This window comes from Gymnogyps californianus, chromosome 26, assembly GCF_018139145.2.
Source record: "Gymnogyps californianus isolate 813 chromosome 26, ASM1813914v2, whole genome shotgun sequence".
NCBI classification, from domain to species: Eukaryota; Metazoa; Chordata; class Aves; order Accipitriformes; family Cathartidae; genus Gymnogyps; species Gymnogyps californianus.
Window position 1 is genome coordinate 3,071,320 of NC_059496.1, and position 70,123 is coordinate 3,141,442.

The window sequence follows — 70,123 nt, forward strand, 5'->3', positions numbered from 1 at the left end:
TCTTTACTTGTGCATGGCTTTTGCTTTACCTGTTAAACTGTCTTTATCTCAACCCATGAGTTTTCTCACTTCTACCCTTCCGATTCTCTCCCCCCCATCTGGGGGAGTGAGCGAGCCATCAGCCATCACTTCCATCACAAGCACATGAACAATCCAAGTGCTTCCTTCTACACTATCACTTACTCATCCACCTATGACCACACAAGCACCTGCACAAGCCACGGGCCTCCTCCTGCCCTAGCACATCTCCACGGAAATACCACAACACAAGCACCTCCACAAGCCACCTCTCCTTTCAGTCCCACTCACATCCTCACAAACACTCACCTCAAAACCACCTTTGCAAGCCAGGGGCCTGCTTCTGCCCAACCACCTCAGCACTCAGCACTGACATCGCAGGCACCTGCACAAGCCAGGGCCCTGCTCCTGCCCTATCACCTACTCAGCCACCAGTGACATCACAAGCACTTGTACAGCAGGTCTGTCTTCACTGCCAACACCCTGTGGTTTTCACCTCCATCTCCAGCGCTGTCTCCCATCTCCCCATGCTCTCCCCTCACCCAGGCACCTTTCTTACCCACCCCACCACCTCCCAGTGCTCCTGTCTGTGTTGCTGGCAGATGTCACCTTGAAAGCACTGTCCTAGCCAGCTCACCTGCCTCTCTTTTGCTTTTCCCTCTGCTCTTATTGTGACTGTGCCAGCTGTCTGATGCACTTTTGGACCTCATGGGCCCTCTTGTCCTGCCTCCCTTCTCCTGTGAAATCCTGTTCCTGCAAGAGAATTGACATCCAGTCAGTGCCTCCTCTGTGGCATCTTCCTGAGCTGCACAGCTGGTGGGAACTGTCACCATCAGCCCCAGCAGTGCCTGAAGTCTTCTCCTGGCACAGGAACAGCTCTGGTGTGCTTGGTGTGTACCATGCTCCCTGAAGGAGAACAGCAACACTCAAAGTTGATCCTGGGCAATGTCACGCTGGGAAGAGTTTTGAAGGCAGGTTGGCAGCAGACCCTGAGGCCGTGCCGGCGGTGGCCACATCTGGCTCCTTCCAGCAGGATTTGGGAAAGCCCGTTCCCAGCTGTGAGCACCAGGCCAAGGGCATGGGGCAGAAACAGCCCCCTCCCCCAAGGGCCCCAGCCCCCAACTGCCCTCTGTCCCCAAACTACTAAAACTTCCAAACAGGCTCTGCCTCTAACTGAATGATCTTCACTTTTCAGAAAAGAACCGGATACTTTCATCTAGCATTGGTTGAAAACAAAACCACTCTGCCCTGCAAAAAAAAATCAGTACATTAAGTTTCCTTTTAGTTCATCAAATTAAGACACAAGGCTGTCAGTTGTGCTTTCTGGTTATTGTGCCTGTTACATTGCTGTGTTCACATATAAAAAGAGGAAAAAAATCTAGAAACCTCTCCTAACTAGGTCAGAGGCATAGTCACTCTCACAAACATTGCTCCACACTGAGTCAACAAGCTCAGCCAAGAAATGCTGAGCAAATGGCCCAGCTGCAGCTTTCTCCCAGGGGTCCTCCTCTTTCTGCAGCGTTTGCGTCTGCTGCTGTTAGCAAGGTGCCTGCCAAGACAACGCTGCATGTAAAGATTCAGCCTCTTGCTGGTTCGTCTTTGACCTGGCTTTAGAAGAGTGACCACAATGGGCAACTCATCAATCCACACCAAATCAAGGACATCAGTATTTGCATTAGCCGGTCCTCCTGTCTCTCTGTAGGAAAAAAACCCAAACCATGTTCCTATGAAGAAGGGTTTGAAAGCACGCTCATATTCAACCTAGAGAGTAGCAAAACTCCCACAGACTACAGGGAAACTCTTTCCTTGGCGTACCAGTTTCTTTTTACTGTAAGGCACGGTCTTATGATGGGCCAAACTAATCCTCTCCTGCTGCCTTAGCATGCTAGTCTAAACACGTTGCTTTATTGGGCTTGCAGAGAAAGATGACGGTTAGCCTTGGGACAAGCTGAAGGTTGTCCAGGATTTTCCGCACTTTTCAGCATTCATGTTTGATATCCTGTTGGTATAAGTAAAGACTGAAGAAAGAAATGGATAAGGTTGATGAACATTGAATCATTATTAGTATAAAGGTGGATAATTATTACTACAGTGGTGACAATTTTTTAATGTAAATAAAATTGTATTATAAATAAATAACATTATCATGAAGCAGCCTTGCCTTCTCTGTTGACTACTAATTGCGTATTGCTCTTATCATTCCCTGGAAATCACAAATCCATGTGCACCACTACTTAGCTTACAGGTAGGAGGATGCTTTTTTCTATTTCAGGGCCTGCAAGTATCCATTTAGGACGTCACCGTGATGAAAACGGCCGAGCGAACTGCTTGACTTGCAACCCCACCAGGTACAGAAGGAAAATGCTGTCAGGTTTGTCCTCTGCTCAGACATCTAGCCGCACAAGGTGACCAGAGCATGACTGCTTCCATGAAAGATACCTGTTTTGCTGTTCACCTGGACTCCACTGCTGCTCTCAGACCCCTTCCCAACTCTCCCGCTGCATTCTACTTCTATAGGGCACAGAATTCCTAATGTTGTCATTTGGAGTTGAAAAAGGCACAACCAATGCCCAAAGAGAAGCACCTTTGCTCATTTTGCAGTTAACGTCACAGCAGAATGCGGAGCAGTTCCTGTGTGTCTACCCTGGTTTTGCATCAGAAAGGGATTTCACACGGGATGCCTTGCAACAGGGTTTGTGAGCCTGCCTTCGCCTCACACCTCTCCTGCTTCTGCTTGCTGGCCAGGGCTCCTCCTGGCTCTGCCAGGCTGGAGAGCAAAGCGGGGGTCTTTCAGGAGGCGCATCTGTCTGACATGCCACATTCACCTCTATTCCATGGTCACCAGGCTCTTGCGACCAGCTCTGGAAAGCAAAAGCATGAGGAATGACACGTGTTGGGGTTGGCGGAGCTTTAAAAGTCATGACTACACCTGATGATTCAGCAGGGTAAACTAGATCCAAAGAATGTGCGGGAACATGACTTCTGTGAAGTAAAGAAGGAAAAAATATACCCCAACAGAAGATGGACATCGGCTGTCTCCTGTCAGCCCTCTGATGCCATGTGCTCTGCAACCTCTGCTGCCCGCTTGGGAAGGATTCCTAAAATGCTATGTCACGCAGAAGATGTCAGACCACTGGGTCTCACCATGAAGAAGAACAAACACTTCCTCTTCGTTTGAGGAACAAACGATTCAATCAACAAACGATTGAGTCAGTGGTGACAAGGCAAATGCAAGAGAAGGACACTGGCAGCCTCTCTGCTAACCATCGATGTTGAAAAAACACGTCTCTTCCTTCATCACCTCATCCTCCTCAGAGGAAAAGGCAGAACAGGGAACACACAATCTAGTGGGTCAGGACAACCATGTTCTCTTTCTACCCCTGCCAGAAGTGTCCCTGAGGAAACAGCGCATCTGAAACACCTCTACTTGATTTGAATGGTACCCATCTCCTACAGCAGAGCTAAAACCTTCCTCAGAAACATCACAGAATCATAAAATAACAGCTATTGAGCACACAAGATGGTCCGCACTTGTCAGTGGGAAGGCACGAGACCAAAACTTCCACACCAGACGAGGTCAAGCTATGTCAGTGGAGAAAAGCCTCTGTGCAGCTGGGCAGCAGCATGGGAATGTTCACAAACCTCAGGCCGTGTCTGATGAGCATCTGGAAGGAGTCAAGAAGCCCTGGCTTGTCTCCCAGGATGTGTGCTGAAACCTGAGTGAAGGTCATTGGCCCTCTGGAAAAAGGTCATCCTCTTTAGGGTGACACGTTTATTAGTGTTAAAAGTGACAAATTAGACTAAAAGACTGTACTGGAATGGAGTCAGGGGATCCAGTTGTACTGGGACAGGGCTCCGTCTGTACTGGGAAGGGGCCAGGGGGTCCAGTTTGTACTGGGACATGGGCCAGTCTCTACTGGGACACAACCAGGAGATCCACTTTTTACTGGGACTGGGCCAAGACTATACATGGAATGGAGCCAGGGAATCCAGTTTGTACTGGGACGGGGCTCACTCTGTACTGGGAAGTGGCCAGGGGGTCCAAAAAGTACTGGGATGGGGCTCAGTCTATACTTGGAGGTGGCCAGGGGATTCACTTTGCACAGGGACAGGGCCCAGTCTGTACGGGCAGGGGTCCAAAACAGCCCTGCAAGCACAGAGCCCCGGTGTTGGTGGTGCTGTGAAGGCGCTGCCAAGGGAAGGTGAGGGCCACCAACAGCTTTCAGTCCTGGCCACTTGTGTGTGGCAGCCCGAGGTGGAGGGTGTCCATATTGGACCTGGGCTCTGGCGAGGCTGAGGGGGTAGGTGAAGGTGAGGATGAGGTGGCAGAGCAAGCACAGAGCCCCTTCCCCCTGCGCTGCCTCCCTACCACAGAGAAACGCTCCCGCACGCTGCCGGTTAAGACTCAGAAAGGCTTTCCCTGTGCTCACTCATTACGACACAGAAAGGCTTCCCCTCTCCTACCTCGGTACGTCGCAGGAACCCTTACCCCGTGCTGCCTCAGCAGGACACAGAAAGGCTTTCCCTGAGCTGGCTCGGTACGACAGAGAAAGGCTTCCCCCACGCTATCTCAGGGAGACACAGAAAGGCTTCCCTCGCGATGATTCAGCTGTCTTGGAGAGGTCCAGAGGAGCTACCAGGCATGGCCCTACCTCTAACATTGACAAAGCGCCCAGGCGGAGACTGGGGCTGCTACCCAGGATTTCAGCTGTCTCCACAAGATACCAACACACTCCTGGAGATGAATGGAAAATTCCTGGAGAGCTAACACGAATGGACTTGCCTACAACATGGACAAGACTCCTCGACTAGCTACCTTGGAGGAGTCTGCGGCTGATCCTTTGGAATTCACCTGTCTCCAGAGAAAGCCCAAATGCTCCCGCAGATGCCTCGGAGGAGTCCCAGACAGATACAGGGCACGGACCTGACTCCAACACACACAAAACACCTTGGTAGCTACCTTGCAAAAGTCTGGGATGGCTACCTGCGCAATTCAGCTGTCTCCAGGGGAGGCCAAAACACTCTGGACGTTCCTCGGAGGAGTCCTGAGGAGCTACCGGGCATAGACCTGCCTCCAACACAAAGAAAACTCTTCAGCTAACGGAAGAGGAAAATTGTGCTGCTGCTACCTGGGACTTTAGCTGCCTGTCAGGAAACTCAAAACACTCTGGCAGATGTCTGGGAAAAGTCCTGACGCAAAAACAGGAATGCACCTGCCCCCAACATACACAATGCTCTTTGCGTAGCTACCTTAGAAGATTCTGGGGCTGCTACCTGGGAAGTCGCTCATCTCCAAAGGAAACCAAAAGACTCCTGGATATTCCTGGGAGGAGTTCCAGAGAGCTACCGGGCATGGACCTGCCTCCAACATGCACCAATCTCTTGGGGGATCTACCCTGGTGGAGTCTGGGGCTGCTGCCCAGGCCTTCAGCTCCCTCCACAGCAGGACAAAACACGTTGGCAGATGCCTGAGAAGAGTCCTGGGGAGCTACAGGGCATGGACCTGCTTCCCATTTCTATCAGCAATCAGTCATGATTGGAGCAAGGGCAAAGCCTGTATATTTCAAATGCATTTGAGTTACATGACTCTTTAACATACGCCATGACACCATTTCACTAGACTGAAGGCTGACAGCGAGTGTACCAGGACACTCCTTTCTGACACCTCACTCCTGGGCAGAAATCCTAGACGGCTTCTTTAAGGACAGAAACCCAAAGAGCTAAAGAAGTTCTTTAAATTCAGCACAGCAAAGAAAAAGCAAGCAAGCACAAAAACGGCAGGGAAACCCCTGAGGCACTAATGAGGAACAAAGGGTCTCCCTTTGGGAGTCCACTACCCCTCACAAATGGACAAGTGGCTTAAAAGAGATTCCTGCAAAGAAATGGCAGATCGAAGATAACCTTGATAACGCAGCACAAGTGACCGCTGTGGAAACGGCAGCGCTGACCCTTCTCCTGCTCCTCCTACGAGCTCTTTGCCAGCAACATGAAGATGCAAAACCAAGCATGAACAAATTCAGATCTGAGAAGAGCCTGGCCCCAAAAATTAAAAATGATCAGGAAGTCTGTTTGAAATACGGCTTCACGTCCACTATCGTGGATGAGGAACCTCGCCTTAAGCACATGTCGTGCCTTGAGATAGGAGCTAAGGACAGTATGAAGTTACCCCCACGAGCAGACGTTCAAAACCAAAGCACCCAGAACACCCAGACAATCCTGCACCATGTTTTCAGCGATGTTTCAAGTCACGTGATACTCAGTCCAGACTTTACAAAACATCATTAACTTAACGATAGCAGCCTCCTTGCAGGTTGCTTACTCAAAGCAAAAACCAAAAAGCCACGTACCCTCGGGGAAACCCTTGTCCTTCCGGGTGGCTGCTGTCTTCCCACGGCTCTTCCTCAAAGCAGGACAAATGACCGTGAACTTGGCAGTCCACACAAATTACGAAGCACACTTACTCCTCCGACAGTCATTACCTATGGGCCAGAAGTCCTCCACACCCCAGAACTGCCCATTACTCCTCCAGCAGTCATCCGCTATGGACCGCAAGTCCTCCAGACCTACCTACCTACCTACCTATCCACCTACCCACCTACCGACTTACTGGAAATGAGTTGGACCACAGCAGAAGTGACACTGGCCCAGCCGGTCACACACACCAGACCACAAATGGTAGTTCCAAGACACAAAACACAACATAAACCACCAGAACTGTTAAAAAAAGCCAACCAAAGCCACAGCATACACAAATCAAAGGCCCCTCTCCAAACCCTAAACAGGCAAACAAGCTAAAAAAGGACTCTCCAAAAAAGAAATCCACCCAGAACACAAGAGAAGCCAAAAATAACATAACCCAGGAACCCAGGCCCAACAAACCCAGATCCTCTCCAGAACAATAGCACGCTTTAATCCTGACTCACTTATACTCTGGCATCCCAGAACCTACCACTCTGTAACCCTTGCACACTGTCACCCTAGCATCCCAGAACCCTAGCACACTGTAGCCCGAAGATATCCAAAAAATGAACCCAAACTCCCTGGAGATCTCCGGCTGGGCCTTCAGGTGGCCCGGCTCTCAGAAGTCCCAACTTTGAAATGGGAATGGGACAGCATCCCTCTTCACATCACCTGTCACCCCCGGAAAAGTGCCTGCCTTAAACACTCCGGGGAGAAAGGCTGGGGCACTTGGAGACTTTCAACTGGCCCGCCATCACACGGGGCTTCAGCTCATCATTTCTGTGTCAGAGCCACCAAGCACATCAGCCCGTCCTCCCTGAGACACCCCTTGGGGCAGCCGTGCCCAGAGCCAGGCGGCTGCATATGGCCTTTGCTCGATGGGGAGGTGCTTCCTGGGAGCAGGATCTCTCCTGGGGGCATGGGGAAACTCTCGTCAGGCCTGGATGCCTGAGGAACAGCTCTGCGCTGCTCCATCTCTCACCAAAAACCAGGGGCAGAGGAAGGCTGCTTTGCTGGCCCCCAAGACAATCAGCTCACCTGGGATGCTCTGTGGCCAGTGCGTGCCTTTGCTGTCAGACGGGTCTCAGCCTCAGTACTGCTCTGCAAACATCTGTCACCTCCCTGCAGGATGCTCTCCAGTGCACAGCATGTTTCCACTGGCTCTCCCTGGGGACAAGCTCGAAAAGGAGCAATTTGCTTTTCTTTCCCCCACTCCCAGAGACTCGTGAGAGAGACCTGCCATGCCCAAATCACCTGTGTGACAGGGACACCACGTACGAGCTGCAGACATGGGTCAGGATGGCCATGGGGAACAGGCAAGACATTCTGCAGTGCCCCCGGCACTGGCAGAAAGCAGAGCTGGAGACAACGGGGGAAGCCCAGGGCAGCTGGCAGCCGGCGGTGGGGCCCAGCAGGGTGCAGTGCCTGCAGAAATGTCCGGCTCCTTGAGCCTCAGCCCTAGGCTGCAGCACGGGGCCGGCCAGCTGGGATTCGCTAGGAAAAACCAGGCAGGGCTGACCCTGAGCCCCCACACATGGCCCCGGCCGCGGGATATGGTCACCCTGTCCCTTTGCCCATCGCTGCACGGGATCCAGAAAGCAGCGCCACAGCCCTCACGTGGTCCTGAGCCATCTCTTCACAGCTGCTGGACATGGAGCCGTCCTGGGACTCAACAGGCCTAAAAACAAGGAGAAATTGCCCAGAATTAAACTGTTCTCAGTTTTGGCAGGCAGCATGTTTTTCTGAGATGCCTGGAGGTGCCGTTCCTGGGGAGTGCTCAAGGAAACAGGGCAGCTGCCTGTACCTGCGGGCAGGCAGTGGATTGTGTGCAGTGGGAGTGAGCAGTGGTTTGTGCGGCTGTTGAATGGAGTCGAGCTTTAAATGTGTCCAACCTGCTACTCCTGGTTCCTTTTTCCTTGCAGGTTGCATTTGGAGCTTCAGATGGGGCCGGGGAGTGTTAAGCAAAACCAACAAGCAAAACCAACAAGCAAACAAACAAACAAACAGCTGGGAAGGTTTCTTCCCCCTAGCTGGGCTTTTTTTCCCTCAGTCCTGAACACTCTGCGTTGCAATGATCATCACCAATATTAGGGCGCAGGACTGGGCACAGGGCAGGGCTTTTGCACGCAGCACATTCCTGAGGCTCTTGGTAAATGCACCTCCTGGGGAGTGCTCAAGAAATGGGGGCAGTCGCCATAGTTGCTGGTTTTGGTCTTTCTCCCTCTCTCTCTCTGTTTGGCTTCGTGGGCCTATTTCTTAATTCCTCCCTCTCTGTCTTTAGCCCATCACCATTTTTGGCTTCTTCTTTCTCTGCCCACCTCCCTGTCTCTATTTTCTAATCCCCCTCTCTCTTCTATAGCCCAGGGCTATTTTTTCTTTCTCACCTTTCTCTCTCCGCTCCCTGTCCTTCTCTTTTTTCCTATCGCTGTGTCCTGCTTCCTGATCGTCTTCTTTCTCCCTGTCCTGCAGCCTGTCCTGTAGCCCTGCTCAGCTGGCTGCGCCTTCTCTCTTTCTCTCTGGGCCTCTCGCCTGCTCCCGCCCTTTCCGCTCTTCTCCGGCTCCGAGCCTGGAAGCCATCGCTGTTCTGTCCTTGCGCTGCTCCCTCTCCTGACCCGCATCCCTCTCTTTGTTTCTCACTCTCTGGATTGTTTCCCGTCCTTCTCTTGCTTCTCTGTCCTGCGCTCTGTCCCCTGCCTCTCCCTTTCTCTCTCTCAGCCTTTTCCCTCTGTGCCTCTGTCCTGCTCCCTGTCCTCTTCTCTGTCCCTCTGCTCTCCTCCTGCCATGGGGCCTGTGGAGGAGTGGGGTCCAGCGGGGGACGGTGTCCCTGCAGGGTCAGACAGGAAGAAGGAGCGCCAGTGGCATGCCAGGTGCTGTAGTCCTGGGGTATGGGCTGATGGGCGGCCATGTTGGTTCCCAGGGCATGCTGGGAGCTGTAGTTTCCAGCACTCGGCTTCCTAGTGGCCATGTTGTTCTCAGGTAAAGTGGAAGCACAGTCTCTGCTCAGCCACAGCAATTTTGCCCAGGTTCTCTTTAGTCAGAGCATACTTCTCTTTATAAGAAGTCTTTAACTTTGATTACTGCAAACACTCCAGTCCAAGGCACTCAGCAGGTGGCTATGGCACCCTGAGATAAGTGGTCTAAAATAAACCAGGTAAAATATGAGGGAATAAATACGGTTTGAGTTCAAATAAACCATTAAGTGTGACTATGGGTTTACATTTAAAAAATATTCATACACGTATTTCTGGGCTACATTAGTAATGGTTCGAGTGCATTGTTCATCCCACTGCTGTAGGTGGTCTCCAAAGAATACTGTTAATAGATGCCTCCTGCATTTGTTAACCCAGCACTCAGCAGGAGAAAAAAGTCTTGTAGCTCCACAAAATAGAACTGTTAAAGGGAGAAGAGAGAGGGGGGAGGCTCAGGGAGCAAGATTACCCTGCAGAGAGAGCTACAGCCCTTCTCAGAGGCTGACCTAACTAATTTAATGTGAGTCTCTCCTCAATTATTTTTTTCCCATCTCTCTATTGGTCCAAATCAAAACTAGCAATTAGCAGCTGCTGATAAGTGCTGTGCATGCTCAGGATGGGACAGTCATTACCCAAGCAAAGCTTATGATTCAAATAAATAGTCTAACGTATTTCCTTAATTGTGGTGAGAGAAGCCAGCTGGATTGTCTGTTCCTGAGGAGTGGTCTCCTGCGATTACTCCAGCACGACTGCTAGCCCGCTAGCGACGGGGAATTGCAAGAAGCAGAACTGAATTTGCTGGAGCTGCTCATGCTGTTCTGGTGGGCAGTAAACCTTTAGACATCTCATTTTCAAATATAGCCACAAGAAAAATGGGAGACCGTGTTCCTCTTACCCTCCTTTTCTCCATATAGGCTTCCTGTCTTCATCCTGCCTTGAACAGAGCCTGTCCTTCTCAGCTTCTTTGCCTTTTGACTGCGGGTCCACAGAAGCAATAGACCTGTCCTAACATCAGGGAGGAATTCATCCTTCAGACCTGGCAACTACCCAAGGATTTTGGGTCATAAATCCTGCAGCAATCTTGCAGCTTATTTAGTTGGTTCACCTGAAAGATAGTTATTCAATTGGCATTTGAAGAAAGCAATTAGTCTTTTTTTATTCCCTCTTTCTATGTTACAGAAACCCGATCATAACAAAGCTTGTGAGTTAGCTCTTGCAAAAAAAACAAGATGTATTTACGCTGTTAAAATTACTTCTGCACAGCAGAAACCTCTATACAGCCCTGACCATGTCCTTTTCATTTTTTGTCTTTTACTAAGCTGCTCGTGGAGAGTACTAGGCATGCTTGATGGGATTACGGCACTTAGTTAGCCAAACACTTTCAGAGCGCACAAAGGGCTTAAGTCGTTCAACATGGTGAAAAAGTTAAAAAGAAATCTACAGTAAAACACTAAAGAAGAAAGTGGCTTTTGGTTGATAGAAAGATGGAAAAGAAACTCTGCGTGAGTGGAAGTGGATATGTATGGAAAGCAAACAATAGTCCAGATGACAAGAAGAATTGAAGCCAGTGAAATGTCAAGGCAATAGGGTTCAGAGGAACGGAGGGGAAAGAATTCATGAGAGGTTGTCGCAGGAAGACTAGACAGCAATTTATTTCAAAAGTCAATCTTCTTTAATGATATCAAATAGAACGGTCCAAGTGAACAGGAATGTTATTTGTATTGAGATACAACAGCCAGATTGGACAGGATATCAGGTCGTAAACACTGCGATAAACACAACTTAGTTACAGGTTCAGGGTGTCAGCTGGAACTATCACTACACAAACTATAACAAATGTAAGCTTAAAATGATGATCAAAATGCCACTCACTCACGGTAGGCGAGGCACTCAACCGGGGAGTTTCTTGATGGCATCCGATGAAGGGGAGTCTCTGATGCAGACCGCTGCTCGAGAGAGGGCTCAAAGGCTCTTCCGGCGGCTCCATTTATACCCGAAGTCGGATGGGGCTCGTGGTCATTATGGTCAGCGGTCTGGAACTTTCACTGTCAGTGACTCCAGTCATCACATGGCTGCCCTCACCCCCAAACCGCGGCTTCTAGTTTTAAGTCTTTCTTTCAGCAGTTGAGAAGTTTTGCTCTTTATCGGGTGGGTGCACCTGCCACACTCCACCCGTGACCACAGTCACGATCTGACTGGTTTCTTTGGAGTGGTGGTACAGTCACCTCTTGCCTCCAAAGTTAAAAGGGAGCGCAGTTTTGGTGAGAATTGATGCTCATCATGAATCATCATTTCTTTGGCTATTTTACAATTCTAACGGAACATCTGCTATTTGGAGTAGTTCTAAAGGAGCATACGTAACAACGGATACGAACCACGTTATCATATGTTTAACACAACTTAATACAATACAAATGGCAATTATTATGATTATAACCACTATCAAGGATTGTAAAAGACTGGTTAACCATCCGACAGGGAAAACCCGAACGCACTGGAAATCTTTCCCAACCAGTTGATGTTTAATGCGGCAGCAATTGCCTCTGAGTCCTTTGCTGCTTTCTTCATTTTGTCAATTTGAGTTCGGAGGGGTATGGATACATTTGGGATATAAACGCAGCAGTCATCTACTCATCAGTTTAGCACTCCATGCTAAAGGTGTTCCTGTAGCAGCATCAGGTCTAATCCCGCTCGGTGCTGGGCGGTCATTTTGCTGGTGTGTTGTAATTGTTCATTCAAGAGTTCTAAGCTGTCAGATGTAGAATTGGCTCAAATAGACACTTGCATCAATAGGTCATAAATGGCTTGTGGGTTTTTGAGGGAGGCAGTCCCCATTCCGAACATGGCCTCCAGCCACTATCCCAGTCGCGTTTTTCCTCTTTGCCACGTTCCCTTCTTTAGCGGTTGTATCTCCCGGGGGCTGCGATCCCACCACTTAGGGGCTATAGGCCCTTCTGGTAAATGGACAAAGGGAAGGCACGGCTACTGTGCAGGCCATCCCGGGAACAGTTGGGCGTAGCTGGGAATACAGACAGCCATTGGGGTACGCCCACTCTAGACTGGGAGGGGCGGGCACATCAGATGTTTGGCATATGCCTTGTGTGGGGGCATGAGGAGGACAGTCCCTATAAGCATTACATTTTAGGGCAGTGGGCCACACATAGCTGGTATTACTACACAGACAGCCCTGTACCAAAGCTTCCTGAATGGGGCGGGGCATGTATCATCACAATAATGGCCTTTTATCTATGTTTTTACAGTGCATTTCTGTTTGGCAGTCCCAAAGTGTTGTGTTTTTTTTTTTTACTGGTGGTGCCCCATTCCTTTGCGCAATCCAGTCAGGTCCCCATGTGCAATTGAGGGGATGTTTTTCCCAGGCTCCCTTGAACCCTGGTTCTTGACAAGCGTTGGGGCAATTGCAAGAGGTAATTACACCATATTGAATTGGCATTTATTGCGCCAGGTGACCAGCTATAGATGGTATGAGTGTGACCTCCATCCTTTCCATCCGTTCCCCAGGCCCGGCTGGAATTATTGCACTGTTGCCATGGGAGTTCAAGGGTTAGTGATATATTAGTGGTTTGCACAAAGATTGGTAGGGGCTCCTCTACTGACTTAGGGCTGGGCAGACAGGCTGTTATTGAAGTTAAGTTCACCATACATGCAAATCCCACTATCAGTTGAGCCACCACCTTGCTGTCCAGGTTCTTGTTGTCCATGCCCGCTGTTGTTACTGCCATCAGTGGGAGTGTCCGAATAGTTTGCTTTTCCATAGTCCTGCAAGAGGACACAAATTGCACCTCGGGCCTTGGGACCGGGTCTCAGAAATTAGGAATTATCCATCGAGTACTTATGCGATGGCCTTTCCCTTCCTATCTAAGGCCTCCCAGGCATGTAAGCGTCTGGGTTTCGCCAGGATCGTGGGTACAGTGCCAACAGAGGGCAGTTTTACCATGACGGGTTGGCCTGTATGTTCTCAATGGGAACTGGCCCTTTTGCTTGTCCGGTTTGGGAGCGTCGCCCGTTAATGGTCCCGTAGGACAAAAATGAGGTAGGTACCATCGTTTGCCTGCCAGCATATCGAATCCCAATATGTTTCCCTTATAAGGGCTCAGAGCCACCTCCACAAGTTTCGGTCTCTATCGGGGCGGGTGCACCTGCCACACAGGTTAACTAAACACTCTTCCACCCCTCCATCCAAAACAGAGGGCAAGTCTCTGAGACCGAGATAGAGATAGGGCAGGTACGTGCAGAGGCAAGAGAGGAAAAAAGCTTACTTAAGAACATAACTTTTGGTTCTTAAAACAGTTAGCAGCATACAGTGAAGAGAAAGTGCAATCAGAGAGCAGAACACCTTAGCCAAGCAGCACCTCCTGACCCTGCCCACCTTCCCCTTTAAGCAGGGTGTATGCTGCAGCCAGAGAAACCGTTGCAAAACTGCGGCTTCTGGCAACTTATTCCTGAAATGCACTAGTTTTCTTTTGGAGAACTGGAATACTGGGATGGATTCCCCAGTGCTCAAAACTCAGTAGTGTCCATTTCAACCATGGGCTTAAAAGTATACATCATAGGCTGTAATTTGAAGAACTCAGTCCATAAAAACCATGATTAAACAACAAACAATAGATAAGCCAAAAAGGGGGGCAAAAAGGAAGAAACCATACACACAGGGAGTCCAATGGCTAACCAATTCCTATCAAAATGTCCATCGCAAGTGAGTGGTGTATCGTGAGAGATCCACTGTTTACATTTCCAATACTATAAACAGTATCCTGATTTTTCATAACATGACATGCAGCATCCAAACCACAGAAATGTAGAAAAGGCACAGGCAAGGAGAAACACATCTTCATAGCATTACATTCAATAGCTGTTTAACGGTGAGCCTTCTTTTAGAGCTGTCCAACAATGCTGACTAATCCAGGTGACCTGTTTAATCAGACTTAATTGTCAAAAGGATTAACAATATCTAAGTAAAACAAGGCATGTATACATTAAAGAAAACAGCACGGAACTGTACTGCTTGTGAACTGTTTACAAAAACATACAAGTGTTGGATGGCACAAAGTATATAGTGCTAATAGAAACTGTTTAAGCTAAGCGCTTAACATAAACTGTCCATCTCTACCTGTAACAAAGAATATTTTAGGGGATTAAAAAACCCATTCCTTATGAAAAATAATGCTCTGAGCAAGAGGAGAATGGCCGACTGGCTCCCAAAACTGGTGACTGATTACGAGTCAAAGCAGAGTAAGCTGCTGCTCTTGCACCCTTCACTACATGGGGAGCATCCTGCCTGTTTAGCTGGTATTGAGGCAACTGGTCACAGTGAACTATCCAGGGGTGACTGAGGACTTGGGCTGCAGTCAGTCTTTGATGTGGGTTAACATGAAGCATTTTTGAAAGAAGGTCCTTAGCTGTATCTGAAACGGTATTCCAATAACCACCGCTGAGAGACAACTTCCCGCTACCTATTCGGGCCAAAATCTCCTCTGGGGTATCATCAGGACCAGTTACAAAAGGAGGGTAGCCAGCAAGCATGGTATAAAGTAGAACACCAAGGCTCCATATGTCCCATGCAGCATCGTAACCTTGCCTCTGTAAAACCTCTGGTGCAGCAAAACTTGCTGTGTAACATGGACTCCTCAGAAGCCATTTTCTACTCGTAGTTGTTTTGCAAGGCCAAATTCACAAAGTCGAATGGATTCTGGATTACCAGATTCATCAACATAAAGAATATTGCTAGGCTTCAGCTCTCCATGAACAACCCCTTGCGCATGGAGGTACTCAACCGTTCTTGTTATTGTGAACAGAACGGCACTAGCTTCTCGTTCCGAGAAAAAAATTTGTCTATGAATTTTATCCAGCAGTTGCCCTCCTTTCGTAAGTTCTGTTACTATGTATGCGTATTTTCCATCATCATGCACATCTTTTAGGGTAATAATATTTGGATGGTGGCCATAGCGCAGTAGGATTTCAATCTCCTTTCTTGGATCTCTTTTACTCTTGTCTATAATCTTTACAGCATATTCCATGTTTAAAGCTTTATGAATACATCTCTTATAGACAGAGTAAGACCCAACTCTGATATCTTCCTTCACTTCGTATCTATCAGTAAACTGAATGCTGTTCCTGTGCAACTGCTGGACAACGGAATGCACTCCAACTGTCTGCACTGCCTGGCTTTCGTCATTTGATGCAATAGCTACAGAACTAAATCCCCGAACAAGTTGATGCGCGTTAGCACTAGGTGGGAGACCAGGCAAATCTTCTGGAGTTTTTGCTGTAAACTCAGGGTCAAAATAAAACGTATCTTCAGGTCTGCCAGTTGCAGGTTTAAAAGGGGGATCAATTTCTCTCCTGTACAATCTATTCCAATCTATTTTGGAAAAGAATGCATGCCTCTTAATTTCTTCAACTCCATCTAGGCCTGCTCCTAATCTGTTTGCTGGGTTTCTTTTGAAGAGCATTCGCAGAAGACTCTCTGCTTCCGGGCTCAAGAACTGGGGCATTCCAAGTTTGGCCTCGAGAATCAGTGTCATGGTTTCTTTTCTGTCTTTCCCTTGGAAAGGCAGAGTACCAGTGAGCATTTCAAACATTACAACACCAAAAGACCACCAGTCTGCGCTCCGTGTAAGGCCTCCGCTCTTAATGACTTCTGGCGCCATATATTCCACTGTTGCACAGAAAGAGAAGGCTTTTTTTCACGGATCAATTGACACCTCACTTAAGCCAAAATCTGCTAATTGATATGTCCTTCCTCATCAAGAAGGATGTTTTCTGGTTTTAGGTCCCGGTATATTATTCCCCACTATGTACATGGTCTAAAGCAAGTGCTAATTCTGCCAGGTAAAATTTAACATCGTCTTCTGTGAACATCACCCTACGTTCTCCACATGCTCCAATTGCCTCTATTAAATTTCTTAGGGCTGTTTGGCAATGGGCTCTGTCTCGGCCATATTATAGTTCCCGTTCGGATTTAGTGTCGGCCACGGATTTCTCCCTCCTCCCACCTGTCGTGCTAATTCCGCATCCTTAGTTAATACCTTCTCTCTTTCATCTGGGCAGAATGATTCTCGGAATAAGATTTGGGTGTCCCCCCGGTTAGGATTGTGTCCCGTGCAGAGATTTGACAATAACTGTGCCCGTGTTTCTGCATCCTCCCTTAATCTTGGCATTGTACAGCCCCATAAGGCTAAATCATTTGGGTTCCACGATGGATTAGTATAAACCGTCGATGTGGGGCATGCATAGTCACCCCTGGCCGTAAAGCGGCCAGATTAGTCAAAACATTTGAAACCATGGGGCAAAGTCCCACCTTGCTACAGGAAGGTCTGCGGGGAGGTCGGTACAGGGACTGTAAGGTGGGGCAGGAGTCGGGGAGGGCCTTGTCTGGTCGTCGTTCGGGGCTGTAGCCTTACCTACGGCCAAAGTTACCTTACAGGTTAGTTTTTCCCTCAGCCCCTTTTGCCTCCCTGGATGTTGTCTCTCCCGCACCCATTCATCCCACACATACCAATAATCCATGTGTCCCGGGAACCGGTACTGAAGTTGGTCTCGCACAAAGGTCAGTCGATGTTGGTCAAAACTCCCTTGTGGTGGCCACTGATCTTCAATATCTCCATGGCGGGTGATGAATGGCCACCATTGTTGACATAGAACTACTGCGTCCTCCTTCAGTAGTGAATTTGCACCACAGATTTTTTCCCAGTTTTGTAATATCTCTGCTAAGGCGTCTCCCTCTCTACTCCAGTTACGTTACTCATGATTTAATCCGGGTGGACTCAACCCCCCCCTTTAAAATCTCTCAAAACCCCTCTAATCTGGGCAGGACTCGAACACCCCTTTTAATCAGACGTCTTCTGTTGATCAGACTGCGTACAAACTTGTGTGCGATTTATGCTGATCAGGCTAGCACCTCGGGCGGGACTTGAACCCCCCCCAAATTCTGTCCTTTTCCCTGTATTGAATTTAGATTTAGGGGATTTAACACTCACCACTCGAGCGATTCGGTGCCTCCCGTGTCCAAAATCCTCGGGTGAACTCACCCTGTGCTGCCAGTCAGAGGTTTGGATCCAAGAGGTTCCGAGAGTGACCTAGGGTCCCATCTGGGGTGCCAAACTGTTAAGGGGAAGCCGCTGCCGAGCATTCACACACCAATCAAGGAGTCGCACACACACCACCCGAGACTTTAACTGCTAGGACCGGCGTCCCTTCGCAGCGGGCGACTCCAGTGAGCCGACGGGTGCCCCTTTCGACTCCTCACACACACACACTCACCTCGGGCACTTCTTCTTCCCTCAGGCTCCAGCCAAGGTTCCCAAAGCAGACTCTCTAATCAAGGCCTTCAAAATAAAAGCCTAATTTAGTCTATCTACGGTGCCCAAATTCAGACAGCTCAAGCTGGCTGTCTCTGGAGAGGGAACCAGAACACCACAATCCCTGGGCATTATGCCCTTACAATCTAAATTCCCACCCCTCACACCATAGTCTGGCCCAATGGTAAGATCGAGTCTGGGGTCATCTTCTCTCTCATTGGGTGCTTTTCTTGTCTCTCGGCTGGTTCTTCCTCCTGTGTTTTAGGCTACTTGTTACTATGTCTCCTTTTCCTGGGCAAACTGGCTCTGGGCTTTCCAAATCTCTTACTCCTGCCATCAGATTATAGGTGAACGTTAAGCAACAGCATTCAGCAAGTTATGAGTCCTGCTTTATCATGAAGGACTACTTTTAAGCAGCTAAACAAAGTCCTTAAAGCCCTACAAAACATATTAACAGCCTCTCTAATTTCTATACGTTCCTGTGCTATTACAGCCTAACAGCCTTATGCCATTATTGCCACATGCTGTTTAGGTCTCGTTCGGGTGTGGTCTGCATGGTCCTGTAGCTCTGCTTTGCCACCTTCCACAACACTGGATCACTGATTGCTGATAGAAATGGGAAGCTCTGGCAAGACTGAGAGAATGAGGGGAGCGTTATGTTGCTAAGCAAGCCCCGAGCCTCAGCGCTGGTGGGGCTGTGAAAGGGCTGCCAAGGGAAGGTGAGGGCCAGCAAGAGTTTTCAGTCCTGGCACCTCCCTGTGGGAGCACGGCAGGAGCCCCACAAGGAACCGCACAAAGCTGGCAGGGAATGGCACGGGGCCATGGCTGGAGCAGAGACTGTGCCTTCCACTTTACCTGAGAACAACATGGCCACTAGGAAGCCGAGTGCTGGAAACTACAGCTCCCAGCATGCCCTGGGAACCAACATGGCCGCCCGCCAGCCCAGTACCCCAGGACTACAGCACCTGGCATGCCACTGGGCGCTCCTTCCTCCTGTCTGACCCTGCGGGGACACCGTCCCCCTGGCTGGACCCCACTCCTCCACAGGCCCCATGGCCGCCTCCCGGGGCAGCCCCAGTCCCAGTCCAGAGCCTTGGTGGAGCAGGGAGGAGGAGGAGGAGAGAGGGACAGAGGGGCAGAGAGGGGTGGGGTGGGCGGAGAGTGGCAGGAGAAGGACGGGAGCAGGACAGAGGGACGGCAGGAAGAAAGCAGGAGCTGGTCAGGGAGTGGAGAAAGGAAACCCCTGGTGAGGAGCGGGCCCAGGGCCAGGGAGAAGGGGATGGAGGGGAAGGGGGCAGGGGGCAGCCAGGAATATGGTGATGAGCAGCAGGACAGAGGAGAGAGAGGCAGAGGAGGGCAGGAGGAAGGAGAGACAGAGGGAGCGACACGGGCAGGGTGAGGGAGTGGGATGGAGGACAGATAGACGGAAAAGGCAGCAGGAGAGCGGAGTGGCAGAGAAATGGGACAGGGAGCAGGACAGAGGCACAGAGGGGAAAGGCTAAGAGAGAAAAAGGGAGAGGCAGGGGACAGAGCGCAGGACAGAGAGCAAGAGAAGGGCGGGAAACAATCCGGAGGCTGAGAAACACAGAGAGGGATGCGGGTCAGGAGAGGGAGGCGGCGAAGGAGAGAACAGCGATGGCCTCCAGGCTGGAGGCAGAGGAAGAGTGAAAAGGGCCGGGGAGCAGGCGAGAGGCCCAGAGAGAAAGAGAGAAGGCTCAGCCAGCCGACGGGTGTCCCTATCACACAGCTGATTTGGGCATGGCAGGTCTCTCTCACGAGTCTCTGGGAGTGGGGGAAAGAAAAGCAAATTGCTCCTTTTCGAGCTTTGTCCCCAGGGAGAGCCAGTGGAGACATGCTGTGCACTGGAGAGCATCCTGCAGGGAGGTGACAGATGTTTGCGGAGCAGTACTGAGGCTGAGAGCTGTCTGACAGCAAAGGCACGCACTGGCCACAGAGCATCCCAGGTGAGCTGATTGTCTTGGGGGCCAGCAAAGCAGCCTTCCTCTGCCCCTGGTTTTTGGTGAGAGATGGAGCAGCGCAGAGCTGTTTCTCAGGCATCCAGGCCTGAGGAGAGTTTCCCCGTGCCCCCAGGAGAGATCCTGCTCCCAGGAAGCACCTCCCCATCAAGCAAAGGCCATATCCAGCCGCCTGGCTCTGGGTACGGCTGCCCCAAGGGGTGTCTCAGGGAGGACGGGCTGATGTGCTTGGTGGCTCTGACACAGAAATGATGAGCTGAAGCCCCGTGGTGATGGCGGGCCAGTTGAAAGTCTCCAAGTGCCCCAGCCTTTCTCCCCGGGAGTGTTTAAGGCAGGCACTTTTTCCGGGGGTGACAGGTGATGTGAAGAGGGATGCTGTCCCATTCCCATTTCAAAGTTGTGACTTCTGAGAGCCGGGGCCACCTGAAGGCCCAGCCGGAGATCTCCAGGGAGTTTGGGTTCATTTTTTGGATATCTTCGGGCTACAGTGTGCTAGGGTTCTGGGATGCTAGGGTGACAGTGTGCAAGGGTTACAGAGTGGTAGGGTTCTGGGATGCCTGAGTTTAAGGGAGTCAGGATTAAAGCGTGCTATTGTTCTGGAGAGGATCTGGGTTTGTTGGGCCTGGGTTCCTGGGGTTATGTTATTTTTGGCTTCTCTTGTGTTTTGGGTGGATTGCTTTTTTGGAGAGTCCTTTTTTAGCTTGTTTCCGGTTTAGGGTTTGGATAGGGGCCTTTGATTTGTGTATGCTGTGGCTTCGGGTTGGCTTTTTTTTACAGTTCTGGTGGTTTATGTTGTGTTTTCTGTCTTGTAACTACCATTTGTGGTCTGGTGTGTGTGACCGGCTTGGCCAGTGTCACTTCTGCTGTGGTCCAACTCATTTCCAGTAAGTCGGTAGGTGGGTAGGTAGGTACGTCTGGAGGACTTGCGGTCCATAGTGGATGACTGCTGGAGGAGTAATGGGCACTTCTGGGGTGTGGGAGGACTTCTGGCCCATAGGTAATGACTGTCGGAGGACTAAGTGTGCTTCGTAATTTGTGTGGACTGCCAAATTCACGGTCATTTGTTCTGCTTTGAGGAAGAGCCGTGGGAAGACAGCAGCCACCCGGAAGGACAAGGGTTTCCCCGAGGGTACGTGGCTTTTTGGTTTTTGCTTTTGAGTAAGCAACCTGCAAGGAGGCTGCTATCGTTAAGTTTAATGATGTTTTGTAAAGTCGTGGACTGAGTATCATGTGACTTGAAACATCGCTGAAAACATGGTGCAGGATTGTCTGCGTGTTCTGGGTGCTTTGGTTTTGAACATCTGCTCGTGGGGGTAACTTCATACTGTCCTTAGCTCCTATCTCAAGGCACGACATGTGCTTAAGGCGAGGTTCCTCATCCACGATAGTGGATGTGAAGCCGTATTTCAAACAGACTTCCTGATCATTTTTAATTTTTGGGGCCAGGCTCTTCTCAGATCTGATTCGTTCATGCTTGGTTTTGCATCTTCATGTGGCTGGCGAAGAGCTCGTAGGAGGAGCAGGAGAAGGGTCAGCGCTGCTGTTTCCACGTCGGTCACTTGTGCTGGCGTTATCAAGGTTATCTTCGATGTGCCGTTTCTTTGCAGGAATCTCTTTTTAAGCCACTTGTCCATTTTGTGAGGGGTAGTGGACTCCCAAAGGGAGACCCTTTGTTCCTCATGAGTGCCTCAGGGGTTTCCCTGCCATTTTTGTTTGCTTGCTTGCTTTTTCTTTGCTGTGCTGAATTTAAAGAACTTCTTTTAGCTCTTTGGGTTTCTGTCCTTAAAGGAAGCGTCTAGGATTTCTACCCAGGAGGGAGGTGTGCAGAAAGGAGTGTCCTGGTACACTGCTGTCAGCCTTCAGTCTAGTGAAATGGTGTCATGGCGTATGTTGAAGAGTCATGTAACTCAAATGCATTTGAAATATACAGGCTTTGCCCTTGCTCCAATCATGACTGATTGCTGATAGAAATGGGAAGCAGGTCCATGCCCTGTAGCTCCCCAGGACTCTTCTCAGGCATTTGCCAACGTGTTTTGTCCTGCTGTGGAGGGAGCTGAAGGCCTGGGCAGCAGCCCCAGACTCCACCAGGGTGGATCCCCCAAGAGATTGGTGCATGTTGGAGGCAGGTCCATGCCCGGTAGCTCTCTGGAACTCCTCCCAGGAATATCCAGGAGTCTTTTGGTTTCCTTTGGAGATGAGCGACTTCCCAGGTAGCAGCCCCAGAATCTTCTAAGGTAGCTACGCAAAGAACATTGTGTATGTTGGGGGCAGGTGCATTCCTGTTTTTGCGTCAGGACTTTTCCCATACATCTGCCAGACTGTTTTGAGTTTCCTGACAGGCAGTTGAAGTCCCAGGTAGCAGCAGCACAATTTTCCTCTTCCGTTAGCTGAAGAGTTTTCTTTGTGTTGGAGGCAGGTCTATGCCCGGTAGCTCCTCAGGACTCCTCCGAGGAACGTCCAGAGTGTTTTGGCCTCCCTGGAGACAGCTGAATTGCGCAGGTAGCCATCCCAGACTTTTGCAAGGTAGCTACCAAGGTGTTTTGTGTGTGTTGGAGTCAGGTCCGTGCCCTGTATCTGTCTGGGACTCCTCCGAAGCATCTGCGGGAGCATTTGAGCTTTCTCTGGAGACAGGTGAATTCCAAAGGATCAGCCGCAGACTCCTCCAAGGTAGCTAGTCGAGGAGTTTTGTCCATGTTGTAGGCAAGTCCATTCGTGTTAGCTCTCCAGGAATTTTCCCATTCATCTCCAGAAGTGTGTTGGTATTGTCAGGTACTTGTGTTGTCCTCTTTCCCTGCAGATGTGATAGGGAAGAAGGAGGAACCTGGCTTGTGCAGGTGCTTGTGAGGTCCTAGGTGCATGAGTGATAGGGCAGGAGCTGGCCCCAAGCTTGAGCAGCTGCTTTTGATGTCCCATGATGCCAAGTAGATGCTAGTTTAAAAGCAGGCCCCTGCCCTGTGCAGCTGCTTACATTCTCAGTGAGTAGTTGATAGGGCAAGAGTATGTAACTGGGTTGTGCAGGTGCTTGTGGTGTCACAGGTGGTTGAGTAGGTGTTAGGGCAGGAGCAGGCCCCTGGTTTGAGCTGCAGCATATGTTGTCAGTGGTGGAGCAGGAGGTGATAGGGCAGGAGTGCGCAGGTGGCTTGTGCAGGTGCTTGTGAGGTCAGTGTTGGCTGTGTAGCAGTTAGGGCAGGAAGCTGGAGGTGGCTTGTGGAGGTGTTTGTGATGTCCCTGGTGGGTGAGTAGGTGCTAAGGCAGGAGCAGAGCCCTGGCTTGTGCAGGTGCCTGTGATGTCAGTGCTGAGTGCTGAGGTGGTTGGGCAGAAGCAGGCCGCAGGCTTGCAAAGGTGGTTTTGAGGTGAGTGTTTTGTGAGGATGTGAGTGGGACTGAAAGGAGAGGTGGGTTGTGGAGGTGCTTGTGTTGTGGTATTTCTGTGGAGATGTGATGGGGCAGGAGGAGGCCCGTGGCTTGTGCAGGTGCTTGTGAGGTCGCAGGTGGTTGAGGAGGTGTGAGGCCAGGGGCCAGCCCCAGGCTTGTGCAGGTGCTTGTGAGGTCGTAGGTGCGTGAGGAAGTGCTAGGGCAGGAGGTGGCTTGGGCTGAAGGAGGTGCTTGTGATGTCCCATGCTGGCAAGGAGATGGTAGTTTAGGAGCAGGCCCCTGCCCTGTGCAGCTGCTTGTGTTGTCATTGGTGGCAGAGTAGTGGATAGGGCAAGAGGTTGCAGGTGGGTTGTGCAGGTGCTTGTGATGGGAGAGGTGGTTGCATAGGTGTTAGGGCAGGAGCATGCAGGTGGGTTGTGCAGGTGGTTGTGCTGTGACATGTGCCTGAGGAGGTGCAAGGGTAGGGGTAGGCCTGTGTTTTGTACAGGTGCTTGTGATGTCGTAGGTGTTGTGTTGGGTTTGTGTGGCAGGGGTTTGTGTAGCGGAGAGGGTGCTCTGGGATAGCATATTTCAGAAGGGGAAAGAAAGAGTGGTGGAAAAAGAAGGAAGGGGAGGTGCAGCGACGAGAGGAGTGGGATGTGCGAGAAAGAAGCCTGCGGAGCCTGAGGTGAGTGAAGAAGGAGAGGGAGGAGGCGCGGGGGAGCAGAGATTGCCCTGCAGGCCGTGGTGAGAGGGCAGGCTGTGTCCCTGCAGACCATGGAGGTTAATGGTGGATGAGAGATTCCCCTGCAGGCCGTGGAGGACGCGAGGGTGGAGCCGGTGTGTGGGCCCGAAGGCGGCCGTGAGTGCGTGGGAAAGGCCACGCTGGAGCAGGTGGTGGAGGCCTGCAGGGAGTGCGTGGCAACGAGTGGTGTTGGAGAAGGTGGTGGAGGGCTGATCCCCGTGAGAGGGATCCCAGGGTGGAGCAGGGGAAGAGTGTGAGGAGCCCTCCCCCTGAGGAGAAAGGAGCGTCAGAGCCAATGTGGGATGAAGTGCCCGCAAGCCCCATTCGCCGTTGCCCTGGGCCGCTGTGGGGAGGAGGTGGAGGTATGGTGAGCAAAGGTGAGGGCGGGAAGAAGGGAGGGGTGGGGGGAAGGTGTGTTTTTCAGATCTGGTTCTCTTTCTCCTTCTGCTAGTGTGATTTGCTTGGTAGGACATTAAATGGATGTGTTTTTTTCTGCAAGTGGAGTGTGTTTTGCCTGTGAGCATAATTGTTGAGTGATCCGTCCGTGTCCTTGTGTGGACTGCCGAGGCTTTGGTTGTATTTTGTCCTCCGCATGCCGCCGTAGGGGAGGAGTGAGCAAGCAGGTGCATGGTGCTTTGTTGGTGGCTGGGCGTAAAGCACGCCGTTGGTGTTAGTGGGGGATAGGGTGGAAGGAGGCAGTTGGCTTGTTGCTGTGCTTGCGAGGTGAGATGGGCCTGCGTAGGTGGTAGGGCTGGAGCAGGAAGCTTTGATGTGCAGGTGCTTTGGGTGTCGCAAGTGCTTCGGTAGTTGCTGTGTCAGGAGCAAGGTCGTGGCTTCTGGAGGTAGGTGCGATGTCAGAGGTGGCTGAGGAGGTGCTAAGGCAGTGGCAGGCCCCGGCTTGTCGAGGTCCTTGTGATGTGTGTGGTGCCTAAGTCGGTGAATGGGAAGGACTGAAGAGGTGGCTTTTAGAGGTGCTTGTGATGTGAATGCTTGCTGGGTAGCTGTTAGGGCAGGAGCGTGCAGGTGGGTTGTGCAGCTTGTTGTGATGTCCTAGGTGGGTGAGTAGGTGCTAAGGCAGGAGCAGGCCTTGGGTTGTGCAGCTGCTTGGGCTGTGCCTTGGAGCTGAGCAGGTGTTAGGGCAGGAGCAGGCCCCTGGCTTGTGCAGCTGGTAGTGATGTGGTGTTGGCAAGTCATTGCTAGGGCAGGAGGCAGTCCCTGGTTTGTGCAGCGGCATATGTTGTCAGTGGTGGAGCAGGAGGTGATAGGGCAGGAGTGCGCAGGTGGCTTGTGCAGGTGCTTGTGAGGTCAGTGTTGGCTGTGTAGCAGTTAGGGCAGGAAGCTGGAGGTGGCTTGTGGAGGTGTTTGTGATGTCCCTGGTGGGTGAGTAGGTGATAGGGCAGGAGCAGGGCCCTGGCTTGTGCAGGTGCCTGCGATGTCAGTGCTGAGTGCTGAGGTGGTTGGGCAGAAGCAGGCCACAGGCTTGCAAAGGTGGTTTTGAGGTGAGTGTTTTGTGAGGATGTGAGTGGGACTGAAAGGAGAGGTGGGTTGTGGAGGTGCTTGTGTTGTGGTATTTCTGTGGAGATGTGATGGGGCAGGAGGAGGCCCATGGCTTGTGCAGGTGCATGTGAGATCCATGGTGGATGAGTAAGTGATAGGGTAAAAGAAAGCAGTTGGATTGTTCATGTGCTTGTGATGGAAGTGATGGCTGATGGCTCACTCACTCCCCCATGGTGGGATGGGAGAGAGAATCAGAAGGGTAGGAGTGAGAAAACTCATGGGTTGAGATAAAGACAGTTTAATAGGTAAAGCAAAAGCCATGCACCCAAGTAAAGAAAAATAAGGGATTCATTCACGACTTTCTCTTTTTCCTCTGCTAACTTCTTGTGCACCCCCAGCCTACTCACTGATGGGGCGGTGTGAAGAAAACGAAGTCTATCCCAGCCAAAAGCAGCACACCACGTACACGTGGGTGTGTCCCAGTGTGCGGCTCCCCATTTGGGAGGAGTGGGGGAGAACTGGACAGTGTCAGGGGAAGTTTGCCAAGGTGGGAGTTGGGGCCTCAAGCACATGACCTGTGTAGAGGGACTGAGGGACCTGGGCTTCTTTGGCCCAGTGGCATGGAGGCAGTACAGAAGTAGTCTGAGAGTGATTGAAGGATGGCTTAAGAGTTGATGGAGCTTTTGTTCGTAGTGGAAAACAGCATGAGAAGGAAAGAATGCCACTAAGTGCAGCTTGGGAGGTTGAGACTGGATATGAGGAGAACGAAATGTCACTCCAAGGGCAGTGCTGTGGTCTAATCGGCCACCCTGAGGAAATCTGGAATAGTCCATGGCTTTGTGTTTGAAGGAACGTCCAGGGAGGACGGAGAGATGTCAGTAAGGGTAGTGAGATGCTCAGATGAGAGCAAGGTGGAGGAAGCAAGGCAGATGTCTACAGCTTGCAGGGAAGGAGGCCCAGGTGTGGGACACCATAGGACAGCCAGTGGTTATGCTGATCGAGGGCTCAGGCAAGGCTAAAAGCCGCCAAGAGAGCCGGGTCTTTCTCCCCTTGGCTGTGGCTGTTATCTCGACCGCCAAGGCCTACGAGGAGACGCTTTAACCTTATGGCACGAGGCCCTCATTCCCACATGCCCCACCCAGGAGAGACCCATAAGCGTTGTACCATAGTCCTGCACTTGGCATTGCACATCCCTGCATTGCAGTGCCCCAGGAAGAGCCCTGAGCAACATGTGAGGGACAGGATCTCCCTTCCCAGGGGCTGGGGGTCAGGGCTTGGCCCTTTGCCTTCAAGGAACACGTGAAAGTTTACTCAGAATCTGTTCCTTTACATCGCCTTTATCTACTTGTCATCACTTTCTCCTGTTTTCTCCTCTAAGCAGCCCCTGGGGAGGCTTTGTCAGTAATGTCCCTCAGCGGGACCCATTAAGGCTCCAGGAAACTTCGGAGTTGGCATCTGACTTTGACTTCTTGAGAGGTTTCTTCAACTTCCTCTCAGTGTCTGAGGTTCATGGACTCGGCATCAAAGACACCATGGGGCTCGTTAAAACACAAGAAGCCATGTCTCTTCCCATTATTTTCTGCGAGTGTTCAAGACCTGGGCAGCTAAGTGGAGAGGTTTCAGGAGTGCAGTTAAGAGACATAATCGTATGAACAGCTAGTAAAAAAAGAATTTCTCCTTTGAAGTCTTTTTTTTTTTTTACTTTTTTCCACTCACAGCAAAAGTGTTCACAACATTTTCCAGTTGATATTGATGCAGAAGATTTCCTAATGAAATAGGAAAAGCAGGCTCCTTGAGGTTAGGCACTGCCTGGACAACATTCCTCCTCACCTCCCCAGCCCCACCCTTTCTCTCATGGGCCGCCTGGGACTCGCATCACTTCTCCTGACATCAGACTTCTCCACCCAAGTCTGCAGCTGGAGGTTACAGCCTCTTTTGCACCAACTCCCACCTGCTTTCCTTAGAGACCTGGCTGCACACAGGCACAGCAGGCTTTCTCTTCATTGCCACCAAACAGAAGGAAAGCATGGTAAAATTTAACAACCAACCAACCACACTCCTCAGCTCTGTGCTCCATTCAAGCTGCCTCCAGTGAGGTTCACCACCCACACGGGGTAACCTCACTGGAAATGTTTTAGACAGAGTGATAGGAAAGGATAGATATAAACAGAATGTAGGAGTTGGCTGAAGAGTCAATTAGACTGCTGAGAGACAAGGGCAGGCTTGTAACTCCCTGAAGCTCAAAGCAGCACCTGGGTGGTTGAGAGGGATCTGGCTGAGCAAGGAGTAAGGGGAGGGTGGAACAGGAGAGCAATGGAAAGGGCACAGGTCCAGATAGTCTGCTGAGAAGATGCCTTTAGTCCTGGTCGTTTCATCAGGACAAGTGGAAAGATTTGGGAGATTAAATACAGAGTATAATGGCCAGAGTCTCAGCAATGCAAGCACAAGGGAAGGTGCATATTTCTTCTCCTGCGATGAATATACTTCCTGGAAATTCCCATTTTGGCATGGTAGGAAAACTTTGTCATTGGAGTAAAAGTATTCAGTTATATCAGCTGGTGAAAAGGTGCTCATGTTTTTCAAAAGCCTTCTCCAGGCTGAGCAAGCCCAGGTTCATCAGCCTTTCCTCACAGGGAAAGTGATCCAGCCCCCTGAGCATCTTCAGGGCCCTTCACTAAACCCGCTCCAGCTTGCCAACACCGTTCCAGCTCTGGGGTTGTCGAAACTGGACCCAGTGTTCTGGATGTGGTCTAACAAGTTCCAGGTAGAGGGGGAGAGTCCCTTCCCTCCATCTCCTGGCCATGCTCCTGGTCATAGAGCCCAGGGCCCTGCTGGCCTCCCTTGCTGCCAGGGCACGCGGCGGCCTCCTGTCCAGCTCCCTGCCCACCAAGACCTTTCCCACAGAGCTGCTCCCCAGCCAGGCAGCCCCCAGCCCGTGCCATTGCCAGGGGGAGTCCCCTGCAGGGGCAGACACTGGCACTTGTCCTTGTGGGACTTCCTGAGGTTCCTGTCAATGCGTGCTCTCCTCCTCCTTGAGCCCTTTCACTGAGCAGAGGCCTGGGAGACCTTTTTAGCAAAGACTAAGGCAAAGGCGGCATTGAGTGCCTCAGCCCTGCCTGTGTCTGCTGTTATGAACCCCTTCTCATCATTCAGCAGCCTGTGCCTTGTCCAGCCTTTTACTGCAAACACAGTGGCTGAAGCTCTTCATTTGGCTCTTGATGTCGCCTGCAGCCCCCATCAGCTCCAGGTGAGCTTTGCCTTTCCTAAACACAGACCTGCACGCTCAGGTCATCTTTCTAAATTCCTCCTTCATAGCCTGTCCTTGCTTCCACCTCCTGATCGTTGTGTTAGGGCTCCAACCTGTGACCCGTTCCTGCGCCAGCACAGCCCCACTGCCCAACACATGCTCCCACGGCCCCCCTCATCAGACGCTGCACAGGACAGGGTGTGTTTGGGGTGGGGACATGTCCCCCACCAGAGTCCCCATAGCAGACTTCAGTGTCCATCCCCACCAGCCCTCCTTCTTTTGCAACCCCCCAGTGCCTGGCCCCAGCCAAGCCCCAACCGTGTCCCACACAAGGGTTCACAGACAGCCCTGCTCTGGGGTCTGCCAAGGTCTGGGTAAGAAGAGAGGCTGGGCAGGGCTGGCTCTTCCCCTGACACAGGCACCGAGACCAGCAGGAGGAAGGAGATGGCCCCAGAGCAAAACCACCCATAAACTGGGATGAGGGGCCAGTGCTGGAAATATGCAATGGGAGAGGCTGGGGGGGTGAGGAATGCCCTGGGGCACCTTGTCGGTGTGTCCATGCCACCAAGGGCACAGACCGGCCTCCTCTCTCCTGCAGCTGCATGTCTCGGCTCCCTTCCAGGAGTCTGGGCTCTGCACCACACACCCACTGGAGCGTGTCCTCACCCTGCATGGGCAAACATCAAAGCTAACATTGGTGGTGTCCTCTCCTGGGCACATTCCAGCCCCACCTAGCCTCTCCCCAGCTCTTCCCACCTCCCCTGCCTGCTCCCCAGCCCAGCCCTGCAGAGCAGCCCAGACTGGGCTGGCCCCATGGCAGTGCCCGCTGCACGGTGCTGCAGAGCTCTGGGCATTAACCCCCCAGCCCCAGCCCCTCTGAAGGGCACAGCGGCTGCTGGGGGGCAGGGAGGGGTGTCAGCCTCCCCATCAGCCCCAGGGGTGGAGGTTCACCATGGCATGAGGAAATGGAGGTCAGTGAAAGTGGAGGACTCCTGGTCTCGGGTCCAGGAGATGCCCACCACACACTGACTGTGCCCCCTCAGTGTCAGCCCCTCTCCCCAGGCCAGCACAGGAGTCCTGGGCAGGTGACAGAGCAGCCGGCCCTGAGCTGGGGCCTACAGAAAGAGGTTTCTCTTTTTCATTCATTCCTCCCTGCTGGCACACAAATGCTCCCTTGCTCTTCTCCAGGGTCCTCCCTGCTCCCCAGAGAGCCTTCCCCAGGTGAGCGTGTCCGTGCTGGCCTGGCCGGCCGTTCCTGGCTCCCTCCCCGGGCTCCCTGCAGGGCCCCAAGCTTGCGGTGCTGCTCTGCAGAGCAAGGGGACTATGGTGCCCTGAGGTCACGGGGTGACCCTCCACTGGCCGTGCTGCTGGGGGAGGGAAGCAGACCCAGGCAGACGGGGTTCACTGCTGCCGAGGCCCTTTCCATCTTCCCTTGATGGCTCCAGGGCCAAGGAAGGGGCTAGGCAGGACCATGGGGTGTCTCCACTGGCAGAAAAGGCAAGGGAGGTGTGCAGTAGATCCAGCCCGTGGGATTTCCAAGAGGGTGTCCTGACCCACTCTCCAGTCTTGTGTCCCTTTGCCTTCTGGCTCCTCACAGCCTCTCCTGGCATTGCAGGGCCCTCATTAGCCCATGGTGTCCTCAGGTTCACCTTTTCCTCCAGAAGACTCCACCTTGGACGGTCACTCCTTTTATGAGGTGCCACTCACTGACCACCCACACTCACATACTGTCCCTGGAGATCCCCTGAGCAACCCTGGCAGCTCCCAATTCCTCTCCAGGACGGCATCTTCCATCAGCCCCACTGCAGGTGGGACAGTGCCCGGCAGATAAATCAAAGAGCAGTTGCTGTCTGCATGGACATGTGCAACCAAGAAGGGAGGTCTTTGCCCAGCCCTTGGTCCCTAACAGATCCCCCTGGGACTTGGAGCTTGTCCCCCTGAATCCGTGGAGAACCCCAGAAGAGCAAAAGACCTTTTGAGGGAGCAGCTCCTTGGGTGTATTCCTGACCTGTGGCTTTGGAAGAGGCCTCCAGCCTTCTGGCCCTGCCCTGAAGAGCCCCTTTGGTTATGGGGATGCTTGCATGGAGGCCAGCTCTGACACAGTGGTTCCCATTGCCCGCTCCTGCCTGCAGCCACAGGGATGCCACTGTGGACACAACAGGACTGTCAGAAGTTACACAAGAGCCTAGGGGTAACACAAATGCAAGGGTACGGCGGGAGAGTGTGGAAGTGAGGCGAGAGCAGCACTGAAAAGGCCACGTCCTGCTGCTGTCCTTGGCCATGGCTCCAGGGAAGCTGCTGCCCCAACTCACAGGCAGCAGAGAGGCAGTGCCCGCCGAGGCGGAGAGGGGCAGCCCCGAGGGCCACTGGGGCTGCTCGTCCATGGGGCAGCTGGGCCCTTGGCTCCTGAATCCCTTCTGCCTGCTGGGGCTGGGCCCCAAGCTCCAGAGGAGATCAAAGAGATGAGAGGAGAGGCAAATGATTACGTTCTGGCTCCTTTCTCTACGCAAAGAGCCTGGTTCCTGATGTACCAGACAGACCTGGTTTACCAGACAGAAAAAAAAGGTTCTAAGCTTAAGAAGAAGTTGTATGAACAATATATAATGACAATGAATATTCTCACAGGTTTAACAAACAAATACAAAAGAAAGAGAAGAACAAAAGATAGGCTGGGATTTTCCTGAATTGCTGGGAGTTAGAGGAGGATGGTGGGCACCTTATTAAAGCTGGAATAATGTGTATTCCTGTACTTTCCTCAGGGCATCCTTGATCTCCTGTTCCTCATGCTGTAGATGAGGGGGTTCACTGCTGGAGGCACCACCGAGTACAGAAATGACACCACCAGGTCCAGGGATGGGGAGGAGATGGAAGGTGCCTTCAGGTAGGCGAACATGCCAGTGCTGAGGAACAGGGAGACCACGGCCAGGTGAGGGAGGCACGTGGAAAAGGCTTTGTGCTGTCCCTGCTCCGAGGGGATCCTCAGCACAGCCCTGAAGATCTGCACATAGGACAGCACAATGAAAACAAAACATGCCAAAGAAAAACAGACACTAACCACGAGAAGTCCAACTTCCCTGAGGTAGGAGTGTGAGCAGGAGAGCTTGAGGATCTGGGGGATTTCACAGAAGAACTGGTTAAGGGCATTGCCTTGGCAGAGTGGTAGTGAAAATGTATTGGCAGTGTGCAGCAGAGCACGGAGAAACCCACTGCCCCAGGCAGCTGTTGCCATGTGGACACAAGCTCTGCTGCCCAGGAGGGTCCCATAGTGCAGGGGTTTGCAGATGGGAATGTAGCGGTTGTAGGCCATGACAGTGAGAAGATAAAACTCTGCTGACATCAAAAAGACAAAGAGAAAGACCTGTGCAGCACATCCCAAGTAGGAGATGGCCCTGGTGTCCCAGAGGGAATTGGCCCTGGCTTTGGGGAGAGTGGTGGAGATGGAGCCCAGGTCAAGGAGGGAGAGATTGAGGAGGAAGAAGTACATGGGGGTGTGGAGGTGGTGGTCGCAGGCTATGGCGGTGATGATGAGGTCGTTTCCCAGGAGGGCAGCCAGGTAGATGCCCAGGAAGAGCCAGAAGTGCAAGAGCTGCAGCTCCCACATGTCTGCAAACGCCAGGAGGAGGAATTCGGTTGTGGAGCTGCCGTTGGACATTTGCTTCCTCTGGGCATGGGGACCTGTCCAAGGAGGAAAAGGCAGTGAAGGGTTAGGACTGACTTCTCTGAGCAAAACTTACTCCATTTCTCACACAACCACCCCCACCCCCCCCAGCCTCTGTCCTTCCAGAGAGACCTTCCTGCAGCTCCCTGGCTGGAGCTCTGCTTTTTGGTGGCTGAGGGTGCAATGGGGAGCAAGGGATCCTGCTGTGGGCTCTGGAGGAGTCACTCCTGCTGTGCACCAACAGGCAGAGAGGAACCCGGAGCGATCTCTGTTTAAATCCCCTCATGAAATCAAAGAGATTTCAGCATTGCCCCTCCCAATTCACCCGCCTGCAGAGCAGAGCTGTGGGGGTTTGGTTGTCTGGCTTTTGCTCCTGTTGCCCTGTCCTACTGGAGGAGTGCTTTTTGAAGGCAGACAGCCTTGGCATTTCTGCTACGCTACGAGTGCTACACTGAGAGTCCTGGGATGCAAACGGGCAGACCCTTAGTGCAGAGTGAGGAGAGTCAGCCTGTCCATCAGACTTTTTGTCAGCTGCCCTGGGCTTGCACCTCTTCCATCTGGAGGAGGATCACACCCAGCTGTTCCCTTGAAAGGAAATTGGATACTGCTGAGAGCAGAGGAATCCAGTTCAAACCTCCCCTCCCCAGGAAAGATCTAGGAGCTTTTTGATTCCTTGAAGCTGGGGTTTCTGGCAAAAAGAGTCAGCTTTATCCCCACCCCATGGACAGACAGCATTGCCCAGAGAGCCACAGGCTAGAAGGGGGCTTGGGCGTCTTGCTCCCATGGACACATCTTCATGGCAGGAGCTGCACGTCTACACATCTTTCAAATATCTCCAGGGATGGTGACTCAACCACTTCCCTGGGCAGCCTGTTCCAATGCTTAATAACCCTTTCGGTGAAGAAATTTTTCCTAATATCCAATCTAAAGCTCCCCTGGTGCACCTTGAGGCCATTTCCTCTTGTCCTATTGGTTGCTGCTTGGTAGAAGAGACCGACCCCCACCTCGCTACAACCTCCTTTCAGGTAGTTGTAGAGAGCGATAGGGTCTCCCTCAGCCTCCTTTTCTCCAGACTAGACAACCCCAGCTCCCTCAGCCGTTCCTCACAGGACTGTTTTCTAGACCCTTCGCCATCTTCATTGCCCTTCTTTGGACATGCTCCGGCACCTCAATGTCTTTCTTGTAGTGAGCAACCCAAAACTGAACACAGTATTCGAGGTGCGGCCTCACCAGTGCCGAGTACAGGCGGACAGTCACTTCCCTAGTCCTGCTGGCCACACTATTTCTGATACAAGCCAGGATGCTATTGGTCTTCTTGGCCACCTGGGCACACTGCTGGCTCATCTTCAGCTGGCTGTCAACCAACAGCCCCAGGTCCTTTTCTGCCGGGCAGCTTTCCAGCCACTCTTCCCCAAGCCTTTAGTGTTGCATGGGGTGTTGTGACCCATGTGCAGGACCTGGTACTTAGCCTGGTTGAATCTCATACAATTGGCCTCGGCCCTCGATCCAGCCTGCCCAGATCCCTCTGCAGAGCCTTTCTAGCCTCAAGCAGATCAACACTCCCGCCCAGCTTAGTGTCATCTGCAAACTTACTGAGGGTGCACTCGATCCCTTGTCCACATCATTAATAAAGATATTAAACAGAACTGGCCCCAATACTGAGCCCTGGGGAACACCTCTTGTGACCAGCCGCCAACACTGGATTGAACTCCTTTCACCACAACTCTTAGGGCCCGCCAGCCAGCCAGTTTTTTACCCAGTGAAGAGTGCACCCGTCCAAGCCATGAGCAGCCAGTTTCTCCAGGAGAATGCTGTGGGAAACAATGTCAAAGGCTTTACTAAAGTCTAGGTAGACAACATCCACGGCCTTTCCCTCATCCACTAAGCGGGTCACCTTGTCAAAGAAGGAGGTCAGGTTAGTCAAGCAGGACCTGCCTTTCATAAAGCCATGCTGACTGGGCCTGATTGCCTCGTTGTCCTGTACGTGTCATGTGATGGCACTCAAGGTGATCTGCTCCATAACCTTCCCTGGCACCAAGATCAGACTGAGAGGCCTGTAGTTCCCCATATCCTCCTTCCAGTCCTTCTTGTTGATGGTATTACATTTGCTAACCTCCAGTCAACTGGGACCTCACCAGTTAGCCAGGACTGCTGCTAAATGATGGAAAGTGTCTTGGTGAGCACTTCTGCCAGCTCCCTCAGTACCCTTGGGTGGATCCCGTCTGGCCCCATAGACTTGTGTGTGTCTAAGTGGTTTAGCAGGTCGCTAACCATTTCCCCTTAGATTACGGGGGCTTCATTCTGCTCCCTGTTTCCAGCTCAGGGGCCTGGGTACCCAGAGAACAACTGGTCTTACTATTAAAGACTGAAGCAAAGAAGGTTTGAAGGACCTCAACCTTTTCCTCATCCTTCGTCACTCTGTTTCCCCCTGCATCCAATAAAGGATGGAGATTCTCCTTAGCCCTCCTTTTGTTGCTAATGTATTTATAGAAACACTTTTTATTGTCTTTTATGGCAGTAGCCAAATTAAGTTCTAGTTGGGCTTTGGCCCTTCTAATTTTCTCCCTGCATAACCTCAGGACATCCTTGTAGTCCACCTGAGTGGCCTGCCCTTCTTCCAAAGGTCATAAACTCTCTTTTTTTCCCGGAGATCCAGCCAAAGCTCTCTGTTGAGCCAGGCCAGTCTTCTTCCCCGCTGGCTCGTCTTTCGGCACATGGGAATGGCCTGCTCCTGCACCTTTAAGATTTCCTTCTTGAAGAATGCCCAGCCTTCCTGGACTCCTTTGCCCTTCAGGACTGCCTCCCAAGGACTCTGTCAACCAGTCTCCTAAACAGGCCAAAGTCTGCCCTCCAGAAGTCCAAGGTAGCAGTTCTGCTGACCCCCCTCCTTACTTCTCCTTGAATCAAAAACTCTATCATTTTGTGATCGCTATGCCCAAGACGGCCTCCAACCATCACATCACCCACAAGGCCTTCTCTGTTCACAAACAACAGGTCCAGTGGGGCGCCTTCCGTAGTTGGCTCCCTCACCAGCTGTGTCAGGAAGTTCTCTTCCACACACTGCGGGAACCACCGAGACTGTTTCCTCTCTGCTGTATTCCAGCAGACATCTGGTAAGTTGAACTCCCCCACAAGAACAAGGGCTAGCGCTTGTGAGACCTCTCCCAGCTGCTTGGAGAATATTTCGTCTGCCTCTTCATCGTGGCTGGGTGGTCTACAACAGACTCCCACCATGATATCTGCCTTGTTGGCCTTCCCCTGATTCTTACCCAGAAACACTCAACCCTATCATTACCATCATCAAGCTCTAGACAGTCAAAACACTCCCTAACATACAGGGCTACCCACCGCCTCTCCTTCCTTGCCTATCCCTTCTGAAGAGTTCATAGCCATCCATTGCGGCACTCCAGCTGTGCAAGTCATCCCACCATGGCATTTCTGTGATGGCACCAAGATCATAGTTTTCCTGCTGCACAATGGCTTCCAGCTCCTCCTGTTTGTTGCCCATGCTGCTTGCATTGATGTAGATGCACTTCAGTTGGGCTATCAATCCCGCCCCCTTTTTGGGGGAGAAGCCATCATTCCTACGTGACCATTCTCAGGCGCTTCCGTGGTTTCTAACACATCCATAACCCTTCCATCTTTGCTGCCGCATGGATCTCCATCCCCTACCTCCACTGAGATGGCAGACCAAAGGACCTCGCTAGCCCATTGTTCCATCAAACACTGGTGTGCTGCCCCCAGGCTTATCTCTAGGGAGCCTGCTTTTATCCCTTTCCCCCTTCAACTCTAGCTTGAAGCTGTTCCAATGAGCCCTGCTACCTCCGTCTTTTTTTCTTTATGGAAGCAGTTTTGACGCAGGGTGTAGGCCGACTTAACCTCAGCGACACCTCCAAGCTAGATGAACCATCGTCCTTGTTATTGTTCGGTGCCACTTGCAGAGCCTCGTACCTATTGTGCAAGGGCATCTGGGAGGGTGGGGTCTCGTCAGAGAGGAGACGCGCCTGCTGTACTGGGCAGGAACTTGTCGCCGTTGCCCCCTATCCCTTAAGTCCCTGTGTTCAGCCAGGCAGAGAGAGGATAAGGAATCCTCCATCTCATGCGTCCTGTCTGCCTGTTGGGCCTGTCCCAGGGAAGGTAGGGTGCGATTCCAGTAGTCTATCTCTCTCTCGCACTCCCTGATACTCTGCAACCTACTCACCTCCTCCCTGAGCTCTGTCACTAAGCGGAGGAGTTCCTCTAGGTGGGCGCACCTCCCACAGCTCTGCTCACTGCTGCCATCCGATGCTGGCAGAAGAGCAGGGCACACCCTGCAGCCTGACACCTGGGTGCAGCATGTTCCACGGAGCTCTGTCTGGGAAGCTGCGTGAGTCGTGGTGGGTGCAGAGTTTAGAGAGGCCATGGCTTTCTGCCGGGTGGATACCATCGCTCCCTGGTCGAGCTGGCAGAGCTTCAGCGCCGTTCCTGCACGCCCTTCCGTGTGTACTGCCATGCAATCTGCCACGCCACGCGTTTGCTGACGTGCCACACCCTGTTTGCCTGCCCTGTTCACGGTGCTCCTGGTCACTAGCGCTCCCTAAGGGCTTCTTTTATACATGTGAGGGAACTTGGCTGCCATTGCTCCTGGCCTTGCCCAGGTCTCGTCAGCTGCTGTTCTGCCAGCTGCGGGCTCCTGGAGGCTCTCTCGGCTCCCCTGAGGTTCCCCCGGTCCAGGAAACCCCCTGTGCACTGCGCTAGAGCACTCCGCTGCGGATCGTGCCAGCACCGGAGCTTCTCGCCTTGGCGACTGAGGCAACATGAGTTAGCAGTGAGCCCCAGCAGCCAAGGCGGCCAACAGTGTCCTGGCTGTATGAATAGGAGCATGGGCAGGAGATGAGGGGGAGGGATTCTCCCCCTCCATTCAGTGCTCGCTAGACCACACGCACACTACTGCATTGAGTTGGGGGCCTCCTGCCCCCAGTACAGGAAAGACATTGATCAGCTGGAGCAAGTTCAGTGAAGGGGCACCAGTACAGTCAGGTGTGTGTGGGTGTGCAGGGGGCTGAAGAACTTTCCACCTGAGGAAAGGCTGAGGGAACACTGTTCAGTATGGAGATGAAAAGGCTTTGGGAAACCTCATAGGAGCGTTTCAGTACCTATCAGGCGGTTAAGAAAATAGAGCCAGACCTTCATCATCGTGCATGGTGGGAAGATGAGAGGCAAGGGAGAAAAGTTGAAAGAATGTCAGGCAGGAGATGAGGACCATGAGGTCCATGAGGTCATAACCGTGAGGTCACTTATGCACTGGAAGAGGTTGCCCTGAGAGGTTGTGCAGTCCCAATCCTTGGAGGTTTTCAAGCCTTCTTTCCCCCTAAATATCATCTCCAAACATTGAACAAAAGACTCTTGCTCATGCAAGAATGAAGCAAAAGCCTAAGGCACCAGCAAAAGCTCTGCCTCCCCTGGGCCCTCTCTTCCCTATGAGAGAGGTCTTCACCAACCCCACACTTCTTCCACCCTCAGCCTTTGCAGCTGCATGTGCCTGGCCTGCCCTCTTGCCTTCACTGCCATCACTTTGTACTGAGGCCTGAGGCATATCTTGGTGCTCTTACTGTAGGCTGGCACCCACCCCACACCTGGAGTCCACCTGGCCATGGAGGCAGGGAGAGGCCAGGTCCACTGTGCCCGGTGCTGGGCACAGCTTTTTCCTAGGAATGTCCCCAAGGAGCTCTCCTCGTGTGTGCCAGCCTGCGGCCTGGCAGGGGTGGAATTGGGACAAGGGCTGCTGGGGCAGGGCTGAAGTAGCTCAGCTGGGAGAGCGTTAGACTGAAGATCTAAAGGTCCCTGGTTCAACCCCGGCTTCAGCAATGATTTTCTCCTTTGATGTTTGCAGAACCTATCTGCCTTCTTCCATCCTGCCCCAGCAGGATGCTCTCCCAGAGCAGAGCGTACTGCCCATGGGGGAGGCCACCATCCCCAAGTCCCAGGGAGAGGCACTCCCTGGTGCTGAGGCCTGAATGCAGCATCCTCCCTCCAGAGGTCTGTCACAGCGAGACCTCTGATGTGCCAGGGACAGCTGACAAAGCCATGCTGAGGATGGTCCCTTGTGGTGCACTGGCTCCTGAGTTGTCCAGTCACAAGCTGTCCTGAGCAGAGTTTCTTGGCCCCCTTTGCCCCCCTGCTGCAATGGTTGATGAAACACAGATGTGCTCCTCTCTGGGCATCGGCAGGGAGACACGCAGCACAGGGGGACCCCTTGGGGGCCCCACATGAACATCCCTCTGCATTGGCTCCTTGCTGCTGCAGGGGCACAGGTCGGGACAGAAATGCCAGCCGTGGCTCCCCTGCGGTCTAGCATGGAAGGTCACCAACTCTCACACAGTGACTTCCAAACAGCCCCAGTTCAACCACTGGATGTCATTTTTGCTCTCCAAATGTACCTCCCTCTGCATTTCCTGAGCATCACACATGCTTCTGTGTTCTCCATCTTCTCAGCACCAAACCCAAGGCTCACAGCACAAGTGTCTCAGCTGTCCCCAGTTTCCATACCCAAATCTGCTCACCCACCAGACTGGAGTGTCCAGCTCAGCTGCAGCCCTTCACAGCCATCAGTCCCTTCCCAGAGGAAGAAAGACCTGCTCATGAGCTCCAACAAGCTGCTGGGCTCCCCTCTTGCAACCTCTTGCTGCTACAGAACCCTTCTTGCCCATCAGGAACACAGTGACAACTTTGACCCAGGACATCTCCCTCTGTCTTCAGTCTCAGCCTCTCCCCAGTCACCCAGTCAGGCCAAGGAATGGCACAGACTGGCCTATAGTCCCACAGCAACGTGCATGTTCTAAACCCGTGCATTTCTGCTGCCTCATAGCTGGCTCCCCAGGCATGCACCTCCAGGGAAGTCTGGCTTTTGTTGTGCCTGAGCACAAGGGAGAGGAGGGAGAGGGAGACACCATCTGAACAAGCAAAGTTACTGTCTTGCCAGCTTTGAGCATGAGCTTGCAAATACTTGGCCACAGGGGTAGTGCCTGCAGGATTATCATTGCTCCAAAAGAGTCCTTCTAGGTTGTTCTTGAGCAAGAATGGGAAAGTCATTGCCGGGATGGGCTTTGAGGACCATGTGTGCAAAGCAGAAGAAAGGAGCAGTCCATCCTCTTAAGGCCACTCAACCACTCCAGAAGTTCATGGTGACTGTGGTCTGGTTTTGATTGCCCCAAACCCTCTCTGCCAGGCAGGGGCTCAGCAGGGAAAAATCTATGGCACTGGGAAAAATCTATGGCACTGGGCAACACAATTGCCCCAGCTGTACCACCATGGGGACACCGTCCCTGTGTGTGGTCAAACCGTTGCCCTTTGAGTTAACAGCTGAACACGCTCAGCCACCCTGCCACAGAGACCCCAGCCAGGGCTGTCCCAGGGCACTGCTTTGCTGTCAGGACAGGCCTCAGTGCTGAAGGAGTGGGAAGGTCCCTGAGCCCAAGCCACATGCGCAGCCCCATGGAGGTGGAAGCCTGCCCTTCAGCTCACCTCCAGGGATGTTGGGGGACAGAGGGGTGCAGGGAGAGGCCCAGTGCCTGGAGGAGGGGATGTAAGATTTCTGCCCCCATGTCCCCTCCCCCACATGCCCTGGGGTGCCATCAGAGGCTGGGGGCACCTCCCTCAGGGAGGGCATTTCCCTCACCCTGTTGCACGGCTCCTGCTGCGGAGTTGGGACAGGTGTGGCCAGAGGGGTGTTGCCCTGGGCGTCAGAGGAGGCTCAGCCTGTGTCCCAGAACATGGCTCTGCACCCTGTGCTGGGGCAGTGGGGAGCAGAGCTGCCTCCTAACCATTGTGGGAGGTAATCCATGGGCCTTGATCCCACCTGGGGCTGGCTGGGGTGTTCAGGTCACTGCAGCCACCTTAGCGCTCTCTTCTGTGAGACAAAAGCCCAGGGCTTCCCCTCTCCTGGCAGCTCTGTCGTGGCCTCTGCGCTGTGGGACCAGCGGGGCCCAGGCAGGGGAAAGAGCAGCTGGAACCCAAGGGTGAGGAAATGGGTGCTGCTGCTGAGGTGCATTACGGGACCTATCAGAGAGCCATTTGGACTCGAAAGTGCCTGTGGCCAGCAGGATGGAAATGTCTCTGTCAGCAGGATTATTCCCCAGGGACCATGGGCTCTCGCAGCCCCACAGCCTGACCCCGAGCCTGCGCCCCTTCCGCACCGCCACGTCCTTCTTCTCTGCTCCCCCTGGTGAGCCTCAGGGAGACACCCCAAAACCTGGGCAGGCAAGCACCAGCTGTGGGTCAAAGCCCTCAGAGACTTTTAATAAGAAGAAATCTGGATGCACAGCAAAAAGAGGGGAATAAAAGAGGGGAAACTCCAGGTGGTTTCTGCTGCCCATGGGTCAAGGGAGACAGTTCCCATGTGCTCACAGCTCTCCAGCTGCACAGACCTCTCCTCCATCCCGGCTGCACCCAGCTGCACAGCAGGGATGGGCTCTCCTGGCCTGGGGCTCAGGGACTGTTGTGCACAGAGCTCCACTGTCACAGCCTTTGTGTCCTCACGGGGATGTGCCAGAGACACCTCTTCAGCATCATCATAACCCATGCTCGCCAGGGATAGGGACAAGGTGTCTCCTTCAGCTCTGGGGACCCCGACACTTGTCCAGGAGCGCAGGCTGGCCCTGCAGGCAGCAAGGCAGGACATTGCAGTTCACCTCATGGGGTCTGTACATCATCTTCCTCCCAGCTCCTCACCACATTCAGCTCCTTCTCCCACCCCCAGTCCCTCCAAGGAAAACTCCTGGGGCAGGTTCCCCCTTCCCAGGAGGTTGGCGTCTCAGGACAGCAGTGACTCAGGTGCCACCGGGGATGGCACCCCAGGAACCAGCAGTGCTAAATTTCCCTCTCACCTCTGGGTGCATCCCTGGGCACTCCTCCTTCTCTGGCACCCTGGACATTTCCCACTCACCCTGCTCAGGGGCAGCATCCTCTCCAGGGTCAGAAACCTCCCTGGCATCATCATAGCCATCCGCTGGCTCACCTGCGACCAGGACAAGAACATCTGAAAGGAGAGAGGAGCTGGTGACAGTGAGAAGATACGTCCTGCAGAGCAGAGGATGGGAGGAGGCGCAGGGACACAGGGCTGAGACACTGGTGTTGGCAGCACCACAGGAGACCCCCGTGTCCTCCCCATCTCTGACACTGACACTCAGTGACACCTCTGTCCATCACATGTCTGCAGGGAGACGAAGCCCTTCCTGCCCGGTTACCTGCTGCTGATGCCAGACCATCCTCCTCCTTGCTGAGCCCAGGGGAGGGCTGCAGCTGGCTCAGGACTCCTCTGAAGAAGAGCCTGGAGACATGCACAGTGGGTGTTATGGAGCGAGCCCCACTGACCTGGCCATGGTCAGCGCTGCTGGGGAAGGGGGACCCACAGAGCTGGGGCTGCATGGGGAGGAGGGCTGGGAATTTACCCTGCTCCCCTGGCACAAACCCTGTCTCAAAGGTGCTCCCAGAGGTGCCCTAGGACAGCCCCTTCCCTCCCTCCTTGGATGTCACATGGGGTGCAGGGGCAGAAAGAGAGGGGCTGTCCAGCTGGGCCGGTGAAAGGTGGTTGGGAGAAAGCTCCTCTCCTGGGCCCAGGACCTGGATGCTCTCCCCACACACCACATGGCACCAGTGCTGCAGGGACCAGGGGCTGGGGGGCTTCAGGGGATCAGCTCCGGGTTAGGGCCAGGGGAAAGGGTCCTGCAGATGTGCCTCCAGGGAGGACCCACACCCACCTGAGCGACCAAACCTCGCCTGCTTCTCCCACGCTGGGCTGTAACCGATCTCCTCGTACACGGCCTCGGGGAAGAGCTCCTGAGCTCTCCTGGAGCCTGGGGATAGAGGCAGGGCTGGCAGAGGGACAGGCAGAGAGCCAATGGGACCCCACTGTGCTCCCCCAAACCTCTTCCTTGGGCCAGCTCAGCACTGCTCCGACAGCACAGCCCCACTGCACTGTCCAGCATGGCTGCCACATCCCCGGCGAGGGCAACATTGCTGTGGAGATCCTCTGGGGCAGCATCACCCTCACATCATCCCTTTGGAGACAGCGCTCATGCCCCTCTGGCCCCTGGGTCATGCCCCCTTGTCTGACCCTGGAGCAGCTCCCATGTTTCCTCTCACCTGGAGCTGCCCTCTCTCTGCCCCACGGGTCTATAGCAGGGCCCCTGCCCTTCTGGTGGGTGGGCAGGGCTGGGCAGAGGGACAGGCTGGGAGCCTGACACCATGGAAATGGACCCTCCTGCCCCATGCTCCTCCTAGCATCTCCATTGCCCCAGAGTGCCCTCCACCAATACCCAGAGCACTGCCAGCCTTGGCCATCTCCCCTCTGCTCACATCTCCCCAGCCCCACTCTCCCCGTTTCTCTCCTTGCCTCTGCTAGCTCCCCCCACCTCTGGGCTCTCTCCACCCCTTGCTGCTGGTGCCCCACGGCAGGCACTCACTGGGGTGGTGTCTGGGACAGGTGGCAGCACACAGTCCCACCCCCTCAGCTCTGCCTGTGCCCCTCACTGACATCCCGCAGCACCCCACAGCCCTTCCAGGAGGTATCTTCCCCTGGCACCATTGTGGCAGGACCCACCTCTGCGCCCAGTCCTGGTGCTTAGCACTTGCCCGGCCAGGAGGGCCAGGAGCAGGCAGAGAAGGGCCCCCAGGATGATGCAGATGATGACGGGCACTGAGACTCTCCCGCTGCCAGTCAGACGGCCTCGAGTAAGATCTGCATGGGCAAGAACATGGAAGGGCAGCACCAGGCCTGGGAGAGGTGGAGCAGCATCAGTCCTGACCCCCATCACACAAGGCAGCAAGGGGTGGAGCGCCCCAGGGGTGAGTGATGGGCAAGCTTCTACCCTGCTGAGTAAATTACAACCCTCCCTAACCCCCCACCACCACCCCAGTGCCTCCTCCTGGGAGTTTCACACCCCAGCAAGGAGCCCCTTCCATCCAGCTGTGGGTCACAGCCTGGCCCGGGGATACCCAGCCCCGGGGGAGGACAAGTTACCTGCTTGGGGTGGGAATGCTGCCGTCCTGGGTGTAGCTGCAGAGGAGGCAAAGGAGAGCTGGGCTGAAAGGGTGGTTGTGCGGGTCCCGGGAGCCTCCTCCCCAACACACCTGTGTGTGTGGAGATGCCCCTGACATATCCCCCCAAATTGCCCTCCTGTAGTGCTAGAAAAGGGAGGCCGGGACAGGGCCCAGCGCCTCTGCTCTGGGCGGCAGGCAGGAAGGCACAGGCAGCCCAGGGGATAGCCCTGGGGCTGCAGGGCCCCACAGGCAGTGGCCGGATGACATCCAGTTCCACCGAGGCTGCTCCGCACTTGACACCAGCCTCCTGTACTCCACAGGAATGTTCCTGCTCTTGGGAGGTCAGGGCCCATGCCAGGACCAAGGGGCGAAAGGCTTCCCCACCTCGACCCCAAGCAAGGGGTCCCAGCCCTGCCACTCACCTGAGCAGCGCACGGCAGCATCTTCCTTATGCCGACAAGCACCACTGTCCCCAGGACGGGCCCAGCAGTCCTGTAGAGACAGCTCTGTCCCCCGGCACTCCACCTGCTCCAGCCAGATGGGGCCCATCCCCATCCCAAACGCAGCCTCATGCAGGGCAGACACCGCGGGGCCACAGCCCAGCTGCCTGCATGCCACCTCAGCATCCTGCATGTCCCAGGAATCGTCACACACTGTCCCCCAAGAGCCACGGTGCCAGACCTCCACTCTGCCCGAGCACCTGTCCTCGCCTCCCACGCACGAATCTTCTCCCTGGCTGGAGAAGGCAAAGACTTCCCATGGCACTGAGAGAGCAGGCAGAGCCCTGCCAGACAAGAAGGGTACGCAGGGGAGCAGCTCCCTACCTGTGCAGCTCGTGGAGTTGGGGCACGGGGCCAACGGGTCGGCGGCATTTCTGGGCGTCCCCCTGAAGAAGGAAACACTGTGGTGAAGGGGCTGGTTCAGGGGATGGTGCAGAAGAGAGCAGGGCTGAGCTCTGCTTGCACCTCCCTGTGCCATCTTGGTCACAGCAGCAACCGAACCCTGGTCATTCAGGGGACACACGCAGGACTGTGGGGGGACCCTGACTGCTCAGCCCCAAAAGGCCCCTGGTTCAGAGAGCAGCAGGAGGGTGTCCATGGAGGGGAGGCTCTTCTGAACCCTGTCTGGTCTCTTCTGAGACCTCACCTGGAGATGCCTCTGCCTCCCGCAGGTGCTGCTGGCAGCCTGGGTGGCAACTGCTGCTGGACGTGGGTGGCTGTGGTCACGTTTGTGCCACCAGCAGCAGAAGGGTCTGACATGGCAAGGAAAAGCCCTTCCAAGCTCTTTCTCTGTGTTTGGCCGTGCCCACCAGGGAGCAGGAGCTGGGGTGACACTGGTGCCCAGGTTGCTCTGAGTTACCATTGCAGGTGATGTGGATCTCATCTCGCAGGTCTTCACATGACTGCGGGTTCCAGGGAGTGGAGGGACACTGCCAGAAGGAGCTGGTTTTCTCCCCACACTGCACGTTATCCAGCCAGGCAGGGCCAGACACCCTGCCGTAGGGCAGGCGTGTTTCCAGGGATCCTCCATCCCCGCAGCCCAGCTCCTGCATGCCAGCGACACCGTGTCAAGAGTCATCGAGTTGGAGCAAATGCTCCCCCATGTCCCTTGTAGAAAACCTGCAGGCGCCCAGAGCAGCCGTCGCTGTTCTCCAGCCTCAGGGCACGAACTCTGCAAGGAAAGGCACCAAGGGGGAACAGGCTGGTGTGGGGCTGTGGGAGCCAGGACACCTCTGCACCCCCCAGGCCCTCAGGCGGGCAGGGGCAGGGCCAGCACGTCCCCCTTGCACCCAGGGGCAGAGAGAAGTCCCTGACGGACAGACACCCCTGCCCTTCCCGCTAATCCTCGGGGACAGCTGAGCTCCCCAGGGACCCCCAGTGGGACTGAGGGTGCCTGTGCATGGGTGTCCACAGGACGGGCTCGGGCAGGAGCTCAGAGGCAGTCAGGACAGCCTTGGCCATGCCCGGCTCTCCTTGTGTCCTGGCCTCCCCAGGAACCAGGCTCCCACCACAGGTCCCAGCACACACCTGAGCAGATGACTCCCGCGTCCTCCTTGTGCCCGCAGTCGTGCTGCCCCCAGGGCCCAGCAGGGCAGTCCCAGAGAGCAGCTTCGGCCCCAGAGCAGTTCACGCCATCCAGCCAGATCTGCCCAGAGCCTTCCCCAAACCGAGCAGAGCCAGCCGCCTCCACCGCCCCTCCACAGCCCAGCTGGTGGCAAACGACGGCGGCATCAGACAGGTCCCAGCCATCGTCACACACAGTCCCCCAGGTGCCCTGGTAGTAGAGCTCCACTCTCCCAGCACAGCGCCCAGTCCCGTTCACCAGCCGGACCCGCCGGCTCCCTGTAGTGGGTAGAAAGCCCGGTTGCTGTCAGGGCCTGGCTGCCCACCCACCCCGTCACCTGGGGGGCCCATGCAGTGCCGCTCACCCCAGCAAATGACTCCCACATCCTCCGCAACCCCTGCCGCCGGTGCACTCTCAGGCAGGGAGGTGTTGCAGAGGGCCAGGTTGGCCTCGTGCCCTGCGCACCGGACCCCTCGCAGCCCCACGGGGCCCGTCCCTCGCTCAGGCTTTGGGGGGTTGTAGGCTGTCCCTGCCTCTCCGCACCGCAGCTGCCGGCACACCACACTGGCCTCCTGCACGTCCCACTCGTCATCCAGAACTCTGCCCCACATCCCATGCTGGAAGATCTCCACTCGTCCGTCGCACCGGCTCCCTCCGCCACCAGCCGCAGGGATGCAAAGCCGGCTGAGCCTGGGGACAACAGAGATACCACAGCCATCGGCAGCACTGGGGAGCAGGGGCATCCTTCAGGGAGCAGGGCGAGGGGGGATTTTCTGACCAAACAGGACAGGATTGAGCCTTTTGCTGACGAGAAGTGAGGGCAAAGCCTGAGGCCTCTCTGCAGCTCACACCCAGGTCTGCTGCTGCTGGGAGCACCCAGGCAGCTCCTGCCTGGCTGGTGGGATGAGGCTCTGCAGGGCTCTCTGCGGGGATGCGATGTGGTTGTCTGCAGCCAGAGGGATGGAGCAGAGCCCTGCAGCCCTGTCCTGGGCTCGTCCCACAGTACGAGAACAGAGGAGCCCAGGCCTGGTGGTGGCGCTGGGGCTAAGGCACTGCCCTGGGGGTAGATGCTTGCCTCCGTTCAGTGCTCAGCTCTCCCAAAGCAGAGCGGTCAGTCTGAGCAGGCAAAGCCCTCCAGATGGCTCCTGGGGATGCCAGGGTTTGTCCAGGGAGAACTTCAGCCTGGTACTGCCATGGGACCCCTGCTTTGGGTGGCCGTGTCACACACAAAGGGCAAATGGAGTTAATGCAGCATTTTTCCGGCACTCACCTGAGCAAATGACAGCAGCAGTGTTCCCGTGGGAGCATGGTGAGGCCCCCAGGGTGATCACTGGGCACTGTGCCAGGTGGGCTTCAGTCCCGTCACAGTGGAAGGAGTCTCTCCAGACAGGGCCAGTCTCTCTCCCAAAATGCTCTCCTCCAGGAATGGCCTCAGCAAACCCACAGTTGAGTTGACGACAGAGAACGTGGGCATCCGAGAGATCCCAGCGGGAGGCACAGAGGGTCCCCCAGGTCCCCAGCACCTGGACCTCCACCTTCCCCGCACACGCTGTGCTGCCGTTCACCAGCCTGAACCCTGTGTACTCTGGGGACAGAGGAGGAGGAGAGAGGGTGGATTGGTGCTCTTGTACCCTCAGGAGCTGGGGGAGAGGCCAGAGGGACAGCATGCCTTTCTTCTCCTTCTCAACTATTTTCATGCTGCAGACAATGCCATCATCCCTCCTGTCCCCACACCCAGCCTAGCACATTCCTTGCTCTGTTCCCCGACCCCTGGCACAGCCCCCGTGTCCCTGAGTCCTTACGTGTGCAGGTGACAACAGCGCTGTTCACGTGGGTGCAGGGCTGCTCCCTGGAGGACCCTCTGAGGCAGGAGATGAGGAGGGATTCATTCCCCACACACTGCAGCTCTCCATCCCACATGGCACTGACCCCTTCTCCAAAGTGAGCTGCCTCAGCGACAGGCAGGGCTGTGCCACACTGCAACTCCTGCAGACCACGTCAGCAGCTTTGGCACCAAAGTGTGAAGCACAGACAGTTTTCCACTGGTCCCGTCATGGATCTCCACACGTCCTGAGCAACGGCTCTTCCCTTCCACCAGACGGACAAATCCTGGGAAAAAACCAAAACACCTGGCAGTTCCCAGAGCCTCTGGCAGTAAATGACCACATCCTGCATCACCTCCAAGCAAGCTGTGACCAAACTGCCCATTGCACATCCCAGAGGAAGCTGTTGGGGGAGTGTTGGTGACACAAACACATCCAGGCCCCCCTGCACCCCTTCTCTACACCATCACAGCACTCGAGGGTATGTGTCTGTTGCAGACTCACAGCCACAGGTACTGCTCAGACAAACTGCTCCCACACAAGGTCCCCTGTGCTGCCGGCATGGTTCCCCCAGCACCGCAGTGGTGGGAGTAGTTTGGGTCCAGGAGAAGTGGCCCAGATGATACTGACTGCTGCAGCCTGCTCAGCCCCTGCAGAGCTTTGGGCCAGGCAAGACCATCACCCTGAGGCAACCAGAAGCGCACGCTGATCCCAGGGCTGTTCCTGAGGATTGGGAGGTTCCTTTTAGGTGGGAGATGTCACAGAGCACAGAAATGGTGCAGCTGTTATCATGGCTGGTGCCTGTCCAGACCCCTCTGATGCTTGCCTGAGGGGGAAGGTTCTCAGTCAGGGACGCAACGCACAATACAGATCAATGTCCAGACAGAGGGACAGGAGACTCACATGCCCCCCTGGGCCCATGCCGGCTCTCAGGGAACAGCAGGTACCGATGAGGATCAGGAAATGCTGCCAAAGCCCCCATGTCATGGGGCAGTGTGGGGAGCCGTGGGCAGGCAGGTGAGATTGGGCAGTGGGTCAGTGCTGCCTGCACAGGGTCATGTCCCCGCGGGCTGTCACAACCCCAGGGATTTCCCACTGCCAGCCTGTGACTGTGGTGATGTGGGAGGGAGCAGCCAGGGTCAAGCAGCCACCAAGCCCTGAGGCCTCGCAGTGCTGGACCACACAGCTGAGCCCTGGGGACAGGCAGCAAACGTCTGTGTGCCACCCTGCTCCACTCCTCAAGCCCAGCACTCATGCTCTCTGAAAAGCCCTTTTGATTCAGTTGAGGTACTCATGCCTGTGAAGGGGAATGACCCAGGAGGACCAGTCATCTGATGCTGTTCCTCCAAGGTGTGGAGTGCCAAGCAAGTCCCCCTTGCTTTCTCCAGCACAGGGACCCTCAGCATTGTTGGCTGGGAACTGGCAGAATGGGTGGAGATGAGTGGACACCCCGGGGCAGGGACGGAGGATTCATCTGCAGCCCAAGATACTGACTGAGGGGGACTGAGGCACTGTGGCAAGGTTAGTTCACCCTGGGGTAGGCTCCCTCTGGGCTTTCCCCAGGGACTGGGGACATCAGCAATGACTGTCCCACCTCGGCACATAGACCAGCATCACTGTGCCCTGCTCTGGCGATCCCCTTCTTGCTCCCTGAGGACACAGTCAAGGTCCCTTCCCCCATCCTGGCCCAAAAGGTGGGGAACAGGCTGACCCCTTACCTGAACACGTCACGCCAGCGTCAATAGTGTGAACACAGTCATGTTCACCCCATCCTGCGTGTTTGCAGTCAGACAGGGCAGACTCGGTGCCATTACAGCCAACATCATCCATCCAAATGGGGCCAGATCCTGGCCCAAAGTGTGCGTACTGGTGAGCTTCAACAGCAGACCCACAGTCCAGCTGCTTACAAACCACTGCCGCATCGTCCATGTCCCAGTAGTCTACCACACACAGTGCCCCACTGGCCCTGTTGTTTCACCTCCACTCTCCCAGCACAGCGTTTGCCACCATCCGCCAGCCTCACCTCCACAGCACCTTCAAACACTGACACAGGACAGTCAGAACAGCGCCGAGCCCCAGCACTGGGGGTCTGGGGGAACCCCTGCCCGGGTGGAGTCAGAGGTGCCAGGGTGGGAGCCCACTCCCCTCCAGGCTGTCCCCGGGCAGTGCAGGGCTCCCTTCTATCCCCACAGGCTGTGCAAGGCTGGGGGTGTGCAGTTGTGGCCCTGCTGGGTCATTTGTGGCCCCACAGCCTTTGGCACCTCCTTCTACCCCAACGGCCAGCTGCCACCTGCCCCTGGCCCATGCCCACCTAGGGCACCTGCTCCTCCCCACCCAGCACCCTGAGAAGAGACCTGACCCCCCAGGGCTCCCCCAAGCACACACTGCTGCTTCTCCCCAGGGCCCCCAGCTGCCCTGGACCACAGCCTGCCCTGGCCTCCTCCCAGCTTATCCTCTGCCTTCAGGTCTTGCTGTGTCCCCTGCGGAACAACACAATGATCCCAGTGAGCCCTCCCAACCATGCCCCCTCCTTGGCCCTGGCCATCAGCCCAGCCCTGCCCTGCCCTTGTCTAAATCCCCCAGGAAGGTCACCTCTCTGCCAGCCTGTGGGAACAGACACCCCACTTCCCTTGTCCCCACACCACAACCTGCCTCCCCTCAGGCTGGAGCTCACGCCAGTGTTCAACACACTTCCCTGAGTCCTTACGTGTGCAGGTGACAACAGCGCTGTTCGCGTGGGTGCAGGGCTGCTCCCTGGAGGACCCTCTGAGGCAGGAGATGAGGAGGGATTCATTCCCCACACACTGCAGCTCTCCGTCCCACGTGGCACTGACCCTTCTCCAAAGTGAGCTGCCTCAGCGACAGGCAGGGCTCTGCCGCACTGCAACTCCCTGCAGACCACGTCAGCAGCTTTGGCACCAAAGTGTGAAGCACAGACAGTTTTCCACTGGTCCCCGTCATGGATCTCCACACGTCCTGAGCAGCGGCTCTTCCCTTCCACCAGACGGACAAATCCTGGGAAAAAACCAAAACACCTGGCAGTTCCCAGAGCCCTCTGGCAGTTAAATGCCCACATCCTGCATCACCTCCAAGCAAGCTGTGACCAAACTGCCCATTGCACATCCCAGAGGAAGCTGTTGGGGGAGTGTTGGTGACACAAACACATCCAGGCCCTCCTGCACCCCTTCTCTACACCATCACAGCACTCGAGGGTATGTGTCTGTTGCAGACTCACAGCCACAGGTACTGCTCAGACAAACTGCTCCCACACAAGGTCCCCTGTGCTGCCCGGCATGGTTCCCCCAGCACCGCAGTGGTGGGAGCAGTTTGGGTCCAGGAGAAGTGGCCCAGATGATACTGACTGCTGCAGCCTGCTCAGCCCCTGCAGAGCTTCAGGCCAGGCAGGACCATCACCCTGAGGCAACCAGAAGCACCGCTGATCCCAGGGCTGTTCCTGGAGCATTGGGAGGTTCCTTTTAGGTGGGAGATGTCACAGAGCACAGAAATGGTGCAGCTGTTATCATGGCTGGTGCCTGTCCAGACCCCTCTGATGCTTGCTGAGGGGGATGTCTCAGTCAGGGACACATCACTCTGCCCAGAGATGCACACAACCCAGATCAATGGCCGGACAGAGGGACCGGAGACTTGCATGCCCCCCTGGCCCATGCCAGACTCAGAGGAACAGCAGGCACAGATGAGGATCAGGAAGTGCTGCCAAAGCCCCGTGTCATGAGGGCAGTGTGAGGATCGATGGGCAGGCAGGAGAGATTGGCAGTGGGTCAGTGCTGCTGCACGGAGTCATGTCCCTGCGGGGCTGTCACAGCCCCAGGGATTTGCCAGTGCCAGCCTGTGGCTGCGGTGATGCGGGAGGGAGCAGCCACGGCCAAGCAGCCACCAAGCCCTGAGGCCTCGCAGTGCTGGACCACACAGCCGAGCCCTGGGGACAGGCAGCAAAGGGCTTTGTGGCCACCCTGCTCTTTGCTCCAGGGCCCAGCACTCATCCTCTCTGAAAAGCCCCTTCATTCAGTCGAGGTACTCATGTCTGTGAAGGGGAATGACCCAGCATGACCAGTCATCTCATGCTGTCCTCCAAGACGTGGGGTGCCAAGCAAGTCCCCCTGGCTGTTTCCAGCACAGGGACCCTCAGCAATGCTGGCTGGGAACTGGCAGAATGGGTGGAGGTTGATGAAGCCCATGGACACCCTGGGTCAGGGACGGAGGATTCATCTGCAGCCCAAGACACTGACTGAGGGGGCTGAGACACTGTGGCAGAGTTAGTTCACCTCGGGGTAGGCTCCCCTGGCCTTTCCCTGGGAACGGTTACATCAGCAATGACAGTCCCAGCTTGCAGTGTGCTTGGCCACACTGGACCCTGCTCCAGCATCTGCTTGTTGCTCCCTGAGGGCACAGCCAGGTCCCTTCCCCCGTCCCAGCCCCAAAGCTAGGCAACAGGCTGACCCTTACCTGAACATGTCACTCCAGCATCCGCACCATGACCACAGTCATGTTCACCCCATCCTGCGTGTTTGCAGTCAGACAGGGCAGACTCGGTGCCATTACAGCCAACATCATCCATCCAAATGGGGCCAGATCCTGGCCCAAAGTGTCCGTACTGAGGAGCTTCCAACAGCAGACCCACAGTCCAGCTGCTTACAAACCACTGCCGCATCGTCCATGCCCAGTAGTCACCACACACAGGTGCCCCACTGGCCCTGTGTTTCACCTCCACTCTCCCAGCACAGCGTTTGCCACCATTCGCCAGCCTCACCTCCGCAGCACCTTCGAAACACTCAACATGGGCGGGTCAGGAAGCGCCAAGCCCCAGCACTGCAGGTCTGGGGGAAACCCCTTCCTGGGTCGAGTCAGAGGTACTGGGGTGGGAGCCCACTCCCCTCCAGGCTGTCCCCAGTGCAGTGTGGGGTCCCTTCTATCCCCACGGCTGGCAAGGCTGGGGGTGTCCAGTTCTGCTCTGCTGGGTCCCCTACTATCCCACTGCACAGGCACCTCTTCCCACCCAATGGCACCTGCCCCCACCCACACCCACCTGCCCCCCAGCCCCACGGCACCCGCTCCTCCCCAGCCCAGCGCCCCCCACAGCCTGCCCCTGCTTATCCTCGCCTCAGCTTCCCTGCAACCACCTGCCCCCCACACATCCACCTGCCCATCAGCCAGCCCTGCACTTGTCAGGATCCCAGGAGGTCCTCCCCAGCCATGTCACACCCCTCACTTCCCTTGTCCCAGCCCAAGCTCCTCTGCACTGGAGCCACCCCATGCACACCCTCACTAGGTTACTTGTGCAGGTGACACAGTACTGCGGTTCAGATGTCCCGCTCCCCTTCTCTCTGTGGGGTACACACTGCCCTCATAGGGTCAGGGCTCCCCTGGATTAAGGGGGCAGTGAGCAGCACACAAACCCTCCAGGCTACCCCAGAGGTTGGCAGTGCTCTGGGGATCTCTGGGGGCTGCCACCACCAGCTAGGCCACCACTGGCTCCAGAGGCACAGTGCTGGGCAACAGGGGGTACCCCACGAGAGGGTGTCTGTGAATGCAGCCAGCCACAGGCTGCCCTAAACACTGGAGCCCTGGAAAAGGAGATACTCTCTCCCACCCACATGGGCACAGGGAAAGGCACAGGCTCCATGGACTTGAGCCCCTTCTGCCCCTCGTCTCAGTAGCACCTGCAAAGAAACCCCATTCCCAGGCGGATCCTGATGACCACCCTGGTAGCCCCTGGCCCTGGGCTGTGGGACAAGGCAGTCAGCACTTACCCCTGCACAGCTGTACCCAGAGCAGCAGCCACAGCATCGGAGGGGACAGGACTCCCTCTCGGCCCATCCTGAGCCTCCTGCCCTGCCAGCACATCCCTGCTGCGCCACACTCCCTGCCACAGCTCCTGTGGACTCATGGGGACAATGATGACGAGAGGGCAATATATCTCTGCAGATGCCAGCCCAGCTACAGGAGGAGCCAATCGAAGCAGCAGCACCTTTTTAGACATTATCGGGAGCTATCTCCCCTCCGACACAGCCCAGCCCTCCAATGAACTGCTCCAGCGCCATTCATGACCATATATGAGGGATGGCTCCACTGCAGGTGTCACGTCACTGTGGTGGCGGTGCGTCACAGGACAGGGCAGGCTGTAGTGGGGGAAAACGGATTTTTCACGCCTTGAACCCTGCTGTGTGGACCAGGAGCACTGAGCATCTCCTATACCGGGCACATCCAACATCCCAAGGTGCGAGTGTCCAGCTGTCCCCGTGCCATGGGAACCACAGGGCTGGGACTGCACCAGGAGCTGTGTCAGGAAGGGAAGGAAACAGCCCCTGCCCCTGCTTCAGATCCTGCTGTGCTAGGAGCAGCAGCTGGGAAAGGATCCTAGCTCAGGCCAGAGCCCCATCCCAGGAGTGCTAGCTTGCCGTTCCTCCCTGGAGAGCCCCATGGAAGGTCCCTTGAAATGAGCTGGAGCTGGGACATGTCCCTGCCCTGGCAGCCGACACGCAGCCCAGAGGCTCAGATGTATCCCTGCCTCTTGACATGTCACCGAGGGGCCGTTATTCCCCACGGGTGGCTCGGGAGCTGCAGCCTGCAGGTGCACAAACCACAGCCCACGTGGTCTTGCAGTGCGCCCCGCTGCTCCCCCCACAGCGCCCGGGCAGGAAGCCTGTGGTTTCCTCCTGGCACTGTGCCCAGGCACATCCCTGCGGTGCCCCTGAGCCACCCCCACCCGACTGCTCCAGCCAGGGCTGCAGGGGCTGCTCCTTCAGCCTTGCAGACACAGGGCACGGCAGATCCCGTTCCCTGTCTTGCCCTTCTGATGGGGCACACAGCTGCTCTGCACCGAGTCCCACAGACTGGGGTGTCATCTGTGACGTGACCTCACACCCTCCTACGGCCACTGCTGTGTACTCATGGGTTATACTGACGGTGACCTCACACCCCTCCTACTGCCATCGCTGTGTGCTCATGAGTTACACTGTCACACGTGTGTGTGCAGTGTATGGACTGCTGCTGCTAACGATGGTTCTTCCAAAAAGCCATGTTTGGTTTTGGTCTAAATATTGACTTGGTGACATCAGAAGCACCTACACAAGCTATGTGCCAGCTTCTGCCCTATCAGCTACTCAGGCACCAGCGACATCACAAGCTCATACACAGCTATGTGCATGCTCCTGGCCTATCTGCTACTCAGCCACAGGTGATGCCATAGCATCTACAGCTGATATTGGCCTGCTCCTGGCCTATCCTTTATTCAGACACCAATCACCTCAAAACCACCTGCATAAACTGTGGGCCTGCTCCTGCCCTATCAGTTACTCAGGCAGCAGTGACATTAGAAGCACCTACACATGCCATGGGCCTACTCCAGGCCTGTGAGCTACTCAGGCATGAGTGACCTCAGAAGCACAGACGCAAGCCATGGGCCTGCTCCTGCCTATCAGCTTCTCAGCACCAGTGACCTCAAAACCTACACATACCTGTTGTGGATTAACCCCGGCCAGCAGCTACCTCCCACACAGTCGCTCACTCACTATTTCACTAAATAGAAAGTTAATTCTATCCCAGCGAAAACCAGTACAGTGTCAGATGCCTGCTCCTGCCCTATCAGCTTCTCAGGCACCAGTGACCTCACAGGAACCTATACACCCATTTGCCATGTCCTTGCTGTTGAGGTACTCTGCCTCCGGTGACCTCACGAGCACCTATAAGGGCCATACTCCTGATCAGCTCTATCAGCTATTCAGTCAAGAGTGACATCACAAGTACATACCCAAGCCATGTGTCTCCCTCTTCCCTATCAGCTACTCAGGCACCAGTGACCTGACCACCACATATCCACCTACTTGCTATCTGCTCATCCTATGAGATATCAAGGCACAAGTGACCTCACAAGCTCCGACACAAGCCATGTGCTACTCTTGGCCTATCTGCTACTCAGGTATCAGGAATCTCACAACACTTCCACAGGCCATGTGCCAGCTTCCAGCCTATGATCTACTCAGGCACCAGTGACCTCACAAGCACATACCAACCTATTTGCTCTGTGCTCGTGTGGTGGGGTGACCCCATGTGGCAGCCCCCACCCAGTCACTTGCTCACTCCCCACCAGCGGGATGGGGGAGGGAACTGGAAGGGCAAAAGCCAGGAAAAAAGTCTCATGGGTCAAGATAAAGACAGTTTAATAAGTGGAGAAGTAATCACTCACAGCAGGAGATTGATGCCAAGCCAGTCTCTCAGCAAAGAACACACACCCCCTCCCCAGTTTTACTGCTGACCATGACATCATACGGTGTGGAATATCCCTTTGGTCCGCTGGGGTCAGCTGTCCTGGCTTTGTCCCCTCCCAGCCTTCTCGCTGTGGGGGCAGAGTGAGAAAGAGAGAAGGCCTTGACGCTGTGCAAGCACTGCTCAGCAACAGCTCCAATGTCAGTGTGTTCTCAACACTGTTTTGGCCACCAAGGCAAAGCACAGCACCATAGCGGCTGCTAACAAGAAAATTAACTCCGTCCCAGCCACACCCAGTACAATCTCCACCCCTTCTTCCACACCAGTTGCATCCTGCTCAGGTCCTACAGTATTCAATACAAATGTACATTACATCCACCACCCTCACCCCCTTCCCCATCCTTTCACATGACATACACACAGCATACTGGCTTTGGCTGGTGTGGCTCAGGTGGACCTGGACAAGTGCCAGCTCACTCCTGACTTCTCCCCTCACTCACTCAGCCAGAGCTTTTTGAAACATTCCATCAGGTTATCAACCTAAGGACAAGGAAGTCTAAATAGCATCACTCTGCACCGCACAGTGGTCTTGCAGGTAGCTGTGAGACCCCCACACCCATGGGGAAAGGGAGTTCCCCACTACCACCCTACCTCTCTGTTTGGCACCTCAAAATCCACTTTGCAGTTCATGGGCTCACTGGCTGTTTCTTCTGGTTCACGTGGCCTTTTCTGAGATCCTCTTAGGGTCTTTGCTATATTGTCCCCATGCGCATATTCTTCTGAAGTTGGCATTTTGTCCTGGTTTTCCATGTTGCAGACAGCGTTGCCTGAGTCTTGCAGCACCGAGAAAAGCTCAGAGGCTGCCCCAGTCACCCTGCGTGGCCATCCTGCTGGGCTGGTCTGGGATGTTGGGGCCTCCTAGGCCACTTCCCAGGATTGGGCTCTTCTTTCCAACCCAGACAAGTTTCCCCCAACCCAGACATGTCTGGCTTCTTCTGCAGCCCGGCAAAGTGGGGGACCTCGACCCACCCTTGTACTTTTCTTTCTATTCACATTTAAACTCTGATTCTTCATTCATTAGCTCTTATTAAAGAAGGTTTCATCCATTTCATACCTATATGATAATGGCTATGTGTATTTAATTTCTCTGGCTTTATAACTGTTTATACATATAAAAATACATAGATATACATTTATATAGATATATAAACGTATACACATACATACATGTATAGAAAGGTGTATATATTTAAAATATTGTATCTATTAATAAATAAATAAAAATATATTTCTATATATTTGGACACTCATATATATATATTTTAAAAATATATATCTTGTAATACAAGTATATATTTTTATATCTGATCACTTCCTTGTCCAAAGCAGGCAGGCAGCCAGTCACAGGGCTGCATGAGAACATGTGGGTATGATGGTGTCAAAAAATGGCTGCCACCCAACCACAATGCAGCATGAAAACATGTGGGGAATGAGGCTGCGAAAAGTGGCAGCCTCCCTGTACGTAATGACAGGGGGCTTCCTTTGCTGATGTGCTTCTGGGTGCACAGGGAGGGGAGGCTCCTTTTGCCAGCCAATCATAGCACTTCCTGAGAACACGTGGGTTTGATGCTGGCAAGCAGTGGCTGTCAGCCAAGCACAGAGCAGTATGATGTTTAAGAACATGGCAGCTCACTCCCATAAAATAGCAGCCCCCATTCATAAAATGGCAGCCCCCCAAATGGCAGCCAAAACAAAATGGCACCCCCCATGGTATGGAGGGGAAGGGCCTTCTGGGTCAGAGGTACTTCCGGGTAAAGCAGAAGGGGGGGCCGCTCCTTCCAGGCAATCCCCACAAAGCACATGACCAGTAGAGGGGAGTGACTTCCGGGGCAAATGGCCCCTCAGGCAGCTGGCAGCAGGTGGGCAGGGCATTGCTCACGTCTTACCTGCAGTACCGGTGGTGCCTGTGCTCCTGGCGTGTTCCAGGGCAATGAACCAAATAAGCACAAGGAAGGCACGTGGTGAGGTAAAAATGCTTCTTTTGCGCCGTGGTCAGATAACAGGTCCCTGTGGTGTCAGAGCTTCAGTGTTTGTGCCTGAGCTAAGAACTTTCCCCGACTCCGTGCGCTTCAAGACGGCACAACCCTTCTCAAAAAACCCACTACAGGGACCCTCCTGGGTCTCGTGTGAAAATCTGCACTACTGTGCTGAGGATCCCCTCTGAGCAGGGACGGCACAAAGCCTTTTCCATGTGCCTCCTCACCTGGCCATGGTCTCCCTGTTTCTCAGCACCTGAAGCCCCTCTCCATCTCCTGCCCATCCCTGAATCTGGTGCTGGCAGTGCTGCACTCTGTGGTGCTTCCAGCAGTGAACCCCCTCATCTACAGCATGAGGAACCAGGAGCTCAAGGATGCAATTAGGAAAGGGCTTACATGAAAGGTTTTGCGATAGTGATAAACTCCCCATCCCTCTCCACAAACGACTCCCAGGATATCCCATCCCAAATGGGTGCTTTGATGTATCATCGTTACTGTTACCAGTCTCATTAACATTAACTTTATCGTTATTGTTACTTGTGGTGATCATGTTCGCAGACAAATGTTTGGATTTGTCTCGCTTGTCCAGAGGCATGAACCTGCTCTGTTTCACCTGGAGCCTGTGTAAGAGTGTGTCTAACACTGGGGTGGAGCTGACTCCCCCACAGGCTCCCTGTAATAAACTGGGATCTCCCCAGTGCACTGGGGAAATTAGCAGCAGTGCTCCCCATCCAGCTGGAGCTGCTTCCCACCCTGCCCAGCAAGGCCAGTGTGGAGTCACCCTGTGACCCCAGGCTCCACAGCCAAATGGCTCTGCAGAGCAGCACCACCAGCTTGGGACCCTGCAGGGATGATGGGGAAGGGGCCAGGAACAGCCAGGTAGATCAGCAGAGGGTTAGGGAGAGCTCAGAACAGAGATGGCCTAGGCTGGAAATTGCCTCAGAGACAAAAATACCAGCGTTCACCTAATCCAAGACAATGCCCAGACTGTGGGTGCCCTAAAGCACGTTCATGGTGCAGAGGCAGAAGTCCTCGCTGTCCTGGTGCTCCACCAGGCCTGGGTAGTGGATGAAGAAGGGCTGGTGCTCACAAGTACCCATCTCTTAGTGCCATCGCCCCTCCTCAAGGGTGGCATCGAAAGGGAGGCTGGGACCCTGGGACTGAAGGAAGCATGACTCAGCAGCCCTGTGAGTTTGCTGCTGTCCCTCAGTCTCTGTGCCCAGCATATGTCCTTGACACAGCCTCCTCCACCCCATGCACTGTCCTTCACTCCAAAGTCACCCCCAGTCCTAGTTCCCCCTAGCAGCCATTTCCAGCCCTGGCCATTCACCATGGTCCAGCTGAGGGCTGATCTTTGAAATATGACCAGCCCCGTCCTCTTGCTGGGCTCAGTGTGTGCACTCGGGGAACACCCAGACCTGCATGGTCTCAGACATGCCCAGAGCCTGGCAGACCCCAGAGCAGGGCTGTCTGCAAAGCCATGGCCAAGGCAGGGAAGGGGTCGGGTGCTGGGGCGAGCAGTCAAAGCCAGACGGCCACAGGGGAACAGGGCACTCAGGTGTGTTGTGGGAACTGTGCCAGGAGGATGTTTCCTCACCCCTGAATGCACTCTTCTCTGCTCACCCCTTCTGCGTGCAGCTCTGCCCCATTGTCAGCCCACAGGCGCCGCCATAGTTCCTCGGTGTTAGGTGCTTGGCATCTCAACATGGCCTTTGCTGAGCCTCTGCAGGGACCCCCAAGTGAGCATCTCTGCTTGGAGCTGGCCACCACATGCTGGCTGCAGTCACAGGGGATCCTGTTGAGGCCACACTTGGAGAGTAGGTTGTGACTGTCCTTGGTCAGAGTAGGGGTGAGGATCTGTCTGACAGTCAGGAAGGGAAAGAGAGGACAAGAGACAATGAGGACAAGAAGCAGGAAGGGAAATTTCAAATGAGGTTTAAGGGGAAAAAAAAATCACCTTGATAGTTGACTAGTACTGGCTGCAGGGCCCAGAGGTTTTCAAAATTCAAGTGGAGAAAGCACTGACCGATGCATTCTAGCTGATATGTTCTCCCTGCTCAGAGCAGATAAGTAGCGCTAGACACCTCCATGGGTCCCTTCTGACCTTTCTTGGCGGTATGTCTGGAGATCGCCTAGTCGAGTCCCCACTGCTCAAGCAGGATCAGCTAGAGCGGGTTTCCCAGTACAGGATCCAGCTGGGTTTTGAATATTTCTATGGATGGAGACTCCACAACCTCTCTGGGCAACCTGTTCCAGTGATCAACCATCCTCCCAGTAGAGAAGTGTTTTATTGTATTGAGATGGAGGTTATTGTGCTTCAGTTTCTGCCCATTGTCTGTCACTGTGCAGCAGGGAGAAGATTGTGGCTCCCTCTTCTTCATTCCCTCCCATCAGGTATTGATACACATTGATAAGATGTGTGATGAGCCTTCCCTTCTGCAGGCTAAAAAGTCCCAGCTCTCTCAGGCTCTCCTCCTGAAGGATGCTTGTGTGACTTCAGAATCTTTGTGGCCCTTTGCTGGACTCGCTGCAGTAAGGCCATGTCTCTCTTGTAGTGGGCAGCCCAGCACTGGACACAGCACTCCAGATGGGGCTTCCCCAGTGCTGACTAGAGGGGAAGGATCACCTCTCTCGACCTGCTGGCAAACCTCTCCTGAATGGAGCCCAGGGGGCTGTAGGCCTGCTTTGCCACACAGCCACACTGCTGGCTCATGGGCAGCTTGTTGCCCTGCAGGGCCCCCTGGTCCTTCTCTCAAAACCTGCTTTCCAGCCAGTCAGCCCCCAGCCTGTACTGGTCCGTGGGGTTATTCCTGCCCAGGGGCAGGACTTTGTGTTTCCCTTGCTTGAACTTCATGAGGTTCCTCTCTGCCCAGTTCACCAGCCTGCCCAGGTCCTTCAGAGCAGCAGTGGCAACCAGCTGGTGTATCAGCCACTCCTCCTGTTGTGGTTTAACTCCAGCCGGCAACTAAGCACCACACAGCCGCTCACTCCCTCCCCCCCGTTGGGATGGGGGAGAGAATTGGAAGAGTAAAAGTGAGAAAACTCGTGGGTTGAGATAAAGACAGTTCAACAGGTAAAGGAAAAGCCACGCACGCAAGCAAAGCAAAACAAGGAATTCATTCACTACTTCCCATTGGCAGGCAGGTGTTCAGCCATCTCCAGGAAAGCAGGGCTCTATCATGTGTAACGGTTACTTGGGAAGACAAATGCCATCACTCCAAATGTCCCCCCCTTCCTTCTTCTTCCCTCAGCTTTCTATGCTGAGCATGACGTCATAGGGTATGGAATATCCCTTTGGTCAGTTGGGCTCAGCTGTCCCAGTGTCCCCTCCCAACTTCTTCTGCATGCCCAGCCTACTCACTGGTGGGGCGGTGTGAGAGGCAGAAAAGGCCTTGACTCTGTGTAAGCACTTGTCAGCAGTGACTAAAACATCCCTGTGTTAGCAACACTGTTTTCTGCACAAATCCAAAACATGGCCCCATACTAGCTACTATGAAGAAAACTAACTCTATGCCATCCAAGACCAGCACACCTCCCAATTTTCTATCATCCACAAACTTGCTCAGGGTGCCCTTGGTCCCATCATCCAGGACTGTCATGAAAGGTTGAATAGAATGGGACCCAGTATCAACCCTTGGGTTACACCACTGATACCTATCCTCCAGCTGGACTTTGTGCCACTGGACAAAACCTTCTGGGACCAGCCATTCAGTCAGTTTTCAATTCACCTCATTTTCCGCTTATCATCTAGTCCATACTTGCTCAGCTTGTCTATAGGGGTATAATGGGAGACAGGCTGACAGCTCCCCGCATCCTCCTTCTTGCCCTGCTTCAAGAGAGGATTTCCATTTGCTCTCTTCCAGTCCTCAGGAACCTCACCAAATCACCATGACCTTTCAAACAGGATTTGAAGTGGCCTCACAATGACATCAGCTGGCTTCCTCAGCACTCATGAGTGCATCCCCTCAGGTCCCAAGGACTTATGCACGTGCAGTTAAAATGTTCCCTAAGCTCCTGAGACTCCTGCACCAAGGGCAGGTCGTCCTTGCTCCTTGCCTCTGGTCTTGGGGGCCTGGGATTCCTGAAGGTTGGTCTTACCTGTAAACTCAGAGAGGAAGAAGGCGTGGAGGACCTTGGCCCTTTCTGTGCTCTCTGTCACCAGGGTCCCTGCCCCATCTAGCAGCAGGCCTACATTTTCCCAAGCCTTCCTTTTACTGCTGGCATCGTTGTTGAATCCTCTCTTGATGCCATTCACATCCAGATTGAATTACCCGATGGAACACGAGATGGGCTTTGGCTTTCCCAGCACCCTCTCTGAATGCTCGGGAGGTTTTTGGTGCCCTCCAGAAACCTCCTGAGTGTCTTGTGCCCTGCTGTGCTGCCCCTCAGGCAGACGTCCAGCTGGGTAAGGTCCCCCATGAGGACCAGGGCCTGCGAATGAGAAGCTTCTTGTGCTTGTCTGAAGAAGGCCTCATCTGTTGCTTCTTCCTAATATGGTTGGTCCATAGCAGATACCAACTACAACATCACCCACATTGGTCTGCCCACTAATCCTGACCCATCAGCTCTCATCTGGCTCATCACCTGTCACTAGGCAGACCTCCATGCTTTCCTGCTGCTTGCAACTTTCCCTCCTCTCTGACCTTCCCCATCCTTCCTAAAGAGACAGCTTCCATCCATGGCCACACTCCAGTGATGTGAGCTATCTGACCGTGTCTCTGAAATCTAAGTGAGAGTGTTTGCTCCCCAAGCTGTGTGCATTCCTGTACAGGCACATCAGAGGTGTGCCCAGGCATACGGATTTCCCTGCTCAGATTGAGGGCTACTTGAAAGGTGCCACAAACAGCCCTGCTTGTACCTTTTGCTTCACCTCCAACTGTCTTTTTCCCTGTTTCCCCCCTCCCAAGTTCTTCCCTTTGGTCATCCTCAAACCCTCTCACACAAGAAACCCACCCCTGGTTTCCCTTTACCCACTGGCCCTGGCTTTGCTTGCCTCGTGCCCTCTGTTGGTGTTTCTGAGATGGCTGCATTGGGAATTCTGACTTTGGTCAGCAAATCCAGTAAACTAGTACCTCCTTCTATTATCCGTCATGTCCTGCAATTCCTCCTGCTGTCATCTTGTTAGAGACACCACAGGACAGGGTGAGTCACCTACAGACACACATTTACAGCTGACACAATGAAGCTTCCGTTCATGGGGACCTTGAGAAACTCTGGGATTTGTCAACAGAAACGTCACCAGGTTTTACAAGGAGAAGTGGCCAGTCCTGCATCAGGGCAGAATAGCTCCGTGTATCAGGGCAAGCTGGGAGGTGACCGGCTGAGGAGTGACCCTGGGGAGAAGGCCATAGTTGCTACAAGGGATGCTGTAGGAGCCAGTAGAGCATGTTGACCACGAATAAGGCCAGCTGCATACAGTCCTTAATTAGGAGGAGTGTGGCCACTCAGACCAGGGGAGTTACCTCTCCCCTTGACTGGGAGGAGTGGCCACTCTCCCCAGGGCCCTGAGCTGGCTGTGCTGCTCTGCAGGGCAAGTGGGTAGTGGTGCCCAAAACCCACAAGGAGACAATCCAGGCAGATCCCTGCTGATCATTCAGCACCTCCCGGGGCACTGGGCATGTACAGGTGAAGGCTCAGCTCACGCCCATTCCCCAACACATGGCCCCATGTCCTCGTCCACTCAGCCCACGGAGAACTTGAGCACAGCAGTACAGCTTTGTAAGTGGAAGTTTCTGCAGCCTGCCCTTCACTTCAGCTTTGGAAGAAGAGCCCAACCTCCAGACACCAGCCCTGAGGAAACACCCTTTTATTGCAGAGATGGGAGATGGGAGGCCAGCTGTACTGTAGTGCCAGACACACGTACAAAGGCCTCTGGGTCAGACAGGCTGCGTTCATGCCCCTGGAGAAGTGGTGTGGATGCAGACATTCCTGGATAAACTTGGTTATCACAGATAAAATGCCCAAAGCACAGGAGGTTCTTGAGGTACATTGGAAATCACTTGTGAAGAGACACGTGCAGCTTACTGCTGCTGACAGAAGAATAATTGAATCAGTTTCTTCAGGGTGTCTTTGAGCACCTTGTTCCTCATGCTGTAGATGAGGGGGTTCACTGCTGGAGGTACCACCGAGTACAGCACTGCCAGCACCAGGTCCAGAGCTGACGAAAAGATGGAGGGGGGCTTCAGGTAGGCAAACATGGCAGTAATCAAAACCAGGGAGACCACAGCCATGTGAGGAAGGCACATGGAAAAGGCTTTGTGCCGTCCGTGCTTAGACGGGATCCTCAGCACAGCCCTGAAGATCTGCACAGAGGACAGCAGAATGAAAACAAAGCACCCTGAAGATAAAGAAAAACCAAAGAGAAGCAGCCCAGCTTTCCTGAGGTAGGAGTGTGAGCAGGAGAGCTTGAGGATCTGGGGGATTTCACAGAAGAACTGATTCAGTGCATTGCCTTGGTAGATAGGTATTGAAAATGTATTGACAGTGTGCAGCACAGCGTAGAGAAACCCACTGCCCCAGGCAGCTGCTGCCATGTGGACACAAGCTCTGCTGCCCAGGAGGGTCCCATAGTGCAGGGGTTTGCAGATGGCAACGTAGCGGTCATAGGCCATGACAGTGAGAAGACAATACTCCCCTGCCATCAAGAAGAGAAAGAAAAAGACCTGTGCAGCACATCCCAAGTAGGAGATGGCCCTGGTGTCCCAGAGGGAATTGGCCCTGGCTTTGGGGAGAGTGGTGGAGATGGAGCCCAGGTCAAGGAGGGAGAGTTGAGAAGGAAGAAGTACATGGGGGTGTAGAGGCGGTGGTCACAGGCTACGGTGGTGATGATGAGGCCATTGCCCAGGAGGGCAGCCAGGTAGATGCCCAGGAAGAGCCAGAAGTGCAAGAGCTGCAGCTCCCGTGTGTCTGCGAAATGCCAGGAGGAGGAACTCGGTGATGGAGCTGCCATTGGACATCAGCTTTCTCTGAGCGTGGGGCACTGTCGAAGGAGGAAAAGACAGTGACAAGTTAGGGTAGACTTCTCTGAGCAAAAGCAAAGCCATTTCTCTTGGACTCCCCTTCATGGACCCACCCCCACCCCTCAGCTACACACCCACCCTTTTTGTTTTTAGGAGACCTTCAGCTCTGTGGCTCGAGCTCTGGTTAGTGCTGGCTGAGTGTGCCGTGGGGAGCAGGGCCTTTGCCAGTGGCTGCCGAGGAGTCAGCCCTGCTGTGCAGCAGTGGGTTCATGGGAACAGTGGGGGCAGGGGCCAGTCCTGGTGTTTGGATTTTTCCAGGTTAAAACTGCTCCTAACACAAAAGAGCTTGTCAGTGTCTGCACTCCCAGTGCTAAGGAATGGGTATGACAGCAGGCAGTTTGAGAGGTTATTTTTAAAGCATTGCTCCATCTCACCTGTGGACTGTTCTTGGAAGTCAGAAACCCTCAGCATTTCTGCCACACTCAGGGAGAACGGAGTGAGCCCTGCGAGGCAAGACGATTGCCTGTGGCTTCGTGCAGAGTGAGAGGAGCTGGTCTGTCTCTGCGTTTTGTTCCCAGCTGCCCTGTGCTTACTCCTTCATGACATGGAGTAGGATCTCACTCCCATGTTACCCTGAAAAAAATCAGACACTGCTGAGAGCAGAAAGATCCACTGCAGACAACCAGATGTCTTACCCTTTCTCAAGATTGCAGCACCCCACTTCTAGCCCAGGACACACATTTATGCTCGTTTCAGCAACCCAACAGCATTTCCTCCATTGTAGCATCCCTGCGCTTCTCCGTGAGCTTTTCAGATAACCCACAGATGCTATGAGAAAGATTTGCATTCTAGAGGGCAGCTCACAGCTTGGAAGAACACCCCAAGGAGATAGCCAAATGTCCTAAGCATGGCATCTGATTAAGGAGAGTCAGCTCATTCCCTAGCTCCACTGACTGCACTGCCCACAGCCCCCCAGGTCAGAGGAAAGCTGGGACCCTTCTTCCCGTGGACACACCCACAAGATCAGTGACTCTGCAGCTGAAACTCCCATTTCCAGAGAGCCTGACAGCAATGCCAAGAGCAGCCAAGAGAGGCAAGGAGAGAGACAGACTGGCGCTCAGGAAAGATTTTCCCTTTATGCAACTCTGCACAATACCTCCCAGATGGTGATAACGCAGGACAGTATCCCTCAGCCTCATTGATGGTCAGTGGGAAATGGGCATGTGGCAGCAGAGATGCCTGTCACCTCTTCTGCGGGTCAAGTGGACAAGGAGGAGACTCCCGCCCTAGACCCCACAGCAATGAGTGCCGAGAGCTGTGCTGGGTGACGGACGAGAGATGAGGGGGGTTGCTCAAGGAAGGCATCTGCACTGCAGGGGGTGGCCAGGAGGTGCCCAGACCTTCCCGGCAACAGGGTTTCCCTTAGCAGTTCCCTCTCTCCCTGCTTGTGTCTCTGCTGCCTGGAGGTGTCCCTGCCAGGGAGCTGTTTCCTGGGCTCCATGTCACCTGCCTGTCAGTGCTCACAGACCTCACTCCAGCCCCTGTGCTCCCATCTCTTCCCTGCAGCCTCTCCCTGAGTGCAGGGACTAAAGAGTAGCTGAAAAAGCCTGATGAAACTTGAAAGGTGATGCTGGTGTTATCTGTAGCCTCCAGAGCTGGAAAGGGAAACACAGATTCAGGAAAGCTCCTTATCTTTACAGTAATGCCTGCTTTTACCTTCCAGTCAAAAAGTCCCCGAGAAATGTCCCGCTGCCCACTCAGCCAGCCAAGAGGAGAAAACTCAAAGGGCAGACACCTTTCTTTTGAGGTAACCCCTGCCTTGATGTCCGTCTTGAAAAGTCCTGAGGATGATCTGGAGCTGTGAGCAGCCCTGACCCATGCAGCACCCTCTCGACAGCACAAGGACCTTGCCCTGCCCTGCCGGGGGTTGCTCCTTCTACCCACAGCTTCTCCCTGCAGTGCTGTGCGGATCTCCTGGGCAGGCTGAGTGCAGACCCTGGCAGGCAGCAGAGTCCCTGCCCCAGCACACAGCCCCCTGGGGCGAAGGGACCCTGCTCTGAAGAACAGCCCTGGGTACCCATGGCTGCACACCTGGCTTCACAGTCCTGCAGCTGTCCCTGAGAGAAGGCAGCGGTCATACCCTGTCCTCTGACGTGCAGCAGGGAAGCCCTGCTCTGCAGCACGTCCTCCTCTTCTCCACTAGAGAAGCTGTCAGAATCCTCCTGAAAGATCCCACAGGCTGTGCGATGTGCCAGCTTTAAGAGATCCCTCCAGGAACTGCAGCTGATTTGCCCTGCAGCCAGAAACATACCGTGTTAAGGACTGTGAAGATTTCTCTCCCAGTGAGCTCTCAGCATCCTCCCACCACAGATTGCCTCTAACCTCTCTCTGCCTTGCTCCTCTCCCCTCGGTGCCTGCAGGCAGTGCCCTCAGCCCTGCTGCGCTTTGCAGAGGAGCTACTCCGGGGCAGAGCTGTCTCTCTGCAGTGCTGCCCACTTGCCGTGAGCTCCCTCTGTCCCAGGAGCCTGGCCCACCTCAGCAGCAGAGGACCAGCCCAAGGCAGCACTTTCTCTGCCCCCTCTGGCTCCCTCAAGGTGTCCCTGGAGCTCCAGGGGAACCTGCTGTGAAACAGGCTGAAGCAATCCCTCATGTTCCCTCCCTCAGCTGGGGAGAGACACTTCTTTCCAGCAGTGGCATTTCTCCTATTCAGAAAAGAGTTGGGCATGAGAGTCACCTTTCTGTGTCCCAGCATTAGCAGCATACGCAGACAGTGGCAGGGAGGAATCTCCTTTACCCCTGGTGAGAGAAAGGATTCCACTAAGTCAAGCGAGGCATCTCATCCTGGGTCTGTAGTCGTGGGGCTGGAAGGGGACTCAGCTCTCTCCCATGCCTGCCACAAGCCCTCAGGAGCTGGGATTCCTCTTGCCTCAGTTCAGGTGTGCCTTTCTGTGATTTTAGAAAATAGGCATCTGCATGTGAGCTCCTTGTCTCAGCTCCCATGCAGATTAATGGAGATGGAGGCCAGGAGTGAGCTTCTCAGATGCATGCACCTGGTGACAGTGGAAGTCTCAGAGGTGGTCCAAGATAAGTGCAGGCAAGTGCAAACTCTAACAACGGAGCAGTTCATAGGGAAAGAACAGCATCTGGGGGCATCACCTTGAAGGCTGGTGGGGAATTCCTTTGGCCAAGAGCAGATGCCCACCTTGAGGAAAACTGCACTTTTTCCTACTCATGATGTTCAGGACAGCCTGTTGAGGGAGGCAGCTGGTCAAATGGATTCACATGCCCTAGGGATAGCTCAGTCCTTGTTTAAAATGTTATTTCTCCATCAGCTGTATATACTCGATTGCCGTCGACTGTAACTGCAGTTGTCTCACAGACATCCCGACATTGCCTAACTAAATCCAGGGCAGCTACTCACTGGCCAAACACAGGCCTGTAGTGCCACAGAAGATGCCAGGGCTGTACAGCACAACTGCGTGTGGCTGGTCAGGACAGCACAGGAGCTACAGGAAAGGCATCCCTGTCCAGAGAGGGTGGGTGACTGACACCCCAGATGGCATCTCAGACAGATGCAGTTTCTTTTGGCCAGCCACTCTCTCGCCACTGGAGTGAGGCAAGGTCTGACCCACCTCCATCCAGTAGATGCAGGGCAGTTCATGAACAGGAAGGACATCACGTCGGGATCTCCACTCGTTTGCCTACTCCTAAACTCTGCTGGTTCTTCTTTCAACAGTCCTTTACTCACCCTCTTGATGATACCCTCAAGGAACAGTCCAAGGATTGTCACAGTGTTCCTGGATCACAGGATGTCCACGCTCAAGGACATTTTCAGCAGCAACTGTCCTTCCTTGAGATCAGCTTGACATCCACCACAGGCCCTCAGGGGCTGCAGAGACCCCACAGACAGCAAAGCCCTCTCCTGCCAGGGTGCACATCCCCGGCCAGTTTCTCTCTGGCCTTGGGGAGAGCAGCGTTTCCTCTTTCTGTGCCTTTACTTTGCCATCTGCCATCCACCCCAGCGTGGCTCTGGTCTCAAGCAGGGCATTTGCACCTCCTGGGTCTTGGGCACTTGGTACTGTGTTGGCCTGTGACAAGCCTGAGCATGTTCCCAGTTCCCTAGCTGAGGTGATGCAGCCCAAAGGCGCACCAATGCCCTCAGCCTGGGGTACAGGCAGGAGGAGCTGGAGTCCCACGTGCCATCACAGAGTTTTGCCATCAGTGGAATCGATGGGGAGGAGTGGTGGGACAGCTCACACTGCTAGTGGTGCTGCAGTGGTGCATACAGGCTTCTCAGGAGAGACGGGCTGGAATGATCAGGAGGGAAATGTCCTCTGTGTGCAGGAGCTTGTCGTATGTATGGAGCTTCTCTATGGGATGTGGAATAGGTTGGGTGAGCCCTTGTGGGTGAGGGTCAGAGAAGAGACCTGCTGGTGTGATATCACGGTGGGAGACAAAGCAACTGCAATCAGGGTAAGGAATTGGACAAAGCCTCATGTAAGCAACTCAAGGAAGTCTCCAGATCAATGACCTCAGGTCTCATTAGGGTCTTGAGAGACCCTGACACTCACTGGAAGGGAAGCAGAGCAGGATGCCTACTGTCCAGCAGGCGTCTGGGGTCTCTTGGTAAAACCTCTTTGCACCGATGCCAGGTAGGCAACCAAAGGTGATGCTCACCTCAATCTGATCTTTGCAAAAGAGGGAGTGCTGATTAGGGATGTGAAAACGAGTGTGAGCCTTGGCTGTAGTGACCATGAAATAGTGGGAGAAAATGGGCCAGGATGGCTGCCCTCATAATGGGGGCTTTAAACAAGAATGATGGGGGAGGGAGAGAGTAACCAGCAGCCCAGTGAGGGAGTGACAGGCGACATCATGAAACAAATTGCATGGGCTGATGTGATGGGGAGGGATCACAAAATCAACAAGACAGGGCTTAAGCAGGGTCACCTCCAGCACTTGCATATGAGCAAGGAGCTGCCTACAAAGCACCGTGATGGAGAAATCCCCCAAACCCCCTCTGGGAACTCCACATGCTGGCGTGCCTCTCTAAAGTGCTTGCACACTAATGCGCACAGTACGGAGAATAAACATGAGCAGTTATGGATCTGTGTGCAGTTGCAGGGCCACGATCTTGTTTGGATCAGGGAGATGTGGTGAGAGGCATGGGCATAATGTAGACAGTCCAGCACAGGGTCACAAAGTTGATGAAGGGACTGAAGCAGCTCACATGTGAGAAAAGGCTGAGAGAGCTGAGACACTTTAGCCTGGAGAAGAGAAGGCTCAGAGGGGATCTTAATAATGTGTATAAAAAACGGGATGGGAGGGCGCATAGAGGATGGAGCCTCCTTTCGGTGGTGCCCAGGGACAGGAAAAGAGACAATGGGCACAAACTGAAGCACAGGAGGTACCCTTTGAACATCAGGAAACACTTTTTCATTGTGAAGGTGACTAAGCACTGGCACAGGTTGCCCAGGGGAGTTGTGGGGTGTCCATCCCTTAGAGATATTCAAAAGCTGTCTGGACACGGTCCTGGGAAACCAGCTCTAGGTGGCCCTGCTTGAGCATGGAAGTTGGACCAGATGATCTCCAGAGGTCCCTTCCAACCTCAGCCATGCTGTGATTCTGAGGAAAATGAACAAGAGAAGGAGGAGGAACAATTGGAGGAAAACGAAACAGGAGGATAAAAAAAGCAGGGGAAGGTAGAGAATGAGAAAAAGTAGTGGAGGAGAAAGAGGAAGAGGATGAGCAGGAACATGAG

At 54.3% G+C, this 70,123-nt stretch overlaps 3 protein-coding genes and 1 pseudogene across 3 annotated transcripts in view; all 4 read right to left on the reverse strand.

Moving 5' to 3' along the window:
• The window catches only part of LOC127026016 (ribosomal protein S6 kinase alpha-3-like), a 233,403-nt pseudogene extending 217,042 nt beyond the window's left edge, over positions 1–16,361 (reverse strand).
• Positions 16,362–31,338: 14,977 nt separating this feature from the next.
• Positions 31,339–32,235, reverse strand: LOC127026044 (olfactory receptor 14A16-like). The gene has a single exon (XM_050911152.1). The coding sequence runs from the start codon at positions 32,233–32,235 to the stop codon at positions 31,339–31,341; it is 897 nt and encodes a 298-aa protein (XP_050767109.1).
• An 8,216-nt stretch (positions 32,236–40,451) lies between these two features.
• On the reverse strand, positions 40,452–56,180 carry LOC127026007 (scavenger receptor cysteine-rich type 1 protein M130-like). Its single transcript, XM_050911129.1, is given in 9 exon segments — positions 40,452–40,531; positions 41,165–41,257; positions 41,979–42,074; positions 42,821–42,958; positions 44,620–44,808; positions 44,811–44,870; positions 44,873–44,931; positions 45,284–45,627; positions 56,022–56,180. Coding segments are annotated over 9 exon segments (1,218 nt in total).
• Positions 56,181–63,426: 7,246 nt separating this feature from the next.
• LOC127026008 (antigen WC1.1-like) overlaps positions 63,427–70,123 on the reverse strand; it is a 38,982-nt gene continuing 32,285 nt past the window's right edge. The window contains exon 11 of the mRNA XM_050911130.1: positions 63,427–63,563. Coding sequence (XP_050767087.1) covers positions 63,427–63,563 — 137 coding nt within the window. The remainder of the gene's footprint in view (positions 63,564–70,123) is intronic.

Bases quoted from the DNA above. Each gene is read 5' to 3' on its own strand.
- LOC127026044 (XM_050911152.1), bottom strand. From the start codon at position 32,235: ATGTCCAACGGCAGCTCCACAACCGAATTCCTCCTCCTGGCGTTTGCA.